This window comes from Aplidium turbinatum, chromosome 5 (genome assembly GCF_918807975.1).
Source record: "Aplidium turbinatum chromosome 5, kaAplTurb1.1, whole genome shotgun sequence".
In the NCBI taxonomy this organism is placed as follows: domain Eukaryota; kingdom Metazoa; phylum Chordata; class Ascidiacea; order Aplousobranchia; family Polyclinidae; genus Aplidium; species Aplidium turbinatum.
The window spans coordinates 32,861,154-32,933,242 of NC_137476.1; the positions used below are offsets into that span (position 1 = coordinate 32,861,154).

General features: G+C 36.4%; 4 protein-coding genes across 4 annotated transcripts; 1 reads left to right on the plus strand and 3 right to left on the minus strand.

Moving 5' to 3' along the window:
- Positions 1-2,466: 2,466 nt before the first annotated feature.
- LOC145771153 (ficolin-2-like) lies at positions 2,467-3,803 on the minus strand. Its single transcript, XM_082582890.1, has 2 exons — positions 3,740-3,803; positions 2,467-2,720 (listed from the first exon to the last, which is right to left on the minus strand). The coding sequence occupies exons 1-2, from the start codon at positions 3,801-3,803 to the stop codon at positions 2,467-2,469; spliced, it is 318 nt and encodes a 105-aa protein (XP_082439016.1).
- Positions 3,804-10,813: 7,010 nt separating this feature from the next.
- Positions 10,814-12,776, minus strand: LOC145771154 (ryncolin-1-like). The gene is made up of 4 exons (XM_082582891.1): positions 12,764-12,776; positions 12,550-12,646; positions 12,090-12,157; positions 10,814-11,061 (listed from the first exon to the last, which is right to left on the minus strand). The coding sequence occupies exons 1-4, from the start codon at positions 12,774-12,776 to the stop codon at positions 10,814-10,816; spliced, it is 426 nt and encodes a 141-aa protein (XP_082439017.1).
- An 11,923-nt stretch (positions 12,777-24,699) lies between these two features.
- On the minus strand, positions 24,700-52,839 carry LOC145770546 (ficolin-2-like). Its single transcript, XM_082582225.1, has 7 exons — positions 52,539-52,839; positions 48,774-48,884; positions 47,755-47,894; positions 45,766-45,862; positions 38,814-38,910; positions 34,379-34,446; positions 24,700-26,611 (listed from the first exon to the last, which is right to left on the minus strand). Exons 1-7 carry the CDS (start codon positions 52,837-52,839, stop codon positions 26,364-26,366), a joined length of 1,062 nt encoding a protein of 353 aa, XP_082438351.1. The 3' UTR covers positions 24,700-26,363.
- A 9,252-nt stretch (positions 52,840-62,091) lies between these two features.
- Positions 62,092-62,835, plus strand: LOC145771155 (uncharacterized). Its single transcript, XM_082582893.1, has one exon. It carries the CDS (start codon positions 62,092-62,094, stop codon positions 62,833-62,835), a length of 744 nt encoding a protein of 247 aa, XP_082439019.1.
- Positions 62,836-72,089: the final 9,254 nt, after the last annotated feature.

Below are 72,089 nucleotides of genomic sequence, written 5' to 3' on the forward strand. Positions count from 1 at the left end.
TTTTGACACTGGGCCGGTTACCGAGATTGACAGAGTGAAGTTTTTCGATTGTTGGAGTGTTGTTTCCAGGGAATTTTTCGATTCATTAGATGCCGCTGAATGGAGAGCAGTCCTGAAATGCGTTGCTCAATCGTACACCTCGATGGTCGCCACTTGATCTTGAAGGTTCTTTGTTCACGAAGTCACGCTCTAACCAGTTGAGAAATCGGGGCGGACATCAGTATTAGGCTATTTGCCTTATCATTACATTACATAACTTGTCGGTAAAATTTTTTCTCGCCGAAATAAAAATAAACTCTCAATTAAAGCAACATTGTCTCGTCTCGTTTATATAAAAAAATGCTTGAAATCCCGCCATTTAAGTAAAATAAATTCCTAAAACAAGATTTAAAAAAAAAACGAATTAAAATTCCTAGATTTCCGGGCTCTCAGTCCAATAGTTTTTCTTGTAGTTTAATATCACGTAGGTGAGATTCCCACTCGTCGGTGAAGTCTACAATTCCCATCAAGTTAGAAGTTCAATTCCCGCTTAAGACACATGCATATCCACCACTGATGATCACAAACAAAGGTGAAACTCGAGTATGGCATCTTCCATTTTCGTTCGTTCGAGTGTTTATGACTTAACAAATCCTCATATCTCTTAATTAATCTAATATCACGTCAGTTCCTCTTAGTAATTTTTATCGATGAGTCTATGTTTTGGACTTGGGGCTGTTACTCCGTCAGCCTCCGCGTTCTGTACATCAATAACTAGGGTAGATTTTAGCAACTTGAAAATTTTTATAGCTTCAAACAGATTCCTAAACAAAGTACACTTATTTTGAGTTATGTTCATGAGTTTTATTATGTAGCTTTTTTTGGTATTTTTAACTGCAACTTTTCTAGGAATTGCGCACAAACGAAAAGCAATAAAGAAAAGGTTTTGTTTTGAATTTTACAAAATCAAGTTGGGATAAGTTTACATTAGGATTATCTGCTCGATCTAAATAAAGACGTAATAGCAGTCGTAGAAATGTCTCAATCAAATATCTTTCCAGCCGTTTTTAAAGGCAGAACGTTCAGATACATTAAAAGTGTATGTGGATAAACCAAATAAACAAAGTGGCCAACTGTGGTCTGAAATGCTTGTGTATAAATGCAACATTTATCCTCAGTATTAGGATATAACACTTTAACCGATATTTTAAATAACAAAGCAAAATCTAATTTTCTGCAAGAAGCTACTAATACATCTGTTATAAATAATAGGGTTAAACAGTTTAACCCAATCAAATGCCCTTGATAGCAATCAAGATACTTCCACTGCTCTCTCTCAACAAACTAGTATCTAGGCCTGTTAGGCCTATTTGTTTGTAATTGCGATGCTTTTTTATGTAAAACCTACCAGCTAACTGCGAAATCAGAAAACAACAAAATTGCGTTATTGCATGCAACTGTTTATATACACAAAAATAAATTTCAGCAAATATGTGCAACCAATTGTTCCTCATTATTTAAACCAATAGGTCTCGAAATTTTTAAAAGGCTTTGAATACCGCTGTTTTCATGCAGTGACATATTAACAACAATTTTCTATTAAAACATCAATTTTCACTAAACGTTACACAAATCATTCATTTTGCATGGATTGACATGAATCAAATGAGTTCACTTGAATTACTGTTGTCGATATGTTCTGTTTAGGCATAAGCATAATGCAACCAGAGCTGGATTCAGACTGAAGTAGTTGGTGATGATAATGAAATATTGTCTCTTTTTTGCTTGTGGATTTAACAAGTAGCCTACTTATCTTACTTAAAAGTTTATCAAACTCTAAAGGCCGTGCTTACAGTATATCGTAATTCATAATTTACTTAAACTGTGTATTGGTTTGACAGCGATTTGTCAAACTTTGCCACACTTTGTCAAAACTGATTGTGACGTCATATGTTCATCACGACAAATGTTCATGCAGCCACCTCAAGCGTTCCAGTCATTCAGTCCAGGGAGGTAAGCCCATTCAGCTACCTCCCTCGACTGGCAGTCAGCAAAAAAATGGCTGCATTGAATTCACAATCATTAACTCTATAAAAATACAAACATTATTGCTTTTGAAGCGAAAATCAAAACTGTCGCGGCTTAAACGGCCGAATGACCCACACTTTGTTTGAAAGTAGATCTTTTAGTGAATCAAGGTTTCCACAACTTTGATGGAGAAAATATACCGTTGCATGATGGTAATGCAATGTTGCGTGATAGTAATCCAAAGTCGTTTGTTAATTAATGTTACAATGATAATATACATATCAATGACCTTGCGGTACGGCGTCGTTGATGATTTTAAAGCCGTTTGCGCTCCACCAAAAATGCTTTTTGGGCCACATGGATCACAAAGTCTAAAATTATAAAAACGCTAAAAGAAAATTTTAAACCTATTTTTTCCACAGGTTGGTGGAGATTAACAAATTTGTTCTTTAAATTGAATCAAATCCGCTGGATCTTCATTTCTGCTTTTTTCATCGAATAGCTGCCTCCCTTCCAATGACGCCAATTGATTCCTTTGAGATCACTCGTGCGCCCTCCATCGATGTATTCTCCATTCAAGTTTGAAGTTAAGCAAGAACGAAACCACCACGCACCACGACGATAATTCACAGCACAATTACTGCTCGTCAACGCGTCATTATCGTTGTCTTTTGTGGTGAATGGTTGATTATTGTGGTAAGCCAATGAATCACCTTCAATAACAAGAATAAAGATGACTTTGCTTACGCAAACAACTTGACTTATCAGTAAATATTCAGTTCATGCATAAAAGACTTCAACTGCTATAACCTATTTGAAAATATTTGAATTATTATTGAGAGAGATTAAATTTCGTTTTCAACATCATTTTTGTAAAGACTGATTGTGTATTGTATGCAATTTTAATAGTACCCGGTCTGTGACCAAAAGCGTTTTTTCCATAAGCATTCCATCGTAAATATGGACAAATGACTTTTAGCGATTAATTGGCACGGGCTAAGATAGCCAGTGACGTGCTTTCCGTGTACGAAAACACCTCGTATTGAGATAAGGTTAATAAAGTTTCAAATTTTAGAAACAGATTAAGCTTGAAAGTTGGATGGGTTGTTTTATATACTTTGCTTAATTATTCACGCAATTGTTTTGTGTTTACTTAATAATCGTGATAATAATCCACTGATTAGCTGAAATGACAGATGTTTAGGACAATAAGCTCCTTTCGAAAATGTTCATTTTCTACTTCTACATATCCAAGTGGTCGTTTGATAGTGTGTATGTTTGTATCATAGCCGATGCGGCTTGTGATGAACTCGATGCTCAGTTCGTAATTATTGTAGATACGTAAGCTACCACTTCATTTGATAGTAAGCGAAATAGATCTTAGTAAAAAAAATTGAAATCTAAAAACATTTTATAAGGTGGCACCAAGATCTAAATTTTACAAATGTATTTTATGAAAATAGCTAGGCTTACACCCTTTCTAACGTAGAAGAAAAATTTCCAAATAATTAATGAAAACATCTGCACACTCTATGTGATGTTGATGTCCGTCCTTCGTTTCCGAAGATGGAATGAATAATGTGATTTTATTCGATTGTTCAAAGACAAACGAATGATTGGCCAAATAACGGTCCTTGTGGTTATTTAGGTTTAATTTAGATACAATCCAACTTTTGTCAAATGAAAACTTGTTTCTGTTCCAAACGATTAGTTCAACCAGTCACTAACTCACCTGCTGTTCCACTATAACTTCCAATATTCAATCGATAGTTGGATGTGGCGTCTCCTATAGTCATGGTGCTGCAAAATATTTAACGTCGGATAAACCGTTAATATTTGAGGTATACAATGAAATACTGATTGTGAAATTGTGAAAAATTGTGAGGTATACTGATTGTGAAATTTTAGCAGTGGCAGGTCGTGGCTATTTTTATTGGATAAGCTGCAAAATCTTTTAATGAAACAGTTTTAAAACCTACTACTAAGGATTAGCATCATTGGTCACTGGCTTGCGCACTGTTATCATGATGGTATACAAGGCTACGCCGGGACAAAAGACATAGAATTAATCCTCAGCTCCTAACCCAAGTTTAACCAATTAATTTCAAGCTGCCGCATATTAAAAGGCAATTCATCAAATTCTTGTGTATAATTAAGTCGCAGAACCAATATTGCTGCTGAGCTTTTGTACTTCCTAGAAAAATGAAAATAAAAAAAATACTTGTTTTCATTTTGTGAAACCGCGCATTTAATTAAAATAAACAACATGGAACAAAAATTTCTTGCTTATAATGGCATTTATTTTAATATAAAACCCATATTTCGGTTCTTGCTTCAATTAAAGTGTTTAATTACTTTTTCATTAAAATCTTTTATGTCCGCTGAATTATCTTATTTTCAATAAATAAACTTAAAGTATATTTGATAAGCTTACATTTTATATTTTAATAATCTCTATTTATTGGCCATGGAAGCCGAACACTTCATTAAAAAGATATTTTGGTAGCCTGCTGTTTGACACAAACTTTTTCTCTCTTTCACAACAACTTGCTCTCGGCGCCAACCCTGCATCCTAAATCTAAACGTAAAATTTGCTAGAACGAGTAAAGGAAAAGATAACAATTTCTTGTTGTGAAGTCATGAAAGCTGAAACAAAGCATTTCTCAACAGTTCAAGACAAAAAAAAATCGTCTTGAAGCGATGTCGCCAAAAAATGTTAAAAAGATAATGCAAAACTATAAACAGAATGTTTAGGATTTTGATATTTTTTTTTTTGTTGACCTGAAAATTTAACCCCAATTACCAATAATTTACAAGTTCAGCCTTTGCAGCTTATTAGAATGAGCCGCCCCTGAATTCAAGCAAAGCTTCTACTCTATTCTACTCTTCACGTATTCTGTTTCGTGTGCTGACCATGAGAGTTTTTACGTTTGTTCAGCTTCATAAACGTTGGAGACGCTACCACCAACTACCGGCTGAATATCGGTAATTACAATGGAACAGCAGGTGAGATGTTTGACCCAGTGTTGACTATTGATTTAAAAGGTAGTTGAAACACGTCAATGGCAGAGCTCCGTGAATCAATCTATAGTCATGGCAATATTAGTCTTCATGGCTACAGCAGTGAATTATTTGATCTTGGCAAAGTGAAAATAGATCAGGTCAATGAGGTGTTGTCGGTTAACAATCGTGAGGCACAGCGTGAGATAAACATCAACATTGATGGGGAACGCCTGCCCTACTGTGCCAAACCTACATACCTCGACATAACCCTGGACAGGTCACTCACGTACCGCCGGCAATTGGCGGGTTCCGGCTGGGGAGCTGGTGCTAAAACTCTTCATACAGCTACCCTAGCCCTTGTTCATTCCACCGCTGAGTACTGCGCGCCGGTCTGGTGTCGTAGTTCTCAAACCCACCAGATTGATACCGCCATCAACGACGCACTGCGTACTGTGACTGGATGCCTGCGTCCCACTCCATAGGACTGCCTACCCATCCTAGCAGGCATCCAACCCGCTGAGCTACGCCGTAAAGGAGCCACGATTTCTCTCGCTCGCCGCGCTTTGGACCCCGACCATCTCCTCCATGCAACATTCAAGAGACCACCACCTATAAAGCAGCGGCTGAAATCAAGACGCCCCTTTGTTCCTGCCGCACAACAACTATTTAAGAACGCAGAATAACTTGGTTTAAGTGCGGCACACTGGACGAACCATATGTGGAACACGGAGTGGAAAAATCACACCTCCACGCCCCGTGACTTCATACCCGACGCCGATCCCCGTCCACCAGGGATGTCCCTCGCAAGGCTTGCGTGGGTCAGGCTTAACCGCCTGCGAACTGGCGTCGGCCGCTTTCGTTCGGACATGCACAAGTAGGGCCTGGCTCCTTCATCAGAATGCGAGTGTGGTGCCACGGAACAGATCGCAGACCATGTCATCCACCACTGCCTAACCCACCGGCCTCCACACGGTGCGCATGGTCTGAGGGTCCTGGACGACGAGACTGCTGAGTGGCTGAAGATTTCCTGCTCTCCAATCTAGCCTGGAAAGATCGATCATACGCCATCATCATCATCATCAGGTGTTGTCGAAATAAAAAAAAGGCTTATTGGCGCAAAAAATAACGTTATGTTAGCGTTTGAAGCATTTTCACTTGTTAAAAAAAGCTACCCACCAATTACTGCAAACAACTGACAATATCAACCAACTGTTTTATGACAAACAACCTCATTTTTATCAATTCATTTCCAACACCTATGATTAACATTATTAACATTTTCGTTTAAGGTGATGCGTTCACTGCTCTCAATAACCAAGCATTTACAACGAAAGATAATGATCATGACGTACATAGAAGAAATTGCGCTACGGATTTTCTTGGAGCATGGTGGTATAGAGATTGCTCCAATTCTAACCTAAATGGTCAATATGTCAATGGCGGGCGTGCAAGTGCTTGGAGAGGACTGTTTTGGTATGAATGGAAAGGAAAAAGGTATTCAATGAAGACGACAAAAATGAAACTTCAACGAATGTGATGCAAGAATTGAAGCTTTAAAACTTTCTGGGATACAATGCAACAATTTTTATCTTGTTCTTGGCAAAACTACAAACTAATCATGCTTTTGTATAATTGTATATTTGCATATTTGACCACCGCCAAGCTTGCCAGTACTCGTGTTATGTACGTTTTATATGGAGTGGTAGCGTAGCCAACCAATAGTACCAACATCGAAGACAACGGATAGGCTTACAATGATATTAAAATATTTAGATCTATGGCAGTTCGAGCTCTATAATCAATTATACACGTTGTAGCCTACCTAGCACAATCAAAAGTAACTAGTATAACACTTCTTCATCTCTTTATCCTGAAATTTAATTCAGCCTTAAAACAATACTTATCTGGGAATACTATCGTTTGAGGCAGTAGCGTAGCCAGGAATTTAAAAAGGGGGGGGGGAATTTGACGACCCAGCGGCGGGGGGTCTGGGGGATCTCCCCCAGAAAATTTTGAAAAATTACTTTGATTTCGGTGCATTCTGAGAGCATTTTCAACAAAAATGTGGGTATGAATATTCCTGCACAGTAAAATTATGCTGTCCGGTGGCATAGCAAAAGGATAAGATCATGTTTTCTTCGGCATTTTTCGGAAATAAAGCTCTGTAAGTCTCTATGTTTTCTTGTGGCTAATTCCTGGCTGAGATGTTTGAATGTTTGGTATTGGCAAAACTCGCTCTTTTAATGCAATTTTGTATTAGGCAATTTTTTTTTGACTGAAAGCATCATTCTCAATATCGTGACGTCACACGCGTACCAAAGGGTGGTTTGTAACCCCCAACCCTCCCTCCCCCTGGCTACGCCACTGGTTTGAGCAATAAACATGATGGCAATTCCAGTAGTTTTCTCTTTTTTTTCGTTAGGATGCACTCGAAAACATTTTTGGTCTAGTGACGCATTAAAAAATGAATTTTTTGAAACTCATATACACTATATAATATATAGTATTAACAAGTGTTAGTTTGCAACAACAAAGCACACTGAAGTGATGTGATGTGCAATCTTCCTGAGCTATAATAAAGTGTATCAGATCTTATTAGAAGTTGAGAGACTGCTACTCACATAGTCTTTGAGATACAATTCTAATCGATATTTCGTTTCAATCACAGCCACCACATAAAATCTTACTTTGCATAAATTAGACAATAAAGAAAGTATTTTGAGCGTTGCTTTAACCAGATAAATTTTAGAGATACGGTACTATTGAGTGCAGCTTGTTATCAAATGTTGATACTTTTTAATTCTGCCGCTTTACAGCTAGCAGATGTATATTTTATAATAAAATGCTCAAGAAAAATCCACGTCATCGTTCAAGAAAACAACAAACTTCTATGATCTGCAAAATGCAACGCACATTCTATAGTCGTGCATGTCGCTTATCTGGCGACTGATTAAGAAAAAAAAGGAAATATCATTCCTGTATCTAAATCGTCAATTTGTTTCAAAGTGATGTCATTTAATACAACTCTTTTATTTTTTATTTAATATCAGTTAATAATATTAGATGCTTTTAAAATTTGAAACGACGCACGAGGGCGTTGCGACGCACAGTATGAGAATCACCAGATTAAACTATTGAAAAGGTTTTGTATTTAGCTACACAGCCGGTACTTTAATTGATAACAACTGTCAACTAGGTCAACTAAACCAATTGTGCATACTGTGCAGTGAAGACGCGTTGGGAATGCTTATGACAAAGTTAACCAACAACTAGAATGTTATATTATAACATTGTAATTTCGTTGTGACTAGGCGTGGGGAGACTTGTGCAGTGGAAACCATTTTTACAAACTTTATGCTAAGAAGTCGAATTCCAGTTGACAACGGTTTAACTATGCATCTGCTTTAAAAAATATTTTAGAAGTTTTACACCGGTTTAGGTTTAAATCGTGTTAACACATTTACTTCGCTCCAGTTTGAGATTTAGCAAGCTCGCTAATATAGACTACGGTTTGCTCCGGGTCCGTTTAGACATTATCCAGTTTATTGTTTTTTTTTCAACTTCATTACGCAAGTATCTCATTGGAGTTGCTGTGGTTCAGTTTAAGACTTTGACGTTAGAAGTCGATTTGAAATTACAAGATTACAAATAAATAACTTTGCTTAAAAGTGGTCATGAATAGCGAGGAGTTTGATTATGATTCGCTTTTATGTCTTTGTCTTCAATGGTTCAGTTTCGATTCGACACTACATCTATGCTTTTTTGATAAGACTGTAGTCTATTTGGTTGGTTTTGAATCTTTATCCTCGGACTGACAAAGCCTTGATATCTGATGGTAGTTTTGCATACTTGTAGAGGCTTTTGACGCTGGGCAGGTTACCGAGATTGGAAGAGTGAAGTTTTCCGATTGTTTAAGTGTTGTTTCGGGAATTATTCTATTCATTAGGTTAATCTAATATCACGTCAGTTCCTCTTAGTAATTTTTATCGTTGAATCCATGTTTTGGACTTGGGGATGTTACTCCTTCAGCCTCCGCCTTAGCCCGGCCCTGTACATCAATAACTAGGGTAGATTTTAGCAACTTGTAATTTTTTATATTTATTTTATAGCTTCAAAAAGCTTCCTAAACAAACTACACTTATTTTAAGTCATGTTCAGGAGTTTTATAGTGTAACTTTTTTGCATTTTTTAGCTGCAACCTTTCTAGGAATCGTGCACAAACGAAAAACAATAAAGAAAATGTTGTGTTTTGAATTTTACAAAATCAAGTTGGGATAAGATTACATTAGGATCATCTGCTTGAGCTAAATAAAGACTTAATAGCAATTGCAGAAAGGCTTCAATCAAAATGTTTTTCCATTACGTTTTTCAACGCAGAACGTTCAGATCCATCAAAAGTGTACGTGGATAAAACCAAATGAACAATGTGGCCTACTGCGGTTTGAAATGCTTGTGCATAAATGCAACATTTTATTACAACATTCCTTAAAAATAGATGCAATTTTCTTATTTTAATGCAACAAAACTCGACAACCAGTTGATCTGATCACGATCTTCATCAACACGAGCTTAGACACCACTTGAACTTAATTTGGTTAACACTTGAAAAAGATTAAGTGGCTGTTCGGGTTGAATATATGTCAGAATAACAACATTTAAATCAACTAACATGTCCGCATCATATCACGAAATTGTGCTGACAGTTTTAACCAGAGCTTTTAAAATACTTGATCCTCAGTATTAGGATATAACACTTTGATATTTAAAAAATATTAAGCAAAATCTAATTTTCTGCAAGAAGCTACTAATATATCTGTTATAAATAACAGGGTTAAACAGTTTAACCCAATCAAATGCCTTTGATAACAATCAAGATACTTCCACTGCTCTCTCTCAAAAAACTAGTATCTAGGCCTGTTAGGCCTATTTGTTTGTAATTGCGATGCTTTTTTATGTAAAACCTACCAGCCAACTGCGAAACCAGAAAACAACAAAATTGCGTTATTGCATGCAATTGTTTATATACACAAAAAGAAATTTCAGCGAATATGTACAACCATTTGTTCCTCAGTATTTAAATCAATGGGTCACAAAATTTTTAAAAGGCTTTGAATACAGTCCACGTTTAAATTAACACTTAAACTGTTTATTGATTTGACAGCGAATAGTATAAAACAGGAGTGTGCCAACTTGCCGCACTGTCCAGATAAATACTTATAACCGGATGGACCGGGGGGCACACTTTGTCAGAAATTATTGTGACGTCATATGTTTATTGCGACAAATGTTCATGCAGCCACCTCAAGTTTTCCAGTCATTCACTCTAGGAAGGTAAGTCAATTAAGCTACCTCCCTGAACTGGCAGTCAGCAAAAAAAATGACTGCATTGAATTCACATTCATTAACTCTATAAAAATACAAATGTTATTGCTTTTAAAGCGAAAATCGAAATTATCGCGGCTTAAACGGCCGAATGACCCACACTTTGTTTGAAAGTAGATCTTTTAGTAGATCAAGGTTTCCACAATTTTGATGTAGAAAATATACCGTTGCATGATGGTAATGCAATGTTGCATGATGGTAATGCAAAGTTGATTGTTAATTAATGTTACAATGATAATATACATATCAATGACCATGCGATACGGTGTTGATGATTTTAAAGCCGTTTGCGTTCCACCAAAAATGCTTTTTGTGCCACATGGATCACAAAGTTCAGAATTAGAAAAACACTTAAAGAAAATTTCAAACTTTTTTTTTGCACAGGTTTGTAGAGATTAACAAATTTGTTCTTTAAAATGAATCAAATTCGTTGGATCTTCATTTCTGCCTTTTTCATCGAATAGCTGCCTCCCTTCCAATGATACCAATAGATTCCTTTATAACCACTCGCACGCCCTCCATCGACGTATTCTCCATTCAAGTGTGAATAAGCACATTGACCAAACCACCACGCACCACGACGATCAACAGCACAATTATTACTCGACGAGTCATTATCGTTGTCTTTTGTGGTGAATGGCCGATTACTGTGGTACCTTAAAGAATCACCTTCAATGACAAGAATAAAAATGACTTTTCTTACGCAAACCACTTGACTTATGTTTAAAAGACTTCAACTGCTATAACTTGTTTGAAAATATTTGAACTATTATTTAGAGAGATTAAATTTCGTTTTCAACATCATTTTTGTAAATACTGATTGTGTATTGTATGCAGTTTTAATAGTCTGTAACTGTTTACCCAGTCTGTAATCAAAAGCGTTTTTTCCATAAGCATTCCATTGGAAACATCGTCAATTGACTTTTAACGATTAATTAGCACGGGGCTAAGATAGCCCGTGACGTGCTTTCCGTGTACGAAAACACCTCGTATTATGATAGCCTACTATAAGGTTAATAAAGTTTCAAATTTTAGAAACAGATTAAGCTTGAAAGTTGGATGTATTGTTTTGTATACGGTGCTTAATTATTCACGCAATGGTTTTGTGTTTATCTAATTATCTTGATAATAATCCACTGATTAGCTGAAATGACAGATGTTTAGGACATTAAGCTCCTTTCGAAAATGTCCATTTTCTACTTCTACATATCCAAGTGGTCGTTTGATAGTGTGTATGTTTGTATCATAGCCGATGCGGCTGTGATGAACTAGATGCTCAGTTCGTAATTATTGTAGATACGTAAGCTACCACTTCATTTGATAGTAAGTAAGCGAAATAGATCTTAGTAAAAAAAAATCTGAAATCGAAAAACCCTTTTCTAAGGTGGCGCCAAGATCTAAACTTTACAAATTTATTTTATGAAAATAGGTAGGCTTATACCCTTTCCAACGTAGAAGTAAAATCTCAAATAATTAATGAAAATATTTACACCCCCTATGTGATGTTGATGTTCGCCCTTCGCTTTCCAAGATGGAATGGATAATGTGATTTTATTCGATTGTTCGAAGACAAATGAATGATTTGCTAAAAAACGGTTCTTGTGGTTATTTAGGTTTAATTTAGATGCAATCCAACTTTTGTCAAAGGAAAACTAGTTTCTGTTTAAAACGATTAGTTCAACCAGTCACTAACTCACCTGCTGTTCCATTATAACTTCCAATATTCAATCGATAATTGGATGTGGCGTCTCCTACAGTCATGGTGCTGAAAAATATTTATCGTCGGATAAACCGTTAATAACAATGGGGTATATAATTAAAAAAAAGATATATATCACAAGATACGTTTCAATTGCGTTGAAATGGTAGAGTATAAAAACAATACGTAAACCAGCAGCCGGTCCACAAATTTAACTAACTTATAGGCGCCTAAACGAAACTTAATTGAATTGTTCGATGGATAAAATTTGTTAGCGATTGTTTGGATGGTTTGGTTGGTAATTATTTGGTAAACCTTAATGCCAGATTTTCAAAACAGATCGCAATATGTTTATTTAATAATTATTTTTATTTTATTTTTTTTATTTATTGATTTCATTTGAAACAGCCAGGCTATGCATTTAACAAACAATATGTAATGAAAAAATAAATACTCACCTGTACTCAGCATATGCAGTGTTTCCTTCCCAGTCTTCAAGATCAATGCGAAGTTTATATGTACCAGAACTGGTAACGGCATGGAGATTATCTAAGCCTGAAAATATCAAAACTCAAAATAGATAACAAATCAAAGTATAATTCATAAAATATAACTGCAGATAGTGCTATACCACTTCGATGTCAAAGTCGCTTCTGCAAAGGACTGGGCCACCTCGATGCAACATGTCCCATGAGAATATTGTGTGGGTATTGCCAACACCGAGGACATCAAGGTACGGAATGCCCAAAACGTGCCCTCCTAACTCAACAAAGAAACGCCGAAGCAGAAAGTGGTACTACAAGCCCTAACACAGAAGGACTATACTCAGATAGAGAGTCCACTGACATAGCATCAAACCCATGGGAAAAGAAAAGCACACGAAGGAAGAAAAAGAAAAAGAAAAGGAAAACAACACACAATCAACAAAGACATCCGATATCTAAAACAAGAAATGCACCTGAAAGTCACCATTCACCAACACCCACCTACATCAGACCTAATAAGCGACCTCTTGAAGATAGTCCGCCCTTAGAAAACAAGACCCAAAAAATAGATCCAAACTACTCAAAAAACTCATCCTCCGATTCAGAACAAAGCATAATGCCTCTGATGATTGACACATCATCCCAGAATCAGACAGATGAAAACCCTCTCACGCCATCAGAAAACGATGAAAAGTCTACCCTTGAACCAAACAAAGAAGAAGAGCTGCCAAGAGACAACGAAAATACTTACTAACTATAATATTTAAAACGAATTTTTATTGAATCCTTTTATCGCCTAAAAACCGAAAAAAACAAAAGGTAATAATAATCATAGTGTTAAATAGCCTATAATATAGCCTAATGCGATTGTGCATCATACTTTTGACACCTAGTGAAATGCTTTCTGAGGCAGAGAGTCAAACTTGTCACATGCAAGTTAAAAAGCTTAAAATTTGCTCAATCAATATAAATGGAATTTCCAAAAAATTTACCAACATTATAAAATTCCTTAAGCTTCATAGACTCTCTGCCTTAGCTATTCAGAGGAAACTCATCGACTTTTACCTAAACAATTAGAAAATTGGGAAAAATTTTATAACATAAAACTTTTCTCAAACATATTCCCTGATTCTCCAAGCTTTCGTGCAGGAACTATGATAATACTAAAAAATGAAATATATCAAAAGGGTCAACGCAGACATACTATTTTAAAGAACAACCACCTTCACCAACTACATATCAATATTAATGGTGAAAATATGCATATTGTCAATGCATACTTTCCACAAAATCATAAAGACAAAACATCACTATCAGAAATACTATCCACAAACTTACAAAAATGGAATGATGACAAAATAATACTACTTGGTGACTTTAACCTGATCACAGACCCTCTAGATACTGCAAACCCTCAATCCTTCTCAAACACCTACGACAAAAAGACATTTAAAGCACTGGTTAATAATTTTCAACTAATAGACATATTTCGATACAAACATCCACACAAAGCAATCTATACATATTCACACCCAAAAGCAAAAACAAAAATAGATAGAATATATATAAACAACAATACCTTGAAGCACTTTGAAAACATTACACATCACACAAATTTGTACTCAGACCATAATAATGCACCAACCTTATCATTAAGCTATCACACACACATAAAATGGGATCAACACACATATAAAGTAAATAACTCCATCTTTCAACATCAACATGTAATATCCGAAATAGAAACAACATGGACCAATTGGACAACAAGAAAACCAAACTTTCAAAATACTCTTGAATGGTGGGATAAAGGAAAAGAAATACTTAAAAATAGGCTGATAGAGCTCTCACAGCAACTTGCAACGATGCAACGAGAAGCATATGACACAGCAAACCAACAACTCCAGATCTTAAACTCTAAGATTGAAGACGAATTTCATCCAAACCTAGTATCTGATCGAGCAAAATTTATCGATGTTATTGAACAATTTCACAATAACACGCAAAGAGGAGCACAAATTCGCTGCAAATGCCTCAAAACGATTCAGAGAAAACAAGCAAAGGATTCTTTCATCTTGAAACGAAAAGAGGTAAAAATAATACTATCACCGAACTACATACAGAGGACAATAAAGTTGTAACCAACAAAAATGACATCTTAACAGAAACACACAATTTTTACCATAAGTTATGGGGAATTGATGGAAAAATTGATCCAACTGAACAAGATGAATATCTAAACATTTTGAACCACACCACAATACATGCAGATGAAGCACAAGAAAATGAAAGACTAATAACAAAAGATGAAATTAAGATCGCAATTGATACATTAAATAAAAACTCAGCCCCCGGCTCGGATGGCCTCAGCGCAATCTTTTACCAAAAATGTTGGCACATTTTGAAATATGATTTGCTTGAAATGTATACTAACTGTTTTCTAAAAAACACTATGACAGTAACGATGAGAGAAGCCATAGTTAAACTTTTTCACAAAAAAGGAGATAAATCATCGCTGAAAAATTGGAGACCAATCTCATTATTGAACACGGATTACAAAATTTTAAGCAAAATCCTAGCCAATAGAATCACCCCCTTAATGAAAACACTGATTCAACCCAACCAAAAATGTGGTCTACCGAACAGACGAATTGAACACGCTACAATGAATATTCAAGCAGCCATCGAAGCACAGTAACATAGACACTTTTATTGTGACTGGTAATGTGTTACCTACCTGCCTGCGCAATGCATCTGATTTAATGTCGAACACAACAACGCCTTTTGGCATATGCATGATAAGAATATCTTTTGGGCTACTATTGTATGAACGTACTTGTTAAATGACCGTTATTGTGGAGATAAAACACTAGCCTCAAACATAAAAGTGATATCATAACTACAATGAATTTCCAAATCTATCGCATGCCTTTGATCTCTTAATACAGGTATAACTTATACTGTGCAACAGATTGGTATCAATAATATGATTGCATTCACCAATTGCTTCTTTTGTATTGTTTACTGTACAACTGTTTTTACTTTTCAATAATAAAAAAAAAAAAAAAAAACAGCCTCATGGGCGAAACACGTGTCTATCGCTGTCAATTCTTGCTACAAATCGGCTGCCGAGAAACATATTGTTGATTGGATGGTCTGAATGGCTAGCGTGGAAGCTACACCGTTATGGTTGGCGAATCGCAGCTGCTCGCTGTACTAGTGAGTGCTCAGCCTTGTGCTGATAGCCGGGAAGAACGCCCCTTTCTTCACAATGTCCTCTGCCCTGGCGCCTGCTGGTTTTGTTGGCTCTTTCTTTGTTTCCACAATAATAAGAGTTAAACTGACTGGTAAAGCGGTGGTCGAATAAATTTGTGGCAGAATACGGTGCGATACTGATGAGCCCAGCCTCATGGGAGAAACTCGTGATTAAAGTAGAAGAAGAAGAAGAAGAAGTTCTTTTATCTTTTATATTAAGTAAAGTTAGTATAGTAAAAGGAGATATATATGTAATGTATGATCTTTGTGTTTTGTCTAGTTTAGCCTAGGATAGTAAATATATAGAAGTGAAGAGAGTAGCCTACGTCAGCTGGATCAGTGGACTCTGCCTTAGGCTCCACTGATCTAGAGTGTTTTACTTATATTTTGCTTTTTTTTCCTTTTTGAGGCAATCAGCTGGCTTCTTTTCCCTGAGGCTTTCTGCTGATTTCTTCAAAAAGGAAAAACTTTTATTTTGTTGTTGTGAAAAGGAAAGAAACGCCTTAAGCGGTTTCTTTCGAAAAGGTTGGCAGTTTTTTTGTAACTAATTAGAGCGCCAGCAGCGTTCTCACTGCCAACGTGGCAAAACCTGCAAGTGCTAGTTTATAATACTACAAACTGTTTAACTTTTGCTTTAAAAATTTTAACAAATACTCGTACACACAATTGTGATCTGAGAATTAAAGCAGTAGGCTATAGTAGCTCGAAACAATGATACCAAGCGAGCCATACAACTTCCAAAGAAGACTGATAGTGAAAGCTGAATGCCAAGGTTGGCTGAGCATAGACAATTTTATTAGCTTCTTCATGGAAGATGGCTTTCTAAGAAAATATTCTAAAGGACTTGAAGGAGTGCGCACGTTGAACCTAAAAGAACACCAATTTGTGATTACACACACTAAAGAGGAAAAAGAAAACCTGGAACAACTAGCAAAAGACCACCAAACTCCCACTGCTTACCAATTCCAAGGAACTACAATAACAATCACAGCGTGGAAGCCAAAACCACCCTGTGACATTATCACACTGTATCCAGTTCCAGTAGAGTGGCCGGTAGAACTTTCAAGAGACATTGCGAACGACTGTAAGTGGGGAAAACCCGAAAAAATCTTCTTTGGGAGATTTAAAAAGTTCCCAAACATAAAAAACGAATATGTTCATATCCACCTGAGGGATATAAACCTGGAAAACATCCCAGACAAAATCAAAGTACACGGTATATGGATATATATAACAAAGCCAGGAGAGGAGCATCTCCCCCTGTGTAGAATATGTAAAAAGCGAGGTCATTGGGCAGCAGATTGCGCCCAGTGCGATATATGCAAAAAGAAGGGGCACACAACCCAACAATGCCGAACGACACAAAAAATGAACAATACACCCCAACGTCATCTTTGTCGCTTCTGCAAAGGACTGGGCCACCTCGATGCAACATGTCCCATGAGAATATTGTGTGGGTATTGCCAACACCGAGGACATCAAGGTACGGAATGCCCAAAACGTGCCCTCCTAACTCAACAAAGAAACGCCGAAACAGAAAGTGGTACTACAAGCCCTAACACAGAAGGACTATCCTCAGATAGAGAGTCCACTGACATAGCATCAAACCCATGGGAAAAGAAAAGCACACGAAGGAAGAAAAAAAAAAAGAAAAGGAAAACAACACACAATCAACAAAGACATCCGATATCTAAAACAAGAAATGCACCTGAAAGTCACCATTCACCAACATCCACCTACATCAGACCTAATAAGCGACCTCTTGAAGATAGTCCGCCCTTAGAAAACAAGACCCAAAAAATAGATCCAAACTACTCAAAAAACTCATCCTCCGATTCAGAACAAAGCATAATGCCTCTGATGATTGACACATCATCCCAGAATCAGACAGATGAAAACCCTCTCACGCCATCAGAAAACGATGAAAAATCTACCCTTGAACCAAACAAAGAAGAAGAGCTGCCAAGAGACAACGAAAATACTTACTAACTATAATATTTAAAACGAATTTTTATTGAATCCTTTTATCGCCTAAAAACCGAAAAAAACAAAAGGTAATAATAATCATAGTGTTAAATAGCCTATAATATAGCCTAATGCGATTGTGCATCATACTTTTGACACCTAGTGAAATGCTTTCTGAGGCAGAGAGTCAAACTTGTCACATGCAAGTTAAAAAGCTTAAAATTTGCTCAATCAATATAAATGGAATTTCCAAAAAATTTACCAACATTATAAAATTCCTTAAGCTTCATAGACTCTCTGCCTTAGCTATTCAGAGGAAACTCATCGACTTTTACCTAAACAATTAGAAAATTGGGAAAAATTTTATAACATAAAACTTTTCTCAAACATATTCCCTGATTCTCCAAGCTTTCGTGCAGGAACTATGATAATACTAAAAAATGAAATATATCAAAAGGGTCAACGCAGACATACTATTTTAAAGAACAACCACCTTCACCAACTACATATCAATATTAATGGTGAAAATATGCATATTGTCAATGCATACTTTCCACAAAATCATAAAGACAAAACATCACTATCAGAAATACTATCCACAAACTTACAAAAATGGAATGATGACAAAATAATACTACTTGGTGACTTTAACCTGATCACAGACCCTCTAGATACTGCAAACCCTCAATCCTTCTCAAACACCTACGACAAAAAGACATTTAAAACACTAGTAAATAATTTTCAACTAATAGACATATTTCGATACAAACATCCACACAAAGCAATCTATACATATTCACACCCAAAAGCAAAAACAAGAATAGATAGAATATATATAAACAACAATACCTTGAAGCACTTTGAAAACATTACACATCACACAAATTTGTACTCAGACCATAATAATGCACCAACCTTATCATTAAGCTATCACACACACATAAAATGGGATCAACACACATATAAAGTAAATAACTCCATCTTTCAACATCAACATGTAATATCCGAAATAGAAACAACATGGACCAATTGGACAATAAGAAAACCAAACTTTCAAAATACTCTTGAATGGTGGGATAAAGGAAAAGAAATACTTAAAAATAAGCTGATAGAGCTCTCACAGCAACTTGCAACGATGCAACGAGAAGCATATGACACAGCAAACCAACAACTCCAGATCTTAAACTCTAAGATTGAAGACGAATTTCATCCAAACCTAGTATCTGATCGAGCAAAATTTATCGATGTTATTGAACAATTTCACAATAACACGCAAAGAGGAGCACAAATTCGCTGTAAAATACCTCAAAACGATTCAGAGAAAACAAGCAAAGGATTCTTTCATCTTGAAACGAAAAGAGGTAAAAACAATACTATCACCGAACTACATACAGAGGACAATAAAGTTGTAACCAACAAAAATGACATCTTAACAGAAACACACAATTTTTACCATAAGTTATGGGGAATTGATGGAAAAATTGATCCAACTGAACAAGATGAATATCTAAACATTTTGAACCACACCACAATACATGCAGATGAAGCACAAGAAAATGAAAGACTAATAACAAAAGATGAAATTAAGATCGCAATTGATACATTAAATAAAAATTCAGCCCCCGGCTCGGATGGCCTCAGCGCAATCTTTTATCAAAAATGTTGGCACATTTTGAAATATGATTTGCTTGAAATGTATACTAACTGTTTTCTAAAAAACACTATGACAGTAACGATGAGAGAAGCCATAGTTAAACTTTTTCACAAAAAAGGAGATAAATCATCGCTGAAAAATTGGAGACCAATCTCATTATTGAACACGGATTACAAAATTTTAAGCAAAATCCTAGCCAATAGAATCACCCCCTTAATGAAAACACTGATTCAACCCAACCAAAAATGTGGTCTACCGAACAGACGAATTGAACACGCTACAATGAATATTCAAGCAGCCATCGAAGCAGCAAAACTAAAAAACAGAAAATTATATATAATGGTAACAGACTTTGAAAAAGCGTTTGACAGAGTGGAACATTCTTTTCTGTACAAAATACTGCAAAAAATTGGATTTAAGCCAGTGATGATTTCATACTTAACTCTTATATACTCAAACATCTCTAGTCGAGTTGAAATGAATGGAGCACTAACAAAAAAAATCGACATTAGGCGAGGCATCCGACAAGGATGCCCTCTGAGCATGCTCTTTTTTATAATATGCGCCGATGTACTCACACGCCGCATAGAGAGCAATGCATCAATAAAAGGCTTCTCCATAAATAAAAAAGCAGTAAAAATCGAATAATACGCAGACGACACAACGTTTATCACAAATAACCTTAATTCTATTACTGAAATACTTAAAGAATTAAAACTTTACCAACAAATGTCAGGACAAAAAATTAACGAAAACAAAACACAAATGCTTGTATCACAACCTGAGTTACAAAGTGAAGTACAGCAACATTACCCACATATTCAAATTCAAAATGAAATAAAAATCCTTGGAATCTGGCTAGGAAACAACAACAAAAAACTAGACACTCTTAACTGGGAAAAAGTGATAAAACAAACTGAAACGACTGCCAACATTCATAAATTTCGACCACTCTCCCTTCTAGGAAAAATCACCATAATAAATACTCTCCTCGTGCCTATATCTCTTCACATGGGAAGGATTCTTTACCCACAAAAAAAGCATATCCAATCCTTAAACAAAATCTTATACAATTTTCTATGGTATCCATCTCCAATTGAGCAATTAAGCAGAACAAAAATCATTGCAGAAGTTAAAAACGGAGGATTAAGAATGATTGACATAGAAACAAAATTTCAAACCAGTAGAGCTGACAGAATTAGACACCTGTCCACACTCGATAAAGCTACAGAACTATGGCATGAGTGGGCAAAGTACAATCTAAACTATAAAATAAGGCACATCAACCAAAAATTATATAACCTAAGTGAACCACACTCTGATTGCCCAAATTCGTTTTATTCTGATATTTTCCGCACTTTTCTCCAACTCCGAAAACACAATCTTGACTGGACTGATATATCATATAATACAATTTACACAACCCTAAAAACACAAAAAGAAACTAAAACTGAAATTAAGAGCCAAAACAATGAACCAATAAGCTGGTCAGAAACGCTCCTTATGAAGAAAAATATCAAACCATACTTTTCAAACTCTGACATATCGATCTGCTATCGAATAGCACATTCAGCTTTTAAATGGGGCGATTTTTACAAACAATCTAACTCATGGCGTTGCAGCCAGAACAAAATTACTCAGTGCAAATTTTGCAAAATGGCTGTCGACAATATAAAACACCTGTTAACTGAATGTACCCTCACGAAATCAATTTGGAAAAAAATAGAAAAGCTATATCATTCAATAACAAAACAAAAGATTAAGCTTACAACTGATATAATCCTATACAACCATTTTCCAAGCAGACAGGCAGACAACCTACTGATTCTGCTGATCCTAAATACAGTTAAGAGTACCATAATTAAAAAGAAAATTTCACTAGACATTGGAGATAAATATATGTGGGACAACAAAAAATTTACCAAAACAACCCTCTGGGTTATTAAAACAAAAATTAAAGAATATCTTCAAAATGACACCTCTGTAATACCGACGCCCCTTACAAACTCCCCACACTGTAGCATAAGTCGAACATGACAACCAAGAACCCACTGTTCTCGAAAGAATTCTGCTATTAATTGTTATCATTTGCAGTGTATGCACCTGACTTGTGAATTTTATGAAATGCGCCATAGTAAATGATACTTATTCACACATACCATCTGCATGTAGCATCATTGCACTACAAGAGAGCAATGAGGCAACATGCAGATCCTTCTTCGTTTATGCAATTGCATGCATTACATTATATTCCTACTTATTGATTTGTTTATTTTTGGCTACAAATGTGCGTTGTGGGACGCACAGTAACATAGACACTTTTATTGTGACTGGTAATGTGTTACCTACCTGCCTGCGCAATGCATCTGATTTAATGTCGAACACAACAACGCCTTTTGGCATATGCATGATAAGAATATCTTTTGGGCTACTATTGTATGAACGTACTTGTTAGATGACCGTTATTGTGGAGATAAAACACTAGCCTCAAACATAAAAGTGATATCATAGCTACAATGAATTTCCAAATCTATCGCATGCCTTTGATCTCTTTACAGGTATAACTTATACTGTGCAACAGATTGGTATCAGTGATATGATTGCATTCACCAATTGCTTCTTTTGTATTGTTTACTGTACAACTGTTTTTACTTTTCAATAAAAAAAAAAAAAAAATAAAATAAAAAAAAAAAAAAAAAAATAAAAAAAAAACCAGCCTCATGGGCGAAACACGTGTCTATCGCTGTCAATTCTTGCTACAAATCGGCTGCCGAGAAACATATTGAGTAGAGAGGTTATTTTTTTTATAAAAATTTATTTAAAATTAAAAAATATTTAAATAAAAATCCAGCTTGTTTTAAGGCAGCAAATCCTTTCCCACGACCAAAGAGTTTCCTCCATGCGAAATTCTAGAACCTTTTTTAGTGGAAGCGACTTTACCCTATCTTTAGCGACACGGAGCTTTATGAGGACGACCCACTCCAGTGGTGAAATATTCACAGAAGGAAATATGCTAGAAATGTGAAATTTCTTGACTTTTAATTTTTATTCTTTGCGAATTTTCTAAACGTATATTGTCATGTTTTTACCTTCCTGCCCTTCACAATAACCATTTCGTCTCAGGTGGCTAGACATTTTCGTGCAATGCTAGTTATATAACTTATATGTTAATGTTAGTTGCAATATAAGTGTTAGTGCAATTACTTTGAAATGCAAAAACGCCTAAAAATGACTTATATTTATGAGAAAAAGTAATTTTTATTTAGTTTAGCATTACTTTGTGTTATAATTCAAAAATTTCAATTTTGAAGCTATTTGCGGGAAATCAGAGTAAAAACCGACTTTCTGACGTTTTTTCATCTCAAACAATTTATTTTTAATAAATTTGTTGGGTAAAAATTTAATTTATATTCGCACAATACACATGGCTATTATCTTGTAAATTATTTTGTTTCTGTGATTTTCATAGCTCCTGTTATTAGCGCTTAATTAGCACGGGGCTAAGATAGCCCGTGGCATAGGGTTAAAGCAGTGATACTTAACAGCCGCCCATTGGGCCGCATGCGGCCCTCAACTATTCTTCTTGCGGTCTTCACAATAGCTGCCCCAAACAGCGAGAAAACGTTGTTGTTACGTAACGTACGTGATAACAAAAAATGCCTCATAATAACGTTTCCCTACAGTACGGATATAGAGCAATTAATTATGTCTACCAGGAGAGTTACGCCAGACTTTAACATTTACAAGCAATTTCTCACTTTGCGCTCCATTCCCGGCTCATCAAAAGGAATACCGTATATATGTTTCGTAAATTTTATTCAAATTTTCTAGAAGCACGTTTGGTTCCTTCAAAGCTGTGTTCGATTGCAACAGATGGTTTCAGTTTTTTCGTTAGACATTTTCGTCATGCTTAAATCGTGCTTTGACACTTTTAGGATAGGCCACCTATGTCGGTGACTGATCAAAACGTTTCAGCGCTTACCACAATAATTGTATGGCTGGAAGTATTTCATGATCAATGCCGAGGTCACACAGATAAACACTATAGTTGGTGAAAGGCAAAATTGTCGCTATACTAAAGAATGCTCTGACGTTTACAACTTGAATTTTACAAAACTCATACACCACATTTATACAGTAGCCTACACTTATACACCACAGTTTTGGAACACCCAGCTTTATTTCATAGGCCTGCATCAATATAATCTGCAACAGATGCTTTTCATTTTTTTTTCCTAATTAATACAATTAATACTAAGTAGGATTTTTAATTTCTGTGAAACGCTGTTTGCAATGTTTTGTTTCTGTTTGTGCAAAACTTTTATTGTGGAAAAGTATTAAATCAAACGGATTCAAGCTTTTAAATCGCAGAAATTCAGATATTCAAACAATACTTTATGCAAGTTCAATGATATTCCAGTTTGTTTAAATAATTATGCTTTGGCAGGTTATATATTTTCCAATCACAAGCTGCAATTGTATGAAGCAAAAAGGTCACAAACGGTGAACTGAAGTAGAATTGTGTGTGGCAGTTATCCCTTTATGGTACACCTGTATACATTTTGTAAACGCAATGAAAATTGAATGTAAATTGCAACGTAAGTTTATGGCGAACTTACATGTAAGTAACCGAATAACGAAGTAACCGATAATAACATTTCGTGAGAATTATGGAATTAATAGGCTAAGCGAGACATGTAATGTAGCCTGTCCTAAGCTTTGCATATTGATTGTGACACTGCATTATAGACATTATAAATACGTAAACCGACAGTTTTCTTTTTCAAACGTTATCCGCAAAAATATTTTGTGAAGCGTTAACAAACCACGGTTTGTGAAATTGTTTGTCATTATTTTGTTTTTACTTTTTGATGCTGCAAAATGTCATCAGGAAAAGTCGCAAATAATTATGTTTATTGTACTGTATCTCTGCAATGTTTTTTGCTAGAAGCTTTGAAACTTCGTCATAATCATCTTTATCTTTACTTTATCCATCAATCTTTGTAAAGTTTTTCAGATGTCTTAGTCAAAGGAAGTCCAATTAGATGAGGGTCGAATGATCTGCACTGCACAAACACTGCCTACTTGTATATAAGCTAACCTTGATTTCTTTCTTTCATTTTATGAAAATATACAATAAAAATTGCCATTACTTAATTGCAAGCAGTAATTATGACTTCATTCAAGCATTCTCCAAAACTAATCTGCTTCTCGCCTGGCATCTGTTGCTCAGCAGCACATTGCAAGAGTCACACAATGGTCGCTTTAATTTGATGGTTCCTTTTTTTCATCTTTCGAGATGGACAATAGTTGACAAGAATAATATTGTTAATTTTGCACTGAATTTTAGGTGCATTTGTAACATGTACAGGGAGAACCCTACACATTTATTATGAAAAGTAAAACAACATAGCATTTATTATATAGCAGCTACTGACCATTTATTATTTATATCAGAATAAAATACAATTTTGTTTTTCTAAACTTATTCTTCCTATTTGGATTCTTTCACATTTCATACAAATCAAACTAATGCACCAACATAAGGCTTAAAATACATGTCCAAATATCTTTCGTGAACTCATCTTATTAAAAATCTCTGAAGATTAAACTTAAATGCCTTTTTGACAATGACTGGTTTCTTTTGCAAATATGCAGCAGAGAAAAGTTGAATTCTTATATGCAGATTTTCTACTGCTTACAAACCCATGGCCTAGGACTCTAGTCTAGGTTTTCCAAATTTGGTTGAAATCTAACGACCAAACGACCAAGTTAGACTGCAACGTTTAAAACTAAAATGCCAAACATATCACGATCATAATTATTGTTTTAACCCGGACAGCAAAATATTTCAAGTTTAAATTGATTCAACGTCTACAGACGTTCAATTATTGTAAAATTGACGGATTTTGCTGTCCAGAAATGCACACACGTTTTTTCTTGGAAGTCGTCATAATTTCATGTGTTTATTAAATATTTACAGAAAACAAAAACTACATTAAAAACAAATCTCACATCAAACAAGGTGTCCTGTTGAAGAATAATAATTATAGAGTAATTTTATCTGCATCAGAACAAAATAACATGGTTATTCCTAAAAAGGACATCGTGTGATGTCGAAAACGTTCAATGTGAGATTTGTTTTTAATTTAGTTTTTGTTTTCTGTAAATGTTTAAATAAACGTAAATATTTTAAATCTGGTCTGGTTACTCGACTTCGTGTGCTTATGGTACAAGACAAACTCTACTGAAGCTCTATCACAAAATTATTTGATCATAGTTTTAGACTTTATTATGTTGCAGGAGAGATTTTGGGAATTGTACCTCCTCTGCTAATAGTCTACTGAAAAAAAAACAAACTCGATTTGTTTGTTTACAAACAATAATTATTTGTCTTCAAACATATTTAATTGTTTACATACCATTCGTATACAAAACACTTGGATTGGAGCAATTAAATCAAGAAATGAATAAAAAAGAATGTGTGGGGCAAGAGCCGATACCCATGCCATTATCTACGTCACTACATCCACTCATAGAAAGGAATGCAATTGTAAACAAACGTAAAAATGATTAATAACTGGAAAACTTTATCATTAATTCTATACAGACAAAAATAGGTTACAATCATATAAAATAGATTCTTAGTAATATTAAAACTGTGTTTTTAATTTCATGGCAGTACATGTTCTAAATTTTTTTTTGTGCTGAAAAATTCGAAGTAGCTGAACCTTCGAGTAAAATCGTACGTAGTAACATGGAAACATTATGGTCAAATTAATGTAAAAAAAATGTAGACTACAAATATTGGGAATGGTAAGTTTCTATAAGAATGCAAGCAGTAAGAACAAATTTTATTTCGTATTGCTTTTTCAAAATGAGCTGAAATTGAAACATGTCTTGCCAAGAAGCATCAAATTAGTTGAATTTTCATTGCTGCCTTTTTCATCGAATAGCTGCTTCCCTTCCAATAATACCAAATGATTCCTTTATAACCACTCGTATGCCCTCCATTGAAGTATTCTCCATTCAAGTTTGAATCTAAGCAAGAACGAAACCACCACGCACCAGGAAATATCACAGCACAATTGCTTCCACTGCTGTCATTATCGTTGTCTTTTGTGCTGAATGGCTGATTATTGTGTCTTCTCAATGAATCACCTTCAACGATAAGAATAAAAATACGTAGTTTGAAATCAAAATTAATTTAGCACGGACACACAAAGTGATCAATTGTGGTAATACTTGTTAATTAGTTTATAAACAGGTTGAAGAATTTTGTGAAATAAACTAAAGATGGCAAACTTGTGTGGGAGAAAGTATAAAAAGGCAACTCGATATCTTATATCGTTGCTATTGTTGCTTCATAAGATTATCATGAAAGTCGATGATTGGCTAATTCGCTTTTTTAGGTTTCAATTCTAAACAATTCAGGAAAAAATATTTTGCTACGTTAGTTACTGCCTTTTCATCCGTTTCTTTCAACTATGTTGGGTGACCCTATCTTAGTACGGGCTATTTTCGTACGCGGAAAGTACGTCACGGGCTATCTTAGCCCCGTGCTAATTAATCGCTAATAACGGGAACTATGAAAATCACAGAGCCAAAATATTTTACAGGATAATAGCCATGTGTATTGTACGTATAGAAATGAAATTTTTACCCAACAAATTTATTGAAATAAAGTGTTTGAGATGAAAAAAACGTCAGAAAGTCGGTTTTTATTCTAATTTCCCGAAATAGCTTCAAAATTGACCGAACGCATATTTTGGAATTATAACATAGAATAATGCTAAACTAAACAAAAAATTACTTTTGTTCATAAATATCAAGCATTTTTGGGCGTTTTTAAATTTCAAAGTAATAGCACTAACATTTAAAATCTTTTACTAACATTTATAATATTTAACAGTTTCATGACAATATCTAGCAGCCACACGAGACGAAATGCTTATTGAGAAGGGCACGAAGGTAGAAAAATGACCAGTGTACAGTAGGGTGCATCATCTCCCCCTTATTTTGGAAATTGAATTTGTTCCATTGATAAATGGTGTCCATTTAAGGTAAAACGACACCAAAAAAATTTTGGTGGTCAGGAGACCCTCCCTACCACCACCTCCTGACCCCCCTAAATCGGCTTTTCAAAAATCGCCATAACTCAAAAACCAAACAAGATAGACATATGTTGTTTGGGACCAAATTTGTTGTAACTACTTGATTTAATTTAAATCTGCAGAAAAAAAACTACATTTAAAAAGTCTCACCCATTAGTTTCTTAGGAGGCTACCAGCACAGATGTGTAAATAATTGTAGTGTACCAAGAAAACTCACATGCAACAAGCAGTTGATAACTCGTGCTATTTACTTTGAGGTTTGTGCTAATTTACAGCAGACACAGTGACCATAATTACTGACATAATTTCTCCATAATGCAATTTCCATTGATGTGATTAGCTAAGTGATAGGGCAGTGATATCATTTCAGTCCTCCCACATTTTAGTTGGAATTATTTCTTCACTTTGTATTTTGTTCTCCCAGCAGTAAGCCATGTTGTTAACATAAAGTTAAACTCCAGTCAGTTAGATTTTCATGTTAATCAGTGATGTTTAGGTATAATACCAGTACTAGTTATTTAGAAAGTATTATAACAATACAGTATAATATAACGTTTTTTCATTAACAGAACTAGTTGCTATAAAGTATCTTATTATCTAATTGCTATAAAGTATCCTATTTCTAGTGATTAGTTCAGTACAGACTTGAGTGTTTGCTTAGTTAAGCTGTGCATCATTGCTTCTATGAGAGCATCAGCTGTTGATATGAATGCACTCGGTGGGACTATTGGGAGCTCTTTATAGTCTTCTCTAGGTATGTCATTGTTATCTTTTTTTTGTAAGCAGCTGAGTAGCAAGATCTGTGGCATCTTTTTTTAACACATTTAGAAAATTTATTCCGTCAGGTGAAATACAGTCAGGTTCATTTAAGCAAGGAGGAAGGCACAAACTGTTCTTGAGACACATGACTAATTGACTAAAGTAAGTTCGAAAATTTTTAAGCATTGTAATTTCTGGAGACCTGGAGGTTTTGATTCACAATACGTCAAACACACTGCCAACAATCAGCTCTCCAATGTGCTTTCTGCAGGCACACCATAGCAGTGGCTTGTCTAATCTGTTTTGCAGCTCCACACAGCCTCCTGACCACAGACCAGTTTTTGTAGATGTGGTATCGAAAACCATACTTACAGCCCCATCTAAAGAACAGTTCCGGTCACTTAGTAAGTCAGAAGTGAAGTCCCCAACAATACTCCCAACTGACTGCTCATCGTCGGGGCTAAACGTTGGCACACCAAGCCGTTTGGTCTCAAGATCTGTTGATATCAAAACTGGCATTATTTCATCCTTCTTATACTTGTCTTGAAATTGTGGAAGCAACTGTGAATCAGTGAGCTCTTCTGTTCCTGCGTATGTGTATTCCATTCATGAAGCTTTGTAGAAAAGCTGATCCAGCTGCTGGTGAAATCCCACATCTCGCCATAACTTCAACAACTGAATTTCTTGCCAGGATATTATAAGGCACATCCAGAAGTGCACCAGTTTTCAATGTTCTCGTGTGTGCATCTGATTCTGTCCTACAGCTTTGCACATTATCATCCCCTGATGTTGCACTGTCAGACGTTTATGATGACCAGGAAAAAATGTCTGAAGGCACCTTTTCAAACTGACTTCTCAGTGCATTAACTGCAGCATTCCTTCTTTGATTTAGTTAGTCTTTTTGTGCTGTTTTCGCTTACTTTTTACAAAATTTGATCTGTCATAACTTCCAATAGTTACTGACCGATCCCCAAACATCAAAATCAAGAAATTTCTATCAGCATCAAATGGAAATGGCTTGGTTAATGCATCAGCTGTTGTAATAATGAAAGTTTTGTTGAAAAAGTTTTCATGCTGTTTCAAATGGCTTGTAAATTTTACGGTTTTTCAGACTGCTGATTTGGGTTTCTTGTTAAGTTATCCTGTTTTGCATAATAATGAATTATTTTTTTCTTTGCGTATATGTCTGTTATGAGTTTTTCTGACAAGTTTGCTTTGGCATAGAATACTTTAGCTTGCTTCAGTACACCTTCCGCACATGTCCCATTAATTTAAAGCTTCAATTGTTGGTGATACCCCATACAGCGAATGACTTGTTTATTGTTGGAAGCTTAGCTCCTTTCAAAACTTTGTCATCAAATCCAATCGTCCCACCGAGTGCATTCATATTAACAGCCGATGCTCTCATAGAAGCCATGATGCACAGCTTAACTAAGCAAACACTCAAGCCTGTACTGAACTAATCACTAGAAATAGGATACTTTATAGCAATTAGGTAATAAGATACTTTATAGCAACTAGTTCTGTTAATGAAAAAACGTAATACTATACTGTACGGTATTGTTATAATACTTTCTAAATAACTAGTACTGGTATTATACCTAAACTTCACTGATTTACATGAAAATCTAACTGACTGGAGTTTAACTTTAAAATGTTAACAACATGGCTTACTGCTGGGAGAACAAAATACAAAGTGAAGAAATAATTCCAACTAAAATGTGGGAGGACTGAAATGATATCACTGCCCTATCACTCAGCTAATCACATCAATGGAAATTGCATTATGGAGAAATTATGTCAGTAATTATGGTCACTGTGTCTGCTGTAAATTAGCACAAACCTCAAAGTAAATAGCACGAGTTATCAACTGCTTGTTGCATGTGAGTTTTCTTGTACACTACAATTATTTACACATCTGTGCTGGTAGCCTCCTAAGAAACTAATGGGTGAGACTTTTTAAATGTAGTTTTTTTTCTGCAGATTTGAATTAAATCAAGTAGTTACAACAAATTTGGTCCCAAACAACATATGTCTATCTTGTTTGGTTTTTGAGTTATGGCGATTTTTGAAAAGCCGATTTAGGGGGGTCAGGAGGTGGTGGTAGGGAGGGTCCCCTGACCACCAAAATTTTTTTGGTGTCATTTTACCTTAAATGGACACCATTTATCAATGGAACAAATTCAATTTCCAAAATAAGGGGGAGATGATGCACCCTAGTCTGTACAGTAGGTTTAGAAAATTCGCAAAGAATAAAAACTAAAAGTCAAGAAATTTCACATTTCTAGCATATTTCCTTTTGTGAAATATTTCACTACTAGAGTGGGGCGTCCTCATAAAACCCCGTGTCGTTACAGATAGGGGCTGATATGTTAATGAATGGTAATCAGTCATTTGCGTAGGCTAGCGCTAGCCCACAATAAACTTTGCTCAAGCCATGAGAGGGTAGGCTACAACTCATTGCCCACAAATCCCTGTGACCTACACAGAAATAGCTACAAAATATATGAAGCAAACAAAAAGAATTCATAAGAAAAGATTTACTTATGGAAGTTTTTACATTTATGGTATAGATCATCGGAAAAAACAATCAAGCAATGGCAAGTGTGAAGGGTGATAATCAACTTACGAGGTTTGCGCCCCAGATGCAAATTTTACTCGATATTGCACTTGGCCAGTGACATAAAACACAGCCTATACTTCTGGTTACTTGTAAACAATAAGCTTGTAAATCGCAGAACTAAAACGACAACAAATGGCTGTAAGCCCCTAGGTTATATATTGCAAATAACAAATATACGGGTATGTATTTAATTGATTGTATAGTTTTTTTGTCAACGGGCAGTGGCAGTGAAAGTAGTGAAAAGTTTCTTAAGAAAAAACGGATGAAGCTCTTGTTTTAAGATGTTGAAACTTTTGAAATTTTAGACAGAAAATGCCTGGCCCAGTATATCGCCTTGTATTTGATCACAGTTTTAATTACAGAAATAAAACAGAGTCTTCTTAGCTGGTTTAACATAATTTATTACACACAAAAATATAACATAATTAAAATAAACTCAAACGTTTTCGACTCGTACGTGTGTCCTCATCAGGAAATACTTAAATCTGCAATATACATAAAATGAAAATTGTAAGATAAATTTGACTTTGCACTATAACTTTAACTGTAGCGACACTCCAGACTGAAAAGCACAAACTGAACAAGTGATACAAGAATGATTAAGAATATTATCGATACTTATATTATCGATATTATTATCTATAGTTTTGTGGATAATAACTTATGTTAAACCCGCTAAGGTTGCTCTGTTTTATTTCTCTATGGTTCAACAAAGCAAACTCTATACCATAGTTTTAATTAGCCTTCTGTTTGATAAGAAAAACACTGCTTAACAATAGATAAAAAAATTAACACGTGCCGTGCTGAAAACTTTAAATAGCTTCACCACGATTCCTTTTATTTCAATCACACAGAAATCTGCTTTTATTCGAAGACACGGAGTGAGAGAAAGTGTTTCACATGAAAAGGTCGGTATCATGCCTTTTGTCCAACTTTTGCACCCTAAACTTTTTCCTTCTAATCCGACGTCTTTAAAACGCATTTTTCATGGCACACTACGAAAGTCGAACTGTAGTCACTAGAACTTACTGCTCCTTTTTAGCAGAGCACAACAACTAATCAAGAAATATATTCATGACTTTAGCCTGGGCGGCTGAGAGGCTAATTTTGCCGTGGTAAGCTACCGATGACATTATCAGGTGTCACGCCGAGATTCTGTTGCAAAAATCTGCTGTAACAAAAATTTACACGGCGTTTCCTTTCAACATTCTGGGCCCCATAAAAACGTACCCGGGCTCTAAACGTTTTCCGGAACCAGGCTAAAGTACTCCTGGACACTATCAACACTACTGACGATACCAATTTGCGCAATACTGTAGTACTCATTGACTTGTATTGAACTCAAAAGAATTGTTGAATTGTTGAATTATTATTTGCTTGCGTTGAGTCGTAATCAGAGGGAAGAGGTGAAAGTCATTTAACTATCTTGGAAATATTATGTTGGTTAGTCTTTAGCTTTTATCCGCAGACGGACAAAGCTTCTAATAGGTTATTCCTGTCAGTTTCGCATACTTTCAGAGGCATTTGACGCAGGACCAGTTACCGATATCAGCAAAGTGATCGTCGTCGTGTGAGCCTCTGGGGGGTCAAGGATCTATCCTTTTACCACCAAGATTCACGATGTTCCCGGACTATATTGTAAGGCTGCTAGAGAGCAGCCAGTCTTTGGTTTCATCATCCATGATGCGCATACCTTCCACTCTGCTAGGTGGCTTGAAGATGGTACAGTCATTGATGATGTGGTCTGCGGTCTGTTCCTCGGCACCACATTCACGGTTGAGGCGCACCCATGCCTGTCTTTGTAGTGTCAGGCCGATGGAGCGTGTGTCAGCGTCGGAGATGAACGAATGGAGTCTGGTGGTGCTTGACTTCCAATCATAATTCCGTTTATGGTCCGATCAAGTAGTCGCACAGATTTCGTGTTCATCAGCTTTGTTGATCAAAAGTTGAGCGGCTGGCATGAGTGTTATGATTTCTGTCGACGGGGTTGCTCGTTTGGGAGAGCAGAGATCCTGTGGTGGAGAAGATAGTTAGGCTCCAGTGCCCGTCGACCGAGGAACAGAGTGGCTTCTTCGCGACGAAGCTCAGCAGGTTGGATGCCAGCGAGGATGGGGAGATTGTCCTATGGTGTGGACGCAGGCATCCGGTCACTGTGCGCAGGGCGCTTTCATGGCAGTGTCGATATTATGGCAGTGAGCACTGCGGCACCAGACAGGTGCACAGTACTCTGCAGAAGAGTAGACAAGGGCTAAGGCTGCTATTTACAAAGTGTCAGCCCTCGCCCCCCCAGCTAGAGTCTGCCAGGCGCTTGAGTAGCGCAGCGCAGAATGTCAGTTTCTTGCGCAGTGACACCAAATGGTGGCGGTTTGTGAGCGATCTGTCTAGTGACACCCCAAGATATTTTGGTTCGGGGCAAAAAGACAGAGGTTTTCCATTGTTGTAAGCATGTAGCTCACAATCAGCTTCCAGATTGTGTAGGTGGAAAGCTGCTGCCACAGTTTTGGTTTCGCTGAGTTTCAGTCGCCAGTTCTGGAGATAAGCTGAGAGGGTTTGCAAGTCCTCAAGGTGTCTTCTAGATTTTTCCACGACTTTGTGGAGTGGAGAATTGCCAGATCGTCCGCTTAAGCGTATTTTGCGGAGACCGTGCTTGGCAGGTCGTGGATGTAGATCTTCAAACGAAGTGGAGCCAGGACCGATCCCTGTGGGACGCCGTTTTTCAGACGTCTCAGTCTGCTTCGCCGTGAGTTGCTGGTGGTGAGGGTGAAGCTTCGATTCCTGACAAGTTCCATAATCATATGGACCATATGTCGGTCAGAAAGCGGGTGAAGCAGCTTGTAAATAAAGCCGCGATGCCATGCGGTGTCATAGGCAGCTGTGAGATCTAGAAAGACAGCGCCGGCCTTCTTTTTTGCCTCAAAGCAGTCTTCGATATCTTGGGTCAAGAGTGTGACCTGGTCTGCCGTGGATTTTTCGAGCCGAACCCAAGCTTGCTCTTTCAGATGGAACGGGTCGATGATTGGGTTGACTCGGGCATAGATCAGCCTTTCGAGGATTTTGAAGAAAACAGAGGAGGGATATCGGACGATAACTCCTTGGGTTCTCTGTTGGCTTGTGAGGCTTAGGGATGGCAACTACTAAAGCTCAGCAAAGTGATGTTTCCGCTTGTCGTTGAAGTTGTAGTCTTTAATTATTGTTGTCACCAGGTGCCGCTGAATGAAGAGCAGTCTTGAAGTGCGTTGCTCAAACGCTTAGCCCAAAAGCTGAAACTTTGTTGTTTTGATCTTGATGTTTCTTTGTATAGAAAGTTGGGCGCTTAACTACTGAGCTAACGGAGTAGACAAAAATAATAATAATAATGGTAATGATGTTACTAGCAAACGATAATGATAACAACAACAACATTAATAAAAATAGTACAAATAATAATTATACCTGCTGTTCCTGTATAACTTCCGATGTGCAACCGATAGTTAGTGGTGGCGTCTCCAATGTTTATGGTGCTGAAAAATGCTCAAGAAGTCACATCAGAAAAAGATTAACAATAAAAATATACCATAACAGAAAGTTATTTTGTTTGAGAGTTGCCAGCTTTAACTGCTTTGGAATAATATTCCATTGATTGGTAGAACTTTAAATTTAGAAAGTCTTTTAGAGTTAAACGTATTGCGCAAACGCAGTTCCCTAGTCATGTGCTATGACTAATGTCATAGCACATATCATAGCACATGTCTAGGGAACTGTGTTCCGAAATCTAGTGCAATTTGCTATAACCACAGAAAACTCGCAGCATCAGGTTAAAACAGATCGTAAAATCTGCATTGTGAAGTATGCTACGATCATGCTGCTAAAAGCGAAACTCAATCAATTAAAAGTTTAGGTTCAACATCGAAGTCGAATTTAAAATCATTCTATGATAGTGACATAAGAAGTTTACTAATATTTAATTTTTGAAGAAGTTTTGAATTTCCTTAATTAGCCCTTTAACCGACACAAGTTCTTTAAAAAGCCTCTCTAAATCCTAAAAATACACATTGTTTGCAATCACCATAATTTCAGAAAAATGAATGGAAAATATTTTAGCTTTAAATGACTTTAATGGTAATGAGAAGAAAGTATATGTACAGTTCAAACGGAGTGAGATGTCAGCTACATAACGTATCTATTTTGGAATGTAATGCTTTTTATTAACCCTATCTTAATACGAGCTGTTTTCGCACGCGGAAAGCACGTCACGGGCTATCTTAGCCCCGTGCTAATTAAGCGCTAATAACGGGAGCTATGAAAATCACAGAGCCAAAATAGTTTACAAGATAATAGTCATGTGTATTTGTGCGTATAGAATTGAAATCTTTACCCAACCAATTTATTGAAATAAAGTGTTTGAGATGAAAAGACGTCAGAAAGTTGGTTTTTATTCTACTTTCCCAAAAATAGCTTTAAAATTGAAATTTTTGAATTATAACATAGAGTAATGCTAAACTAAACAAAAAATACTTTTGCTCATAAATATAAGGCATTTTTACATTTCAAAGTAATTGCACTAACATTTATATTGCACTTACATTAAACGTTGCACGAAAATGTTTAGCCATCTGAGACGAAATGCTTATTGTGAAGGGCACGAAGGTAGAAAAATGACCAGTTTAGGTTTAGAAAATTCGCAAAGAACAAAAACTAAAAGTCAAGAAATTTCACATTTCTAGCATATTTCCTTCTGAGAAATATTTCACTACTAGAGTGGGGCGTCCTCATAATACCCCTTGTTGCTACAGATAGGGTTAAAGCTTCAATTGTCCCGCTTGTTATTTTCACAAAGAAATCACAACACAATAAGTAACCTACACAGTTTTGTTTATGCCTTTCTTGACTTTCATGATGCAAGAACGCTTTAGAATTCTTTTGGAGGTAAACTCACCTTTTTCTTTCACACTGTTTTCCAAACCTTTTTGGAGCTGTCCAAAAATCACTTTTTTTTTGAAATGACGTTTAAAGTGCCTCTGACAGAAAAATAAATTTGCGAAATTTACCTAAGATACCAAAGAAATGACACTAACAAACTTCCCTGACCAGCAAATAGTAAAAAATATCAACAGGCTAATAAGTTACACGCTTGCAAACTTTCGTTCACTTTCGGCGAATCTGGCACTCATTCAATTGCGAAAATAAAAACGGCAATCTCGCTGTGACGTCATAGTGGGTGGGAAGGATACATTCTTTCTCTGTGGTGAGTTGGTAAGGTATGGTACGACTGCTCCAAAACGTCAATGTGTGGGGCTCTATTGGTCTAAAGCATGTGCAAAATGAGAATTACCGAAAGGAAAAAGTCAACTTATTATTACTATCAGGTTTAGATCAAATAGATTGAGTTTATTTTTATCAAACAGCATCTCAATATAATTGAAATTGCAGTTTTTCTAATCTCTTGTAGGGCTACAATTTGGATAATTTTTTATTTGTCCTAATCTGGCTATAGCCATTTGCAGTGTAACAGCAGTATCTCACAGACAGTACACTTAATTTATGGTTGAGGTAATGCCTGGAAATTGCTGTTTATGTGACAGAGTCAGTGACAAAGACGTGTGCTATCTTTTCATGCTTTCAAACAAAACAAGGTGCTGAGAAGAAAATAGTCAAAGTTTTCTTCAAGTGTTCGAAAGTGGGATGGACCATACAAAACTAGTCGTATATGTTCTCTTCACTTCACTGGAGATGATTTTGTTAACACCACCAACCCGATTTGGATCTTCTCAACTCTCAGCAATGAGTGGCGTGCTGGGAACTGTAGGTGGTGCGTTTGCCACAAGTGCGAGTCTATGTCCCAGCCCAATGAATGTGTATGTTGCCATGAAGTGCCATAGACGAAAGAACTTTTGAAGAAAGACGCATCTAGCTGTGTTACCAATTTGACCGATTTTGAGGCACACTTACATCCTGCACTTCTGAGGACTTTTTTTTATGAGGAGCCGGAAAAACTCGAGAAAAAAACAATAAACCGAAAGAAGAAAATGGAGACCTATCAAAAGAATAAGGATGCTACATTATGCTAAAAATACCCTAAACGCTAAAGAATGCACACTAAACGAAGTGATTTTATTTCCTTGCAGGCAGTATCGATAATTAGTCGCTTACAGGCATGTATTGGAGTGGATACTACAAGGTGGTGCTCTCGGAAGCAACAATCGGATTGTGCTGCCGTCATACATTGTTTGGCGAATCCGAAACAATTTTCAAGTCCAGATGGCCGTTACACCGGATTTCAATGGCCAACTGAAGGCACATTATGAGGGAGAGAGAGAGAACTTTTATTTATTTATGAATAGTGATGAATGATGATGAATTAAATATGAATGATGATTCGTACGATTTCTTCATTTTTCACTTCAAGTATATTTTAGGTTTTGTAGGAACGTATCCAGTACAGTTTTATTAAACTGCAAAAAACAATAAATCTTTGAAAAAAGCAACCGCTTGTACCAACTCCGACCAAACTGTGATCCACCAATTACATCTAGAAAGCATTTGTTTCATCCGTCGCTAACAACGCCCACCCACGATGACGTAATACCACCAAAGTCGTCCCAGAGCAGTGAAATATGGAGTTTCGCCTGTGGTGGCGCTGCGGAACTGTCGTTTTGTATAAATTTCGCCCTAACCAGTCGAGCTTCGAGGTTAAGATTAAAAAGTTCGCTAAGCATAATTTTGCGCTAGAAATTTCTTAGAAAATTTACTATACTTGGGTCCAACCTGTCAGGGGCACTTTAAGGCCTACTTGTAATCTATCATTGCTCTAGTTTTATATTTCTCTTTCAATTAAAGGCTTCGCGCTCCCATGGTTTTTACAAGGCATACTTTACTTCATACACTTGTTACCACCGAAGAAAGTGAATTTAATTGAACGTTAATTCAATGTAGATGAAGGATGACTTAATTTGAAATAAGAAATAGATTTATAACATTTCTTTCAGTTTTTGATAGGTAAATGATCAAATACTAACAGCTGCTAATTTTAACCCTATCTTAGTACGAGCTGTTTTCGTACTCGGAAAGTACATCACGGGCTATCTTAGTTCCGTGCTAATTAATTGCTAATAACGGGAGCTATGAAAATCACAGAGCCAAAATATTTTACAAGATAATAGATTGTGTATTGTGCGTATAGAAATGAAATTTTTACCCAACCAATTTATTGAAATAAAGTGTTTGAGATGAAACAACGTCAGAAAGTCGGTTTTTATTCTAATTTCCCGAAAATAGCTTCAAAATTGGCCATTCCAACGTATATTTTAGAATTATAACATAGAATAATGCTAAACTAAACAAAAAATTACTTTTGTTCATAAATATCAGGCATTTTTGGGCGTTTTTAAATTTCAAAGTAATAGCACTAACATTTAAAATCTTTTACTAACATTAACAGTTTCATGACAATATCTAGCAGCCACACGAGACGAAATGCTTATTGAGAAGAGCACGAAGGTAGAAAAATGACCAGTGTACAGTAGGTTTAGAAAATTTGCAAAGAATAAAAACTAAAAGTCAAGGAATTTCACATCTCTAGCATATTTCTTTCTGTGAAATATTTCACTACTAGAGTGGGGCGTCCTCATAAAGCCCCGTGTCGTTACAGATAGGGTTAAACACGACTAAATTGTACTTTATGCTACTGATTAAGTTGTTGCAATGTGATCGAGCGTGGGAAACAAAGAAGAAAATTGGCATAATCCGATAAAGACCTTTTTTCGGGATTTTAGAGAAGGCAAGTGTGCCTTGGATCCATTACTGACTGCAACATTTGCAAAATCAGCTGTATCTATATTCCCACATTTGAAACAAGGATACATGTTAAATATAAGTTTTTTAAAAATACCTGTACTCAGCATATGCAGTGTTGCCTTCCCAGTCTTCAAGATCAATGCGAAGTTTATATGAGCCAGAACTGGCAATGGCATGAAGATTATCTAAACCTAAAAATACCAAAATATATCACAAATCGAAGTGTATCAGTCATAGAACGTAACTGTAGAATCCGCCGCATAGTTTTGACCTCGACCTTATAAACATTGCCTGATTTGGCCAAGCAATATCAGCTTGTAAAGGCAACCTATTTTGGAGATAGATCGGCGACAATATAAGGCTTGAATATTTGAGCATATGATTAACGCGTTAATCCAACATAGTCTTTGTGGTACTACGACAGTTTATCGAACGACTATTGATCGAACGACAGTTTATCGAAACGACAGTTTATCGAACGACAATTAATCGAACGACTGTTTATCGAAACGTCTGTTCACCGAACGACAATTTATCGAACGACAGTTAATCGAAAACCTAACCCCTAACATAAAACCTAACCTTAACCCTTACCCTAACCCCTAACCACTAACCCCTAACCACTAACCACTAACCCCTAACCACTAACCCCTAACCACTAACCCCTAACCACTAACCCCTAACCACTAACCCCTAACCACTAATCAATAACCCTAACCCTTAACTCCTAACCCCTAACCCTAACTCCTAACTCCTAACCTCTAACCTCTAACCTCTAACCCCTAACTCCTAACTCCTAACCCCTAACCATGTACTTCTAGACTACCTGTACTGGACATAGGTTTTTATTGAATACGCTAGTGGCCCCATGCGACGAAAACCGTAATTACCGAACAAACAACACCGCAGTACTGTTTTAGGTGTGAGTTATGTGGAATATAGCAAAGAGTTAGCTGCAAATGATTGTTTATTAATTCTAGTACATTAAGCAGCACAGAAGGTTGTAATGCAACGTGAATTTAAGGAGAGGTGTGACATTGATGCAACACAAACAACAAGGTAGGCTACGCGGAACAATGTCCAAGAAAGTTTTTTTTTTAATTTTTTTTTTTTTTTACTTTTTTTTTACAAGAAAGTTATCACTGAATTATTTTCATCGCATTCTTGGCTGAAACTTTGTGCTGGTATAGCTTTAATTAATCTCTCAATGTTTGAGGTACGATTCCACTGACGACGACGCCAAAATATCGGTTGTCCATTAATTATTATTATTTATTTGCGTCAGACAAAGCTGTCCATAACCAAAATAACGAGATAATACACACACTGCAAAGGTCACAGAGAGCCATTTTGGATGTCGTCAGTTTAAGAGTTCACTAAATATCTACTATTACAAATTTACATAGGCTACAATGAGCGTTGGAAGAGTTGAAAGTATTCAGAACGATAAAAACAATCAGATGACATCAGGTCTGATATAAAGCGATTTGAGGAGTGTATGCAACGGTTGATAAACGAAAACATGTTTTTCCTCAATAAAGCATCAAACGTTGTTATATTAGGCCTATTCATTACTTGATATTCACGGACACTGACATAACGAGGCAAATTGTGCAATATTCTGAAAGAATCATTGTAAGCAACACGTAATCGTTTTATTCTAGAAGATCTAAACTTGTTCCACAACTGGGATGCGTAAAACGACATACAGTAAGAGCGAAATAAATTGTTTTTTAGGTGGGTGAGCATTTAGCAAAATAAAATTTTGCATTGTTTGCAGCACAGTCCTGAGAGCGTACTTGCCTTGAAATATCATTTTCATCTGAGAGAGAACTCTCAATAAACACACCCAGATATTTTACAGAGTCTGTGAACACAATTTCAGATTTACCTAGATATAGCAGAGGAGCACGTGAAAGATAATAGACATAGACTACCAATATTGAACCAATTCAATAGCACATTTGTAAGCAGTTAAGCGAAAATATAAAGTCACATCTCCAGTTGTTAGTATCCACCACGCAACTTCGTAATTTTACGGCACGACGTTGATCTACCGCTTTGTGATAGATCACGAACATAATTGGACATAAAACAATTAAAAAACTTGCACATCATATTGTTGATGATATCATGGCCCATGGTGCACTTTGAAATATCTTTATACTTTTGCCAAAGATCAGTCAATGAAACTGTGACAAGTCCCACAAAAAAATGTTTTTTTTCTTCAATTGCTAAGAATTTTTGCTCCAGGAAAGGTTCAGAGCGAATTGAATTGGAGATACAGTAGCAATGTTGACACAAAGAAAACGATATATCATTAGGTGGAATAAATCCACCTCGATTAATTTCATTCGTATCATCAAGAACATCATCAAAGCTAGTTGTGTGACAAGACGGTAATTGACATTTTAGGTCAGCAATAGGGTGGAGTGAAAAAAATTTTTTTTTTCAAATCAAAAAATCAGATTAACCAAAAGTGGCGTATGGACCTAAAATCAACTTCTAAAAAGGTTTTGGGTTTGTACCACCTACACCCAGGTGGCCCATAATTTTTAAAGGTCATCCGAGGGTTAAATTTCATGAAAATCCCATAACTTGGAAACCGGTTAAGCTAGAATGTTAGTTTTTGGCTTAAAATTTCCAGAAGGTCCATGTTTATATATGCTCTAATGCAACTTTTGTCTCTATTTTAACTACATAAGCTAATAATAATAAAAAATGACATTTTAGTTTTAGTTTAAACTAAAATGTCAATTTATTAGAGACAAAGGACATTTTAGTTTTTAAACTAAAATGTCATTTATTATTATTATCAGCTTATGTAGTTAAAATAGAGACAAAAGTTGCATTAGAGCATATATAAACATGGACCTTCTGGAAATTTTAAGCCAAAAACTAACATTCTAGCTTAACCGGTTTCCAAGTTATGGGATTTTTATGAAATTTGACCCTCGGATGACCTTTAAAAATTATGGGCCACCTGGGTGTAGGTGGCACAAACCCAAAACCTTTTCAGAAGTTGATTTTAGGTCCATACGCCACTTTGGGTTAATCTGATTTTTTGATTTGAAAAAAAAAATTTTTTTCACTCCACCCTAGTCAGCAAGCAGGTTTGTAACTTCACTGAAACGAGTTATTGTGCCATTTGCAATATTAACATTGTTCTTTCTTTTTTTACTACTCAAAAAGGACTCGTATGACAAATCAACAAAAATCTGCAACCCCATGCTTAAAGATGGAATTTCAGCAGTCATGTCAACAATACAAAGAAATAAAATGTCATCTTTCAACAACGCAGTAATTTCAGATGGCATGGCTTGTTCTGTCTGTATTCGCTCATATATGTCTTCAATTGATCTCACCTGGTCTTTTTCTAAAAATAATTTGCTCATTTTCTCTACATTTTCAGTATCTTGTTTGTGTCTGGCACTGGCAAAAGTAGTTTTGGATCGTTTGGGTGGTGGCTCACTGGACATGTAAGTTGGGCAGTTGGGAAATAGTGTTGGCAATGCATCATTCCTTAGTTTTCTGTAAAAGTGACAATATAAAAGCTATGCATCTCTTTTAAGATTAGAGTTTCATGATAAACAACACATACCGGTACTCTACGAGTCAAAACATTCAATGGAAGGTCTCAATTTCATAATCAATAAGCCTAGGGCTGCATATAGGCCTAATTGGTAGGCCCAACATGATTAACACTACTTTTAACAGCCTACTAGGCCTATATGGAGAAAATAAGATATGAAATAGCACAGCAACATAAATCTTAAAAGACAATTAACTAGAATTTATTTATTTGTTTGAATTTATTTGTGTTTTGAATAATTATGTTTTGTTTTTTTCCTCTCTCTCATCAACAAAACCAATAAACAGAACTGAACTAAGCTTTGGGTCTTGTGTACTTTAAGCCGTCCATGTTCAATACGGACATCTCAAAGTACAAAAAGACCATTAGCTTTTTTCTGTATACATATCATACAATCTGAGGCTCACTTTCTTTTGAGATCCGAAGTTCCTTTCTTCTTAATTCGACTTGCATTAGAATCTTCCGATAGGCTAAACTCACAAAGCAATCATCAGTAAAATGCAAAGAACAAACCTTAGAACTTTTGCTTGAAACAAAATCTTTTCGAGAAAGTTTGCAGATCCATTTTTCTAACAGTTCATCATTTTGAAAAGGAAAACTGAGCATTGACACACCTTTTAGTGTTTTATGCCTGGCTATCATAGCCACTTTTACAGCCATAAGCAGAGCAACGTCCCATAATTCAAAATTTTTACCAAGCTACACAACCTGCAACAATTCATCAGGTGTCTTTATTTGTAAATTGAATGACTAAATTAGTCTAACATGTAACTGCTGTGATAAGAGAGATGAATTGGAAACATCACTTTCTAACTGATTTCAACTCTGTATGCTTTAGTTTTACGGAAGTTACAAAATACCATAGCTAACTGCTTACAGTAGCCTACTACAATTATATAGCCTAGGCTATTTCCAAAACTTGACTTCTTGCATACCTTAGTGCTGTGCTGTTAGGCTATCAATGTTACTCAATGCAAGCCTTCTTGTATTCACTGTCAACAATCAAAAACGTGGTATTTCTTGATAGCCTAATATTTTATGCTTTGTAAAGTTGTACTTAAGGCTACTTTTGTACTGAGCAGTAGCCAACCATAGGTTCCATTCTCACTGTAAGCTTTCCCATATCTACTGCTGTGCTAACATCACATTCAGGCACACCAAACATTGAAAAAAGGTAGCCTACCTTTCTGCAAAGCACACAATTTCCTTCAAAGTTTAAAACTGAACTATATATTTTTTTCATAAGAAATCTTAAACGAACTGAATTCTCTGTCTTCGTTCTGTCTGGTTTTTGAAAAACTGATTTGAAAAAGCGCAATTCCTTTGGGTCCACTGTGGTATGGTCACGTGATGAATACATCACCTGTGTCCAGTACAGGTAGTATAGAAGTACATGCCCTAACCCTAATCCTTACTCCTTACTCCTAACCCTAACCCCAACCCCAACCTTAACCCCTAACCCCTAACCCTAACCCTTAACCCCTAGCCCCTAACCACTAACCCTAACCCTTAACCCCTAGCCCCTAGCGCCTAAGCACTAACCCCCAACCACTAATCAATAACCCTAACCCCTAACCCTAACCCTTAACCCCTAACCCCTAGCCCTTAGCCCCCAGCCCTAACCCCTAACCATTAACCCCTAACCATTAACCCCTAACCATTAACCCCTAACCATTAACCCCTAACCATTAACCCCTAACCATTAACCCCTAACCATTAACCCCTAACCATTAACCCCTAACCCCTGAGTATTCCATTGCATATGTGCTTCGTCGTTCGATGAACTGTCGTTTCGATAAACAATCATTTCGATGAACTGTAGTTTCGATGAATTGTCGTTAGATAAACTGTCTTTCGATAAACTGTCGTTCGATTAACTGTCGTTAGATAAATTGTCTTTCGATAAATTGTCGCTTCACGAGTCTTTGTGTGGGTGAGGTGATCGTATGGTGCCTGTAAATATTCTCTACTGGTTCTTTATCAGCACCTTCTGCAGACTATCTATACTGTATTGGCACTGTATTAGGGATGTACAAAGTTAACGCGTTGTCCTTATGCAGTGTTTGTACAGGTGACCATATGATCTGTAAATAGCTAATATTGGCAAAATATTGACAATTTGTATTGGAACTGCACTGGCGTCAATACCGGCCCGGAACTCGTGCACATGCTTAATGCGTTGGTCCAATACAGTAGTTATACGTGTGGTCATGTGGTGCCTGTACATAGCTAACAATGGACTACTGTAGGTAACATGTGTAGGCACTGTATCTGGTAGAAGGCTTCTGAGCCAATACCGGATTGTCTTTACTTTAACTGAACAGTCCAACCGTTATCAAACGTAATGTAGCCTACCAACATTCGATTGCCTTTCACAAATTGCACAGCGCAGCCCTCATAGAACTTGACTAGGGTAAGAATAATTCTCCATTACACAAACTTTACAGCTTAGCCTTTACCAAAGTGTGCTGGGCAAATATCGAATGGCCTTTACACAAAAAAATTAATCCATATTTTATAACATTGTATTGAGTCCACAAAGGCTTTGTATCAGAGTAACTGTACCAGATTATTGATACTTTACTGCACGTTACCGTATTGGTCCGACACATTGCTAACCTTACGAATACACCCGACAAAACGATGCAATGACAATACTGGCCCGATATTGTGTATTTGCTGGGAAGGTCTTATCCATGTAATGTTGACTGATGGAGTATTCTGTCTCTTATTTGGGGAGATTTGAAGATTGTGAACGTTGATGGACAAAATAAATTTTTATAAAAGAAATTCCAAAGTTTTGGATATGGAAGGGCGTAGAGAACGCTTTTGCATATTCTACGCAGCCAGAAGGTTAAAATTACCATATTTAACAGTGCACACGGTCATATACAGAACATAATAACTTACGGTATACGCTTTCAAACTGTCTACTGTTGCAGGTAGGCTTAATTTAGTCAAATGGTAAACTAAAACGAAGAGAGCTTGAAATTAACATGACGCAGCATATTTCTCAAAATAAAACTTTTCTCAGACAAGCTTTTTTGACAAGGAACTTTTTACCTTTTTGTCAAATAAACCGACACAATGTAAGAATCAAAGATCAGAATATCTTCATGTGACTACAAAACTTACAGGGTAACACAAAAGTTTAATGAACTGTGAGAAATGAGAGAATATCGAAAAATAGGTAGTCTATAATTTCAAAGAATTTTTTTTACTAACTGTATTTAAAGAAACTTTTGAAGAATCTAAAAATCTTAAACTTAGCGGAAAACACACTATCTGTAAGCCTGCATTGGTTTGTTGAAGTGTGATCACTTATTCTATTACAAAGTGATAGCTGCTCAATGCTACCACAAACTTTTTACTTAGTGTAAGAGGGGCCTAACACGTAATTTACTAAATACGAAATTGGAACTGACGCATGTCATAACCTATGCATTTGACTTACCCAACCAAAATTCACCACTTTTATTTCCAAACCCAGCTTGATATTCAGACCAACCCAAATAAAAATCAACTTCTCCTGAGTTTCTTCTTTGTAATACCTGGAACAGTAGAGATGTGAAAACTTGCAGATTGTCTATGATATGTTATTTAATTGCTCTCAAAAACAAAAACAATGTTTTAATCAAGACAAAAGTTAGATTTTTAAATAATGGGGGAACATCCGGGTCTGCGCAAATAAAGTAAACCCCTTGTGTTTGATTTTGTTAGAGTTTCTTAGGATGAGATACACAGCAGTGTTTTTTGATGACTAAATAGGCCAATCCCAGTGGTGGGCAGTAGCCTACTACTTTTGTACCAAATGATTTCTTGAGTACCGATGTTGTTACCGACAGTAAATTTATTTTGGAATACTGGTAATCACTACTTTTTGTCGGTGCTTTTTTGTTCGTAGTTTGACAAAGTTTTTTTTTTTTTGCAACTTATAAATCCGATTTACTCTTTTTTCTCAGTGTTGCCCAGTTAGCGTTTTACTAAAACTTTAATATTTTACAATTTACAATAATAAAACAGCCTTTCAACTGCCTTTCTAAGTTTGAAATATATGAAAAATTAACGTATTGACAGAAAAGATAGGTTTTGATGGCTTGTGAAGAAATGTTTATAATATGCGGCAGGGGTTGTCAGCCTTTTCTGCATGCGGGCTACTTTATCATTAATAAAAGTTGTGGCGGGCCGCACAAATAAAGTTTAGGTAAGTTGATTCTTATCCTAAAAATAACACATTTTTTACACATTAGCCAACTCTGCTTGTTGTTAATATTGATCTCAGCATATACCGCAGCAACAAACAAATTGAACAACGCTACTGCTAAACCAAGCCTTTTTGGCAACACTTTTAACTTTTTTAACAAAGCCTAATCAATGAGGTCAGTTGCTTTGCGCACTTATAGCGAGGTGAGCGATATCATCAGAAGATTCATCACCAAGCAAGTGTGTGGTGTTTTCGCTTCACAAATCATATCTTGTGATTACTGTTACGAGACTTGCAAAACGATATTTTACTGCTAGCTTACGACAACAATAATTATATTACTCAATAACACCTGCCCAGCCTTGTGCCTAAGATTTTAAAAATAAAATCAAAACGACTATGATAATGACAACACAAGGAAGTTTTGTCCCCTTGTTAGCACAGATCCTTTTTTATAGATAGCTCTCAGTCCGGTAGAACCGGGAAGCGAAAAAGAGTTGGTGACAAGAACTTGTTTTTAGGGAAATTGTGCGGCGGGCCTGGGAGAAATTTATCCGCAGCGTCTGGCCTGAAAACATATTTCTAATTTGTAAAAGCTTTAACCTACAGTATTTACAATGACTTTCAAATGCGATGTGATGATGCCTTCCACAGGCTGTGCATAAGAACATGGCCGACCACCAGTTGGTGACTCCCTCATATACGGAAGTAAAATTGAGCTTAGGATGTTTGTTTATAATATTAAAACAACAAAATGATCGAGGTGTCAAAATTAACATTTTTGAATTTTAGAACACCAGGTTTAAAACTTAGAAAATCAGGGAACACAATCGATTGTAACATCAATTTGTTGAAACAGACAAAAATGAGCGATATATAAATCGAACGTTTACGGCAAAGCCTAGTGCTCTTGTCGGAAAAAAAATATTTAACAACACACCAAAAAGTTAAAAATTGATTTTTTTTGTGCTACAAACGATAATCTGAATTGAACACTGAACAGCACAACTCAACATTACAGTAGACGCAGAGATAACAAGTAGAAGCTATTGTACTGGGTGTATAGGCTACACAACGTCGCGAAAAACAGTTTACAAATATGGTCTGAAAGACAATCCAAAAGTGGTCTGAAAAATATTCAACATTTCATGTGATCTTAGATCAAACATATGTTCCAAACCACACTATTGTATATATAACGTCTAAAAAATCAGGTAAGCGTATCAAACTATAACTTACCAACCAACTGCCATCACCAGATTCTAACTCACAGTACACATCAAAAATTTTGTTTTTTAGAAGAATCTTATAAATTCCATTGGTGGTGTGTCCTTGTTTGGCAACATCTTTGCAGTCATGTCTTTGCAAGATATTCGTTTCTGATAAAAAAAAATGCTGCACTAAACAAGGAACTAAAACTATTTGACTTACAGTATGGGCTATGAAAGCTCACCCAGGTTATTTTGTGATGCTTCATCATAAGCATGTTTATAACCGGAGCTCAAATTTCCTTTAAAGGCAGAAAAAGTTTTTGATGTGATGAGTGAATTTTTCTTTATCCCAAAATACAAATTACGTGGATACGATGCTTTTTCTGCCCATGCATTTTAACGCACCGCAAAGTGTTCATTGGCTGTGAGATAATTAAGGTATACTCAATTACTCGTGGGCTCTGATGCAAATTCCAGAAGTTAAAGCCAAACTGTAATAAAAGATATGCTTCCAATTATTTCTGCCAATTATCCACTCTTCCTTGTTATTTTTTGCATCACAAACGCATTGACATTAATATTGTCGTCAAGAATCTCAGCCATTTTTTGCCCCTGGTCAAAACTATTCGAGCAACTTTTAAAGATTTTGGATTCAACACAAGTAATTCATTTTTCGTCAGTTTTTAAAATGCTTTGCCAATCTAGCTGTGTCAACCAAGACGATTGTGATAAAAAAGTATTTAAAAAAAAGTAATGTGCTTTTCCACTTGAAGGTCATGCAAAAATATAACTTTTCTAAGTATTTTTTCTATATTTTCAAATAGCGTGACACAAGTGTTTTGAAACTAATAATTGTGATATAAAGATGCATTAAAAATATATTTTACTTTACATCCTGAAGATACAGTGTAGCGGTAGGTTATACCATTCAAAAAACTTTCCTTTCAAAAGTTATGTTTATTTACTATCGCCATAATGAATAAGAAACGCAAAACAAAAAAACAAGAGAACAGCAAACATGAGATAAAGCATGCTGTTTGGAATTACCTGCATATTTTTCTAATTTCTGCTCCAAAGCAAGTAATTTGTTATTCAGTCTCACCAGCTCAGCATTGGCTTCATAAGCTTGTCCTTTTTCACCTTTTCTGCCTGGGACACCTAACACAAGAAAAAATCGATGATTGCGATTACATAAACGAACACGCACTTGAAAATTATCATAACATACAGTAAAACATAAATTCTTCACACCATCAGACCATTGCGCATTACCGATAATTCAACTCCAATATCAATAACACATTAGACATGGGGTGAATATTCATACAAATTCAATAAAAGAATGTTAGAATACCCAAACATCATAACAGTACACATCTGCACACCCGTGCTCATCGGTTCAATGTCTACACTTCTCCAGTAGGTAAAGTAGGCTATACAATAATTCCCACTTACCTTTTTTACACCAATTAATTAAGCCTTTGCTCCAGATTTTTTTTAATTTTTGTCAAGCTTCTCTTCCTCGTGGGAGACTCTAAAGTTTATCTGCTCTGCCTACGGGCAGACCGGATATAGGAGTCAAACGTGCCTGTGTTATGGTCACGTGATGGAGACATGGGCGCTGTCCGGCTATAAAACTACTATCGGTACCAGTTACTCCACACGACGGGCAGCCCGGCTCGTCGTGGGCTGACCTTTTTGCATTTGCGGAAACCTAAGCCTGTCTTCCTGGCCAGCTCAGCCATTTTAAATTTTGCGGACGAGTTGCATAAAATTTTCGATCCACACTTTCCCTCCACAGGTACCTAGACTGCTGGTAGATTTCCCTTCCGGGTGCATCGCCGCCCCAAAATCATGCCGATTCCCACCGCTACGGAGTGTGGCAGGTTCTCCCCACCGCCGGTTTTTTAAAGTCTCTGACTTGCTATGTTTATTGTGTTCTATTTACCGTGTCAATTACTTTGTACTCGTGCGTTGTTGATCAAAATAAAACAGCTATCACACAACTCTCACCAGCAAAGACGACATACTCAAAAACGTACACACACGGCCTACTAGAACACGGCCAAATATGTTGCTATTTGAGGAAATTTCTAAGAGTCTGAATTGTTATAATCATAGCTATGACAAATCTGTCATCTTCCCATTTCCAAAAGTAAGTAAAATGAGCAATATTTGTATCTAGACATATTATTGGCTTTTTTTACCGGAGATTAGATATGTATGTTAAGCACAACTTATGCAAAGTCAACTTAACATTTTTTATAATGTTAAATGTAGTGTTGTTGCTGAGTTATGTCTGTTTATGGTTTAAAAGAGTTACCTCTCTACCCAAATTGTACTTATGCAATAATAATGTAAAATATGTAAAAATTTTCCAACTGCATCCTGGAGGTAATCTCATCAAACAGTCGTTAGGTTTTTTGTATAGCAGGATCTTTTGCCAATAGCCACATTTTACTTGCAAAATTAAACTTGGTGGAAAACAAAACGAACTAAAATTTAAATTGGGACATCAAATGAACTGCTTAAAACATAGAATTCACAAAAAATCCTTGACATTTTAAATGGAACACGCAATTGCACCAAAAGCGACACACCAAACAATATTACCTCCAGGATGCAGTTGAAAAATCTTACATATTTTACATTGTTATTGCATAAGTTGTGTTTAACATACATACCTAATCTCCGGTTAAACAAGCCAAACATATGTCTAGGTACAAATATTGCTTATTGTACTTACTTTTGGAAATGGGAAGATGACAGATTTGTCATAGCTATGATTGTAACAATTCAGACTCTTAAAAATTTCCTCAAATAGCAACATATTTGGCCGTGTTCTAGTAGGCCATGGTACACAGCTTCTAACAATCCCTGCGGAAGATGACATTAGCTCTCAAGAACAGAACAGATACCTAAACATTCTGAGAAAGTCCAAAATTGATGAAGACACAGCTGAATAAGTGGATCAGCTGATAACTCTAAATAAAGTAAAAATTGTCATTGATTCTCTAAACAAAGATTCCGCACCCAGATCCGATGGTCTCGGCGCAGTTTTTTACCAAAAGTGCTGGCACTTCCCGAAATACGACATTTTGGAAGTGCTTACAAATTGCCATTTGAGAAAAAAATGACTCCTTCTAGGGGAGAAGCAAACGTGAAAGTAGTTAATCTTCTTCTTCATCGTGTGTCACACGGCCGTAGCCTAGAGCATCACGCAAGCTCTTGCTCCATCGTAGAACTCGGCTAAATTCTGTGCAGAGAATCTTGCCTTTAGGACAGGGCATTCGAGGAGATGCTTGCATTACCCGAGAAATTGCCCGGGAAGAGTGATTACAGCGGTAAATCTTTAACCGTCCCTCTCCGTCGTCCCACTCGCCCTGGGATCACAAGATTGCAGCGGCCCACACAAAGAAACCTCTGGGGTCATCGAAAGCTACCCTTTCTCTGACCAACCCTCTCTGGCATCTCCGCCAAATGAGATGTTAGTCTACAGTGGCCCTTTTCCACACGCGGGAGCCCTTTTTCAAGCGGGCATCAAGAAAATGCACACGAAGAAGCACACATACAAACAAACTCAAATTAAATTAACATCAATTCGCTACCAAATCGAGCTTGACTCGCCATCTCCTAGTCTGCTCCAACATCAGCAAGAGGAAAGTTGAGACAAGTAGATAGGCTTGAGGCAGTCAATAACCATCATTTTTACATCCACAGATTACCATCAACCGCGGTGGTTCCCTTCGGTCAGAGTAAGTCCCTTGCCTCCCTGATAGGTATCTTCCATGTAAGTATGGTGTGCCTGCTGAGTGCTTGGGTGTGTGGACCGCTCCCGGAGCGGACGCATTAGTGATGAATCAGGTAACATTTCCATTTTATATGGAAAACTGTAAACCTGCCAAGTGTAGTGGTATCCATCTTAAACTCTGAGCGTTGCGCGAAACAAAGTAGAAATAATATAAACATTTCTGCGATTGCCAATTACATTTGCAATTTTGGCATAATATACTGTAAGCTTGTAAATCCATAAAAAAGTAGATGTTTTAAATCTTTCCAAGTCTACCATGATGTTTACCAGAAACAAGTAGTCACATCTTCATGTACAAAAAAATCAGATGAAAGGCTATTGTGGGGTTAAATTTAGCTCAAGCACTTTTGTTTATTCTGTGGAACAATGGCAGTTTACTGTAGACATTTTGCTGATGTTTAGTAGAAAGATCTGAGTACAAGTACAAAGGATTTTGTCAGTTTAAAATGAAAGTAGATGCAGCAGCAGATGTATCAGATGCAGCAGTACAAGCGGTACCAGCAGCGATGTCATGGAAGAAGGCAGGAGGTAGTTTTGGACTAGGGAGCCACAACTTTTTCAAAGGTCGAGAGTTTGAAAAAACTACGGCGTATTTTTAGGCCTAGTGCGTTGTTCTTAGAAGTTTCTTGATTTAAGTTCACTGGATCTCATTGGTACCGAGCCCAAATTATTCTATCAATGGTCCTGAGCAATGCAGATGTGAAGTTTGTCATTAAGAAAATGAAAATTGTCATAGCCACTTCGAAAAAAATTTTAGCGCAGCATCTTAGCAAGAAAAACGGTTCTCTTACATTGATTTAACGCCTGCAGACGTTACATTAATATAAAATTACCTGATTTACTGATTGGAAATGAATGAAATATTGAAAGCGCAAAAAAAACTTATTAGCGGGACTAAAGCAAACGCCTCATCTAGGTTTACCAAGTTGCACCACTGCATGTTCGTATTTAGAAATGGTATATACATTGATATTGTTGTTAAATGAAGCAAATAAACTTACCTTTCAAGCCCGGTATGCCGATTCCCGGTTCGCCCGGTACGCCAGGTACGCCCGGTATGCCAGGTTCGCCCGGTACGCCACGTACGCCCGGTATGCCGACTCCCGGTTCGCCCGGTACGCCAGGTACGCCCGGTATGCCCATCGGACCCATCTTGCCAGGGGGGCCAGAAAGCACTCTTTCATCTCCACATCTGTCATCCGGCTCAACTGCGCAGGAACAAGTCACTTCTCGTGTTGCTTCGACAACCAGGCAACAAATGGCGAGAATATTTACGATAATAAACAGTTCTATTATGTTCATCTTTTTGTGAAAACTTAACACCAGCAAATAAAATGTATGACTATAAAAAAAGTGATTTTTCAAGTTAAATCTGTGAAATAGAGAAGACTACATATACAAGTAGAAAGAAAATAACAAATATCAACTTCATATCACAAGGTAAAAAAGACGCTATAAAAAGTTTCAAAATTAAGTCACCAAAATGATTCCATTTCATCTGAAAACTAGGTATTTGTTCACAACAGTATTTTTTATCTTGGGAAGCATTAATATGAAAAAAACAGCACATTGTCATGCAATACTTAAATACAAATCATACTTTAAATCAAGCATTGAAAGAATTCTCTATATGTAGAATCAAGGTTTTTATTGGCCGGAATTTATTTGGTTTTTATCAACATACTAACATTCAGATTGCCTAATGAAAAGAAAGACTAATGCCACATTGCCACATTCGTTAAAGATGGATTGTAAAATAAATAAGTCGATTGAAACATATCTACATATTAACATATTTATTTACTGCATAGAAAAAATGCATTACAAAACGTGAAGTCCAAAATTGCTACAAAATCACACATTCATCACTTGATGATCTTGTTTCAACTATACAGGTCAATAGTATTGCAAGAAACAGCTCTAATTTTGAAAGGCATTTAAACTAGACACTATCTTCCTTTCTGTCGACAGCTTTTCTTTTGTTAACGCTTTCAAAATATTATTCAACTGTAACATGTACCTCGAAAGCAAACTTGTGCACTTTGCTGTACCTATACTAAGGCTGGGGCGTGTTCGATGGTAAATAAAAAAAAAAGAATGATTGTTTTGGAACTAGATAAAAGTCTCATAAATTTATGACCAGCAAAGCTACATACCACTGCGCATTTCAGCGAGTATGGCAACAACCTCAGTCCGCCCAGTTAGCTCCGAGGTTACGCGTCCAACTCAAGATCACGCGGCGCTGGTTCGGCTCTCAGAGTATGCGTTTGAGCAATGCATTTCAGGACTGCTCTCCATTCAGCGGCAGATTCTAATATTTATTGGATGGAATAATTTCCACGGCAACAACACTTCAACAATCGAAAAACTTCACTCTGTCAGTCTCGGTAACGGTCCTGCGTCAAAAGCCTCTACAAGTAGCCTTTGCGAAACTATCAGGAATAACCTATCAAGGCTTTGTCAGTCCGAGGATAAAGATTCAAAACCAACCAACCAATTTAAATACAACGTAAACAAATCTATTTTTCCAAAATTTTTAGAGTAAAATGCGCCAGCAGAAAAGTTTTAATGGTCTACTTTGGTAATAGTTGCTTTATTGGTGGAATTGCTAAATTTGTAGATGATCTACACATCCAACCTTAAGTTTTTAAAGTCAACTAAACAAGTAGTTTTAATTAACACCTTTTTCGATACAACATTTTTTTAAACTTGAGATGCACCGATAATGAATTTTAAAAATCCAGTATTTACAAAGTTTTGATTGATTAGTTTGATCTTTATCCTTGGACTGGGAAAGCTTCTTTGAAAGCTTAATCCTGGCAGCTTTGCATACTTGTACTGTAGAGGCTTTGAACCACTAACGCAGGCCCGGCCACCGAGCTTGAAAAAGTGGAGTTTTTAATACTTCTTGAAACGTTGTTGCCGGGGAAGTCTTCCATCCACTAGGTGTCGCTGAAAGAAGAGCAGTCCTGACATCGTTGGTCAAGTGCACACCCTGAGAGCCGAACCAGCACCGCTTGATCTTGAGTCGGACGCGTAGCCACGAAGCTAACGATGCGTAATTTTATTTTCCTTGTTGATACAACAACTAAACGAACTACATATTGAATTATTGAAATTTTAGGTTACATTGAATTAATTCTTGTTTCGAGTAAATTTCAGCAAGCAAGTCCTAGTTACCTAAGTCACTGTACTGTAAACGTTAGGCAAAAGCCAATCAATTAAGCATAAAAGAAAAAGACTCGAAATTAATTTAGACAACTATTTGTTACTTTCTGCCACCCAAACAGTATTTACAGCCAAAAGTTAGGCACTGAAGTTTTATCACATCCATAAGAATATTCAGTTTATCTGAAAGAAAGCAAGACCCAAGCAAGCTGACAGACATAAAGTACAATTTTTCGTAATTGAAACGATGACATTTTTTGGCTACAAACTCTGTAATGATGAAAACAAGACTTTTAAAGAGAAAGTCACCTGACATATAATGAAACAACTGATTTCCATTGCTACTGGTACTATAAAAAAAAAGGAATAAAATTTAACATTGGCTAAATGTGTGTGAAATTTTTTTTATTTTTCTCAAACTATAATGCAATGTTAATTTTACCTAACTAAAACCACAAAGAGATACATTATGAAACCCTTAGGCTATATAGTTAGAAAACACGATAACGGTGCTACGATCTATGATCGGTTCCTGTTTTGTCACCCCATCGATTTTAATTGAGTCCGCCTCCATAACATAATCAACAAAATTCAGAGATGCTAACTTTGCAGCAAGTTAGGCTCAAAGATTTGTGCCCATATTATCATATACTTATTTGCAAAAAGCTAAGCCGAAGAATTTGCGCTCGGTTTATTCAATACTCACTGCAGCACTGCACTACGCATCGGCATCCAGCAAAACAAGTGTTGCCAGGTGTTTTTAAAATTTACATACAATACAAAGAAAGAATCTTTAAAAAAATTGATAGCATCTCCACTACATGCATTACCACTGAAATACATGGCCATAGGCTATATACAACAACGCTACATGACAATAAATGTTATTAAAAAATATGTGATTGGAATGCAAAGCAATAGCCTATACACGTTATTTTAAAGTCACACTTACGCAAAAAATACGTTAGTCCAAATCTTTTTTGTTTAATTTCTTAAAAACAGCAACAAGCCAGAGACGGATACTAAGCATGCTCAAACATCACAAGACAACACACAAGAAATATGCCAAAAAAAAGGAAAAATGTCTTTTCTTGCTGACTTCAGGAAATATAAAAATAACTTTAATATCCGATATCTCAAAACAGACATTTTGTGACTTAGGTACTTTTCGTTTTCCCGTGTTCGATTTGAAAATACCAAATTAAAAACGTGTCATCGTCAACCTATTACTTCCTCAAGTACTCAGCAACTCAATAGGCTACTCACAAAACTTTCCACAATACAAGATTTTGAAACTATTGAAAACTTTCCAGAGGTTGTCAAGTCTCATAGGTTGCAATTTTATTACAATGAAATAAAGCTATTTTTGTAATTAAAATGCAATAAAGCCAAAAGTTTCCACTATTCGTGTAGGATTGTATATTATTGGTTGTATATAAACCTATTTTAACTTCTGCAAAGCCCAGAGCCTAGATCATGGTAGCTTTTTTATTCTTAGGCTACATGTCTAATTGAGCGACGAATAATAATAACTTAACCCTATTTCCTGTGACGTATTTTGGCCAGTTGACTTGCGGAGGGGGGGGTCGGTTCGACACTATCACTTTCAGCTCGTGTAACTCAAAAACCACGCAAAATAGATCAATCAAATTTTCACATGATGCAGATAATTTATCTGACAACATAGCATCGAAACATCGAAAATCTTTTGCAATTTGTTCAACAGAGTAACTTGAAAAATCAAATAATTTGATGGTTGGTCATATTTTTTTATTTGACTTGAGAAATCGTTTCTTAATTACTTTATAATTGAGTGTGACGGGATAATTCAATTGTGTTGGATTTTAATCTCTTACGCGTGGACGTCGTCCACGCTTCAATGAAATCGTAATTGGCGTCTGACTTGCGTTTGCTTGTTGTTTTGCCCGAAGCATTGCAAAAATCTTTCGCTTTGTCTCAACATTTGCAGAGAATGAGACAAAATCACGGCAAAATAAACTGTTTCAAGTCATTTTTGAGCCATATGTTATAGTCTACACATTTTCAAATGTACTGTCATCGCTTGATATTAAAACTAAATCAAGCAATGAGCTTTAGTAAACATTTTATTTGTAACAATTGTGTTCAGTTCAGTTTTCTTTTCACACTCATACTGTCCAATTTGGTTATACATGATCAAGAAACACTTTGCAGTTTATAGCACATCCCAGGGAGCTATTTATTTGTTTTTAACATTGTTTCAACGTCTAGAGACGTTGAATCGATGTAAAAAGTATCTGATTTGCTTTCTAGCTAGCGGTTGATACAGAAAAGTAAGTTAGCCTATTGTTGTCACATGGTGTTTGAACCACAACCTATCCAAAGGTAGTTACTTGCTTCGATAGGAGCTCGTTCCAACTTGGACCTTCATGCACTTCAAAAACAAAAAGTGTCTAGAACTCCTGACTGATAAACTATGTCACGATGCATTACAAAACTGATTTGTTTGTTTCCATACCTACCAACAATGATCACTTTGAATGAAATAATTTTGCAACAATTTTGATAAAGTGAAGTGACAATAATCGTTTAGTCAAATCGTATTGGTAGGCTATAGAAAAGGTCGTTTGTACATTGCCAAAGGGAACTCCCGTTCTGCGTGACAAACTCAAAGTCGTGGCATAACGATAGGAAAAATAAATACATTTAGCAAGATATCAAATCTTGCAAAAAAAATCTTTTTTAGGTTGATTGTTATTATCATACAAAAAAATCACTAAAATTTTGACTTTTTTCTTCGGCAAAATTGAAGGTTTTTGATATTTTGAAAATGCACGTTTGTGTCTAAGCGATTGAAACGGCTTTTTTATGTTGTCAACTAGATTTGCAAGATAAGGTTTTCTACATGTTTTTCTAATTTGTTGGACATGCATTTTGTGTCAAGCTATTTCTTACGCATTAGAAAATTTCTTTCTCTTCAAATTTTGAAATAACATTTTAGATGCAGTTTGCTGTTGACGGCATTACTGCAAAAGCCATCTTTTGTAATTGATACATAACCAAAAACAAAAGGCGCATAAACTACTGCTGGCTGATAGACCACGTAACAATACATCATAATGATGTTTTTCCGAACCAAAGACCCAGAAAACCAATTTTGTTGTATATTAGTTCAGACGTTGAACCAATGACAAAAAGTGATTTGCTGATTTGAAACAAAGTGATTGCTGTTCCCAATGTGCAAACCTTTTGATAAAAGTAATCAAGTTTTGGCCACAGCTTTCTGGTCCACTGAGGCTACTCTGGTCAATCGACTCACGTTGCAAATAACTTATCGACATTATTGGGTAGGCTCACACTGAAGTTGTTTTGTGTAAAGTCTTGCTTGTGAAAAAGTCGAAGTAAAAACACAAAAATAAAGTAAGGTATATTTACAAAGTATTATATTCTTGAATCAACCACAGTTTTAAAAAAAAATAGTTTGAACAGGTTTCATGTAATAGAAACTACAATTGATATCATCGCGAAGGATCAAATAGCTGTGAAAATCACTTCGAACGATTGTTTGTTATGATTTTCATTTTTCATCATGCAAACCAAGGTGAACCTCAATATCATATTTTTATGCCAAACGATAAAAATCGTTTTTATTTTTTTTTAGTTACTTTTAGGAGACAAGGAAAACAATCCGTATAAAAAATAATTCAATTCAACATATTTCCCTTATTTTGTCAGATATGTATTTCGTGCAACAATTTTTTAGAAAAATTGCTGAGTATGGTATCGCGTTTTAGATGCAGTCAGAGAATGCAACTTCGCGGTTGATGGCGTTATTACAAAAGCCAATCTTTTGTCACGGAAATGTATTCGAAAACAAAAAGGCTCAAAAGCGGCTGACTGATAGGTTACGTTGCGATACGTTACAAAAACAAGGCATTGATTTCAGATTCTTTCAACCAAGCAAACAACTTTGCTCCAAATGACATAAACATCCAAATTTATTGAGAAAATGATATATGCCTACACCTTTTTGAGGTAAGCTTTTGTGAAAATAAGCTTTTGAAGATCAACATTTGAAAACAAAGTTTGAAATTATTGAGTTGGTCCTAATAGTGTTTCTGCTGAGATATATCAAAACTTTTCAATTCTCGTAGAGAAAAAATAATTTTGTAATCTCTCAAGCAACTGCAAAATTACCATTTAGGTAAAGATTCATTGCTGACGATACAGTATGTGCAATGTTTGTCAAAGCACAACAATTTCGCTGCGCGTGTTTTTCCACAAAAGCAGAGCAGTTTAGATAGACGATGTCAAATTCTTTTCAGTATCCTTCAATCTCTCGTTTTTATAAAAACGTTTTAACAACATCCATAAATATTTATGTGAATATAAGTGTACAGGTACATGCAGAAGTTTATTGGCGGGTCAAAAACTCACTCCTTGTTGCTTTCCTACAAGAAATCAACAAAAAACTTCCCACATCAGTTTGTTTGTTTTGTGAGATAGACTGAGTTTTGTCAAGAAATTTTCGTACGCTTCTTGTTATAAGTTAGAAACAAAATGTATTGGCCATAGAAAACTATGTAAAATTACATCTTTTTCAGCATGGCTTATCGTATACTTACTCTCTGATATAATTTCAAAGAAACCCAGATGTAATTAAAAGATTAATCAAAGCAACTCAAAACTCGAGTTTGCAAACAAAAGGCAGAATCATTACGGTCGAATGCTTTACAACAAAGCCAACTCACGAGATATCTGCGTCGCAGTTCCACGCACGACGGCGCTCAGTAATCCTATTAATCCGTATAATTAGAAAACAAAAGGACTAGCTAGTAGCAGGCTAAAATATCCGAGTATGTTATGAAAATCATGTCATATCTCTAAAACTATAGACAATAGCAATGTCATTTAAAGCGGAATAAATACTTGAATAATTTTTAGGAAAAGTCAAAAAATTTCAAAGGTGTGAATTGCGTAGTTCTTTAGTGATATTGCTTTGAAAAGCGCCAAGTCCCACCCGACCCCCCCCCCCCCACAGGACAAAGGGTTAAGTTGCAAAGAAACGTTTTTTTTGTGTGTAGTCGGCTTGCTTTAGTTTAAGGAGTTGAGAAATATACCTAATTTTTTCTGTAAGCCATCAGATTTTAGTAGACGAACAAAAACTGGCTCTTTTGTGAATTATTGCTCTGATTACTTTTGCGTTGGTAAACCAAAATCTAAAAAAAGCATACTAGGCTATTGTTTTCAAAACGTGTAAAACCAAACGCGTCTTAATTTGTTAAATCGTAGGAGATCATATCAAATAGGCTACCAAGAAGCTTGTTGAAAAGTCCGAGATATTTTTATTAATCTCCTTATTTTTGCACTCTTACAATTGAGATGTTCTTCCTTATAAAACAAACAACTTACTTTTCCTTAGAAAAACTTATTTTAGAGATGCCATACTTTTTGACTGCATGAAAGTTTCAGCCATAAAAGCTGCCGGCATCACCAGAAGCAACCCACCACAACATACGTTTGATCAACAGGTAGCAGATCTGTCCTAACAGCAAAAAGCTTTAAGGCTACAAATTTATCAAAGCACAAACAACATGGAACGCTCTAACCTCCGAAAGAAACGTACAAACATCCTACACAGCATATCCAAAAGATTAAAGGAGATTGCAATAGAGAAAGCCAACTCTTTGGCAGAAAAAATATTCGCATCTGAAGACAGCAGTAAAATGTTCCAAGCAGCAAAACTACTTAAAGCGAGAAAGCCTCCTACCCCCATCATGATTCAAGATGTCAATGGCAGTTTTGTGCTCTCAGACAAAAGCAAAGTAGAGATTGTAAGAAAATGGTTTCAGCAACAATTTACAGATTCAGATGATGAATCAATACAACCATTCACCGGAGAAGCAAGACGCTTGCAAACACCAATAACCACTGAGGAAGTGTCTGCAGCAATTTCTTCCTTGAAAAACCGTCGTGCTGCTGGCCCTGATAACGTCAACAATGAACTCTTCAAATTCTCCAAAGACATAACCTCCAGTTTAGTATCACAGACTATTAATGAACCTCTCAAACAACACAAACCAGTAGATACCATCGGCGAAGGCATACTAATTGGTATACCAAAACCCAAGAAACCAAAAGGACCACCAGCTAATCTTCGACCCATTGTGCTCCTCAATAGCATCAGAAAAATCTTCTCCATCATCATTTTGCATCGGATTAGCGACAAAATTGACAGCTTCACTGGACCCTTCCAAAGCGGTTTCAAACGTAGCAGAAGCTGTGCTGACATTGTCTGGGCACAACGTAGGGGAGACCGGGGCTAAAAGTAACAGGGGTAAGTTGTAACACTATCATTTTCTCCCCAATTAAACAGAAAAATATATTTCTCTATTGCGCCCTCAATCAAGTGTATTGTAGCTAAGTTACAGAGAAACCCTCGTTTCAATATCTCTCCGTACAGTTGAGTTATAACGAAAAGCATTTTTTGCCTACTGAAAGTAAAATTTTAGAAAAATAAACTTGTCGTTACTACAACAAGAAAAAGTAAGCTAGAGGGCTGGTCTTTTTTTCTCGATATAACCATTTACTTAGGTATTTAAAAAATTAAAGTTGACCAAAAATATGTGGCATTTTGTTGGTGAAATATCGAACAGTTTATGGCTAACTGCTATTGGGGCAAGATGTAACAAGAGCTGTGTTATGTTCTTTGGCAGTAAATAAACTAGATTACTTGGTAACTGTTACAATTATGCGTAATTATAAAAGAAAAAGTGAACGGGGGAAGATTCCACCTGCTGTATTAAAACGTGCCGCTGAGGAAGCCATCACTGGAAATGAGTCTATTCGAAAAATTTGCCAAAGATTACAACATATGCCATGTGACTTTGTACAGACTGGTTAAGAAAGTTAAAGGTAAATTTAACTAGCCTACCTAAGATGGCTTACTGATTGTAAGAAAAAACATTGAACACCTGTAGGCCTATGTCTTTTCTATTTAATTGTTGGCTAAATTGGGCTTGTAAGCCTGTTTTGAAGATTACAAAGTGATGATGTAAGTAGACCATCTGATGTCACAAATAGCTGGTTGTCACACTGAACTTACAGAAAAACAATTGAGAAAAGATTTGTTGCTATATGGTCTCATTTCAGGCTTTGCTTGTTTTTTTATGTGTTTAAATGTCAGTAAAACAAACTAGGCTATAGCCTACAAGCTAGCTTAAGTTAAACTATATTCTTTTTTACAGCAACTGCATCTTCCCAAGTGCATGAAGTTAGGCAATGCTTGGAGGATCAAGCCGTTGGATACACAAAGCATAGACAAGTGTTTTCTGATGAACAAGAAGAAATATTTGCAGATCAAATTAAACTTATGAGTGATATATATTTTCTCCTTCTGATATTAAGATGTTGGCTTACAAGTGTGCTGTCACTTATAATATTGCAATACCATCATCTTGGAGCAAAAATAAAAAAGCTGGTGTGGATTGGTTTTCAGGATTCTTGAAAAGACGCTTCGAATTGTCAATGCGATTTGCTGAAGCAACTAGCTTAGCAAGGGCAACAAGCTTTAATAAACACAATGTTCAGTTGTATTTCAACAAACTTGGTGAAGTTTTGAATCGTTACAAAGTCAAAGCTTCTGACATTTGGAATTTGGATGAGACAGGGGTCACAACTATGCAAAAGCCCCGTAAAGTTGTGGCTCGAAAAGGCAGCAGACAAGTTGGTGCTATTACTTCAAGGGAAAGGAGAGAATTGGTGACTGTTTGTCAAGCAGTTAATGCCACCGGCAATAATGTGCCGCCAATATTGATTTTTCCTAGAAAAATTTATAGGGACTGGTTTATTCGTGGGGGACCACTTGGCTGCATTGGTGTAGCAAATGGTTCAGGATGGATGCAGGAAGCTCAATTCTTGGAATTTATGCATCACTTTGTTAAGCATGTGCGACCCAATAAAGAAGCCCCTGTTTTGCTACTGCCAGACAACTATTCTGCACATTTGTGTATTTCTGTACTGAACTTAGCCAAGGAAAATGGGATTGTGCTTCTGTCTTTTTCTCCGCACACTACCCATAAACTCCAGCCTCTGGATGTTTCAGTTTATGGGCCTCTTAAGAAATATCTTGCTAGTGCACAGGATAATTAGATGAAAAATCATCCTGGTGAAGTAATGTCAATTTATTATCTGCCAGCCATTCTTAATGAAGCTCTACCAAGAGCCAACACCCCAATCAATATCATGAATGGGTTTAAGAAAACTGGCATTATGCCTTTTGATCCAAATATCTTTGAAGATCATGACTTTGCTCCTGCTTCTGTTACTGATAGAGATGACCCTATCCATGGCAATGCTGCCCCTGCTCTACCTATCATCACAGATGAAAATACTTCCACTGAGATAACAAGTCATGAACAATCCTGTATCACTGCAAGTGAGGATGTTTCTACTGATTAACCTTCAGTTGCAACACCTTCTACTCTTCGTTCAAGTGAAACACCAAGTCCTTCTGTTTCTTTGAGTGCTGGTTCAGAAGTGTTTTCTCCTATCCAAGTAATGGGAGGATTGCCTAAGGCTGCACATAGAAAAGTTAGGGCAAAGAAACGCAAAACTAAGCAGCAGTCTGCAATCTTGACAGGCACACCGGAAAAAGAGAAGCTTGAAGAAGAGCAACATGCTTCCAAATCCAAGAACACAAAGAAGCGAAAGCTTACTTTTGAAAAGAAAAAAAAACAAGGCTGCTCGAAGAATACCGAATGGTATTGTTTGGTATGCTCCGAAGCGTATTCGAACAGTAGACCGGGAGAAAACTGAGTCTGGTGTGAAAAAAGCCATGGTTGGTCGCATTCTCAATGTACCGAGGGATTGCCAAAGTATTATTGTCACCTTTGTGAGGAGTAAAAAAAAATGTGAATTTTTGAAATGCCTATTATATTGTGTGCAGTTTTGCTTCAGTTTATACCTTCTGGTGAACATTTTCTGACCTTGAGGAGTGAATAAACCTTTCTTGAGCAAAAGTGAATGTTCAGTAAAGTGTTTGCTATTTATTAGCAGCAAAAAAATATTCTGTTACAACTTGCCCCTGCCTGTGTTACAAACTTGCCCCAGGTCCGGGGCAAGTTGTAACGCCCGATTGAAGTTTTTCTAAGCCAATTTTCTCAAAATCCTTAGTACATATCACAGGGCTTTAGGTGGAATAATATGCATAAATAGTCTACCTATACAACTAATCTCCAAAAAATTCGCTCAGACTTGTTTTTACAGACATATAATAAATAATTCAAAAAATGTTACAACTAGCCCCGGTCTCCCCTATGCTCGTTTCAGTGGTAATGGCTAGAAAATGGGACTTCCACAAAATGGGAGTAGATATGTCCAAAGCCTTTGACACCATCAAACGCAAAAAAAATCCTTCAAATTTTAGACCAAGCTGGCTGTGATAAAGATGAACTGCGACTAACCCGCACCCTGCTAGCTGGCACGAAACTGTATGTGCGCATTAACAACGAAATGTCCGCAAAGTTTGAGACAACCATCGGTTCCCCTCAAGGAGACAGCCTCTCCCCAATACTCTTCACTTGCTACCTATCTGCAGCATTGAGCTCAGTGCGAGAGCAGTCCTCCAGACCAAACCCCCCTATAACTGATACATGCATGCCTTTGGAAATGGAGTATGCAGACGATGTTGAGTTTCTGAATGAGGAAAGACAGCCACTTGATATGCTACAATCTATTGCAACAAAGAACCTTAAAAACTACAATCTTTTCATGAATGAGACTAAAACTGAATTCACCCACATATTTCTTGCAGACACAAATGAAACTGATGCTGATAGCCTACCGATTCGAGGAAACTAAAAATGGCGTACACACAAACTTTTGGGATCATCATTGTGCAGCACTGCCGATGTCAAATCTCGCTGCAATTTAGGCAATGTTGCTTTCAGATCACACTGGAAACTATGGAGCAAGAGATCGAGAATCCCATTACAGTTGCGACTAAGATTGTACAACCCGTACTGCATCCCAATTATGATCTACAACTGTAATAGCTGGTCTGTTACCAAAGCAAGTCTTGAAAGATTGGATGCCTGTCATCGAAGACATTTACGTGTCATAACTGGTCATACTTGGCCAAACAGTCTTATCTTGAACAAAAACCTCTACAAAATATGCAACAGTGAACCATTGTCTTGCAAGATCTTCACCATGAGATGGAACATGTTTGGACACATTCTGAGACTTCAACAGGACTCACCTCCCCAGAAAGCCCTTGAATTTGCAATAATTGGCAGCAAAAAGTACCAAGGCCGAACCGGACGTCACCGTACCAACTTATTACAACTGCTGAGATCTGACATCAGAAAAGCTGGCCTGGGATCCCTGCTCATCACATCACATCTCCATCGATTGCAAAACATCGCAAAGGACAAAACAGAATGGAGATCCTATCAACCTTGTTGAAAGACTGATCGAAGCCAGCGGATGCCAAACGATTTGGCTACACTGGCGGCGGAGACAGTTACAATAATAATACTTTTTTCAGAGAAGGTTCAAATATAGGCTACACTATGTACCGGCCCAACCTGTTTTCTCAGAGGCCCTCATCATAGCTACTGTATTCTATCATTTAGACAGCAAATAATTTCTTTTTTACATTGATTCAACGTCTGCAGAAGAATCAATGTAAAAAAGAATCGATTTCGTGACGAGACTGCCTATCCTGAATCATTGTAGAGCGTACAGTCGTTTTGATGCGTTTTAGTTTTGAAAAGCTCCGCTCTGCGCTTACTGCGGATGCTAGAAACGTCAGTGAAATTTAAAAATCATTGAAGCATTTTGTATATTGTTTAAAAGTTTTTATTGCAGCAAAAACGATAGCACACCTATAGGTGTCATAGATTTTCGAATTTTGTAGTTATTAGGTTGACAGCTCAACTCATTTGCGTCAAAGTTCCTGCTTTATTACGTTAATGTTTTGCAAAAATTGCAACAATTTCTAAGCTGTTGCGACCGCTCTTGCAAATGCAAGTCCGTATTTCCAGATGAGCTCATCAAACTTGCGGTTTTAAAGCATCAAAGCTATTTTCTCATTTATTATTTCGTAAAATATAGGCCTGCAGTTCGTGCGACTATGTTGGAAACACAAAGACATCTTTATTTAACGAAAAATAACAAAACGTTTTTTTTTTAATTTGAAAAAAAAATGTTCTGGGCCCCCTTGAAGACTGCGCCCTAGGCGACCGCCTGGTTTTCTTTATGGACGCGCCTGCCCAATATCACAACAAAAACACATCGATGACACTATGACCTATTCTACTGTAGTGCAATGAAAAATTTGAAGTGAGACAAATGTCCAGATATTTACGGTATTTACTCAGAACATCTCAAATCAGAGAGCACCCCAGAACACCTCTAAACACAGCATTGCTTCACCTCTCTAACCTTATCTTAGAAAAGAAAAGATTTCCAGCAAATTCAAAGAAGTTTTAATAATTTTAATTTACAAGAAAGGCAATAGATTCGACTGCAGCAACTACTTTTCAATAAGTTTACTCAGCCGTACAGTATATACATTATACAAACTCTTCATCACGATTATTGCTACACGCTTAACACTTTGCTCCTCAAAGGGAGGCCAGATTTGGCCCCCCCTCATATTTCCTTTGATTATTTGAAGCACAGTAACGCCATGCACTTGGTTTTTCTTGACTTTTCCTAAAATTGCCAGGCGGATCTGACGATATTAAATTTGATGCTAACAGTTGTGTAGTTTTTTTGTAAATTCAAGATTTTGGTGAATTTTTGCTATTTCTAGCTAACTTCCAGCAAAGCATGAAATGGATTACATTGCGATAACAAGCCATAAGCTCATAATTGCTTCGTGCATCGATATGCGCGAGCAGAGAGAAACGTCCTCTTGTTTTTCTTTGTTTGGTTTGACCTCAATAATACAAAGCGCGTTATTTCTTACGTTACAAAAGAAAAGCCAGTGATCACAAAGCTGTTAATTAGAAAAAATAATAGCAAACGTTTTTTTGCGTTATCAGCTTTACAAAGAAGAATAGCAATCCATGATCAAAATAGTAGGCTATGTTGGCCACAAACTATTCAAAACAGTTGTTTCAAGCAGATAATATTCATTGACGAACAAAATACGTTACAATAAGAAATCTTGGGTAAAGGCACGAAAACCTGGTTTCGAAATAAATGTTCTATGGAAATACTCTCATTGACAAGCATTGCAATTGCGGAAATGTATGACTGCAAATGCTTTTGGGAGAAGCCGTAGAGAAATAGCGTTTTTGCAAACAGTAATTGTGAGATACACTCAAAATTATGAGATAGGCTCCATTTACACGTAGCAGCTAACTCGATGGCGTCCCTTCCCTGCTTTATGTCGCCTACTTGTTCTTATGTCCTGCATTTTTGTTTCACCGTGCACTGTGTGTTGTTCCAAAGAGCGCAAAATAAAGATGATAATGCCTCATGTACTTTACAAAATATTTTGTAATGTAGACAAGGCATAAAGTTAGGCGTCACATTAGACAAAAAACAAATCAGCTTTCTTGATCATTGATTCAACATCTGAATACGTTGCGCCAATGTACAGTATAAGAGGCCGGCTATTGTGAAGACCCGCCATTTATAAACGATCCGATTATACCAAAAGTGAGACAAACTAGTGGATCAAAGAATGAACAAACAATGCTGAGAAAACTAAATCTAAGTGACGAACAATACCTATGTCTTCATTTATCTTGGAAAAATGCTGCCTAAACTTATCAACAAAAAATACAGTAAATAACGGCAAGGATCCCGAAAGCAGAATTTGCTCGACTTTGGCATGAATTTAGTCAGACATCTACAGTAATAATTTCACACATACAATAACGGGCTCTCAACGGCTGTAAGATACATAATAATCAACCTGGTTCTGGTCGGTTTGTGTAACAGCTTAGGGGAAGACACTACTTGAAATGATGCACCACACAAAAGATTTTCAATGAAGACTGAGTCTAAAAACCGATGTGGATTGTGCTTCACAATGATTTCAAGTTTAGGACAGAAAAGGCACAAAAATATCACGATAAAAATAAAGACCTTGTGGGAAATTTTCGAGAATCATAACACGATGCAAATACCAAAAACGCGTAGTTTGCATGCTGGTCTAAGCTGGCCGGCAACCACAAAGGTAGACAATACAGGCAGTTTATAATTCGATAACAGCGCAATAAACATTATAAATACGTAAACCTCAAATTTCTTTTACAAACATTTTACGTCTAATAGTAAATTTTCCCCCAACAGTTTTTTGTAAAGCGCTTGCAAACCACGGTTTTGTAAAATAATTCATCATTATTATTTTTTTTACTTCTCGGATATTGTAAAACGTCATCAGCAAAATCACAAAAAAAAATTCATTACTTCAATGTGGTAGGCCTAAGAATTTTTTATAGAATTGTAGCCACGTTGATTCAACAAAGAAGCCATTTTTTGGCAATATAAAGTTATAGAAAATAATTTGCAATCATGCAAATGTTTGGAAAGAATCTAGGAAGTCTTCTCACAATCTGGCACAAAATGAATATGTTTATTGTATCTCTGCAATATTTTTTACGACAAACTTTGAAGCTTCGTTATAATCATTTTTATCTTTGAAGTCAAAAGTTTTTTGTTTTTTTTTGCCAGAAACATAGGCCTAATCGCTGCCTTGCTGATGTTGTCGCCTTTACGCGTATTTTTTGTGCTTCAAACAATAAGGACCCAGTCAGCAATCCAGTCCTTTTACATTGATTCAACATTTGTAAACGTTAAATTTATGTAGATTTGCTGACTGTGGGTTATTTCACATTTCCTTTGTCTACGCATGTTCCTCGATTCGCTGTTGCATTGTTTGGACGCTGGCGGACTAAAAATGTTATTTCAAATTGATTGACACAATCTTCAATGAAAAGTGAACTTCGAACTTAGCTTTGTTGATGTAAATGCTGTATTTTTTGTGGATGTAATTTATGAGTCATGTTTATAAATACCCGTAAGCGAAATCACTTATGATGTGGCCTGCATGATATTTGTGTTGCGAGTTGACACGAATCCACAATTTCAAAAGCACCTAATTTGAACTTAGAAATTTCAGATAATTTCAACAACTTGTTCAATTGTCTTCTCTCTACTAAAAATATTCATACTACAAACTCAATTGTAGACATAAAATACACAAACGAAGATGTAAACAGCTATTCAAGCAGGCTAAGGTGTTACTTATGAGAAATTTGGTTCCATAAAACTAGAAGCTAGCCATGAGTTTCGGAATGCATTAGTTTAGGATAAAAATGTAAGACAACAAACGCAGTTTTTTTTTTCAAATTCGTGTAACAATGTTACTCTGATTGCAACTATTTTAGAATCAGTGAGTAGCTTACAATAAGATTTGCTCACAAGTCGTAAGTAAATCTTTATCAATGCAATGATTCGGCACACCGTACACACACTTCGTGCGTTCGATCGAGCTCTTTGTTATTCAGAAGTTTGCATGAAATCGGATTAGCACGGTAATTAAATAGCGGCAAGATAAATCAAAATTGTCGTTTTTGGGTACCTTTGCAAAATTGAACTATCAAGTTTAACATATAAAATTTTAAAATAATGACTTTTCAAACTTATAGACAAATGATTTGCTTTCACACCAGTGCAACTTCTGTTGAAATAGCACCAGCGGATAACACGTAACAGCTGATTGAATTTGATCCAAAAATGGCCCCCCCCCCTTGAGCAGTTAACTTCCAAAAAAACGTTGAAAAGCAAAAGGTTAAAAGTGATTTATATGCATCTTTCTCCTCCAAACAATCAACTTATCAACCAGGTAGAGAAACAGTCGAACAGATCCTAGCTCTGGAAAAAAATTACTAAAAAGTTTATCGAATTCAACAACCGGGTTCATAGCATCTTCTTTCACTTGAAATAGTATTTGACAATGTTAAACTATCTTACCATTGGCAACTCTTGGATGAGACTTTCCTCAAAACAAATACATCAACGTTATAAAAGGAACCTAAGGCGATTTAAATGCATATCCAAGTCTATGATTCAAGCACATCACCTCTTTACCAAAATTGTAACTCAAACGCGCTGATAAAAACAAACAGCCGAACAACCAGATCAATTGAAATCTTAAAAGGTGTTAAACAAGGACATGTTCTGTCCGTTATCCGGTTGTCGTTGTAACTGCTGCAATAGTCTCAGAAACGAAAGATGAGTGTACAAATGGGCTTGAGCAACGCAAGTTAAGGACTGCTCTCCATTCAGCGGCATCTAAGGGATGGCATGATTCTCGGCAACAAGACTTCAACAATCGGAAAACTTTACTCTGTCAATTTCAGTGACCGGCCTGCGTCAGTGGTTCAAAGCCTCTACAAGTATGCGAAACTACCAGGATTAAGCTCGGCAAAAATCTTTCCTAGTCTGAAGATAAGGTTCAATCAATCAAGTGGATTCACGATTGGCGTATCCAACGTAAGCTATGCAGACGACATGGCTATCATCAACAACCTGAAACTGAAGATACAGAAATCCCTAAATATGCTGTCAAAAAACGCTGCTAAATTCGACTTTCAAATAAATATTTCCAAAACCAGTTGCATGACAATCGATAAAACTAACAATACACTAAATTTCACTGTATAAAAAAACAAATAGCGCAAGTATCAGAATTCGTTTGTCTCGGCCACAAACTATCCGCCACTAACGATGGAGAAATTGCAGTAAGCTTTCAATACCCAATTGGCTGAGGTTGGGCACTGGGTAGCATTTCAAAAAACTAAACAAAAATTACTTTCAATGGACTCCAAATCAATTTAAACTCAAAAATCATAAGCACTTGCGTTTGACCAGTTGTGCTATACAGTCTAGAATGCGTAAATTAGATGTCAATAACAATGAAAATAACTCACCACTTTCTAAAATTACATCGTAGGAAGCATGACCAAAAAGATACTACTTGGCCACATGCAAATTGAAGATCTACTAACTATGATAAAGCAACATCCAATTACAGCAACAATAGAATCAAAAATTCTAAAAAAAAATTCTGTTTGGCCACACTAAAAGGTCAAAATACGGAGTCAACAAAATCTGCAAAGAAGAAAAAGTCAAAGGAAAGCGAAAACATGGCAGAGAACCAAAGCGATGGCAAGACATCATCTAGACGTGGACCGAATTCAACTGGGCGAACCAATGCAAGACCGTGTGTCATGACAGAAAATAACCCACGTTGATGAGCAATCTGCTTCAAGCGGAGATGGCGACTGATAATGAATTATAAAATAAATTCGTGACGGAAACTACCGAAACTCACAGAGCAATTTAATTCGGAACTATCCAGTGGTATCCACCTCTTAACGTATAGAAAAGCTACCTCATAAATAAGTTGAACTAACAAGTTTAATGAAAATCTACTTTTATTCTTGTGTTTCTTCAATTACACACAGTTGACTCTCTCAAGAAATTAAATTATTTAATCTAGTAATTGTTTTTTGACTAGCTGTTGTCAAAGTGTATACACAACCAGGTTGCAGTACTGCAATCAACTGACAAACAAATTGAAAATTTCAAACTTAAAATGGGTCATTGGCAATCTATTACTTCCTTAAGCAATCTCAGTATTGGGTATGTACACCAATCTTCCCACAGCCCGGTATTGAAAAGTTGGAAAACATTCAAGAGCTTGCTAAATCTTGCAGACTGCAAATACAATGTCATAAATTGAACTTTTCACTCAAAATAGAAAAACAACTTTCACCACTTTTCGCCACTATATGCTTGATTCGAGGCTTGATCAGTGTCAGTGCAGAAAAAGCCGTTTCGCACAATTAAGCATCGGTGAATGATAATAGAATAAAAATGACTTGTCGAAAAATATCAGGATTCTCTTTGAAGCATGGTCATTAATAAACTACCAACATCCATTAGTTCATTGTGTCTTGGCTGTAAGGAGCTATCCATGCATAATTCGGACAGTTGTTCTTATGCTGCCGATTTCAAGCTGGTGACATGCAGCAGTAATACGAAAAATTTTACTACGCAGTTAAATGGTGGGAGTTGAAAGTGATTCGATGAACAAGCGATTTACGCGGTAATTGTCGGAAGTTTCTTGTAGCCTACTGACACGAAAGCAAATATGCTTCCTTTTAAACGCAGCTTTGCTCTTACGATTATAACACTCACTCAAATTACCAGGCATTCGTGGCACACTTTTAAGCCTCTCGAGGCACACCAATGTGCCGTGGCACACAGTTTGGGAACACCCTGCTTTATTTCATAGGCCTGCATCAATATAATCTGCAACAAATGTTTTTAATCTTTTTTATTCCTAATTTTAAATGAAATGAATACTACATAGT

Bases quoted from the DNA above. Each gene is read 5' to 3' on its own strand.
- LOC145771153 (XM_082582890.1), bottom strand. From the start codon at position 3,803: ATGACTATAGGAGACGCCACATCCAACTATCGATTGAATATTGGAAGT. The intron at 2,721-3,739 runs GTGAGTTAGTGA...TTGTTATTGAAG, and splicing joins AAGTTATAGTGGAACAGCAG to GTGATTCATTGGCTTACCAC.
- LOC145771154 (XM_082582891.1), bottom strand. The intron at 12,158-12,549 runs GTGAGTATTTAT...AATATTTTTCAG, and splicing joins ACTGCATATGCTGAGTACAG to CACCATGACTGTAGGAGACG. The intron at 11,062-12,089 runs GTGAGTTAGTGA...TTGTCATTGAAG, and splicing joins AAGTTATAATGGAACAGCAG to GTGATTCTTTAAGGTACCAC.
- LOC145770546 (XM_082582225.1), bottom strand. From the start codon at position 52,839: ATGAACATAATAGAACTGTTTATTATCGTAAATATTCTCGCCATTTGT. The intron at 47,895-48,773 runs GTAATTCCAAAC...TTTTTTTATCAG, and splicing joins GAAATTAGAAAAATATGCAG to AAACGAATATCTTGCAAAGA. The intron at 45,863-47,754 runs GTAAGTTATAGT...CTACTGTTCCAG, and splicing joins CTGGTGATGGCAGTTGGTTG to GTATTACAAAGAAGAAACTC.
- LOC145771155 (XM_082582893.1), top strand. From the start codon at position 62,092: ATGTTGGCTTACAAGTGTGCTGTCACTTATAATATTGCAATACCATCA.